The sequence below is a fragment of the Pseudorca crassidens genome, chromosome 19, assembly GCF_039906515.1.
Source record: "Pseudorca crassidens isolate mPseCra1 chromosome 19, mPseCra1.hap1, whole genome shotgun sequence".
NCBI lineage: Eukaryota > Metazoa > Chordata > Mammalia > Artiodactyla > Delphinidae > Pseudorca > Pseudorca crassidens.
The window spans coordinates 42,204,376-42,271,553 of record NC_090314.1 but is presented as its reverse complement, the minus strand read 5'-3'; the positions used below and the strand labels follow the sequence as shown (position 1 = coordinate 42,271,553).

General features: G+C 52.4%; 5 protein-coding genes and 1 long non-coding RNA gene across 16 annotated transcripts; 2 read left to right on the top strand and 4 right to left on the bottom strand.

Moving 5' to 3' along the window:
* Window positions 1-24,427: 24,427 nt before the first annotated feature.
* OSBPL7 (oxysterol binding protein like 7) lies at window positions 24,428-36,889 on the bottom strand. Of its 3 annotated transcripts, XM_067715733.1 has the most exons (23): window positions 36,443-36,882; window positions 35,288-35,442; window positions 35,054-35,179; window positions 34,826-34,879; window positions 34,101-34,214; window positions 33,635-33,745; window positions 33,422-33,539; window positions 32,643-32,746; window positions 32,197-32,289; window positions 31,981-32,113; window positions 31,798-31,892; window positions 31,519-31,614; window positions 30,711-30,848; window positions 30,023-30,116; window positions 28,857-29,089; window positions 28,574-28,711; window positions 27,661-27,724; window positions 27,482-27,560; window positions 26,388-26,532; window positions 26,145-26,289; window positions 25,932-26,058; window positions 25,599-25,721; window positions 24,428-25,430 (listed from the first exon to the last, which is right to left on the bottom strand). In XM_067715733.1, exons 1-23 carry the CDS (start codon window positions 36,639-36,641, stop codon window positions 25,322-25,324), a joined length of 2,793 nt encoding a protein of 930 aa, XP_067571834.1. In that variant the 5' UTR covers window positions 36,642-36,882; the 3' UTR covers window positions 24,428-25,321. The 3 variants fall into 3 exon arrangements, 2 of the variants coding, with proteins under 2 accessions (XP_067571834.1, XP_067571835.1); XR_010937483.1 differs by lacking the exon at window positions 24,428-25,430 and having other exon boundaries at window positions 25,932-26,014; window positions 36,443-36,885; XM_067715734.1 differs by lacking the exons at window positions 24,428-25,430; window positions 25,599-25,721; window positions 25,932-26,058; window positions 26,145-26,289; window positions 26,388-26,532 and having other exon boundaries at window positions 27,146-27,588; window positions 36,443-36,889.
* Window positions 36,890-38,863: 1,974 nt separating this feature from the next.
* On the bottom strand, window positions 38,864-44,681 carry MRPL10 (mitochondrial ribosomal protein L10). 2 transcript variants are annotated; one of them, XM_067715743.1, is made up of 5 exons: window positions 44,387-44,681; window positions 42,335-42,504; window positions 40,936-41,100; window positions 40,537-40,681; window positions 38,864-39,817 (listed from the first exon to the last, which is right to left on the bottom strand). In XM_067715743.1, the coding sequence occupies exons 1-5, from the start codon at window positions 44,664-44,666 to the stop codon at window positions 39,561-39,563; spliced, it is 1,017 nt and encodes a 338-aa protein (XP_067571844.1). In that variant the 5' UTR covers window positions 44,667-44,681; the 3' UTR covers window positions 38,864-39,560. The 2 variants fall into 2 exon arrangements, with proteins under 2 accessions (XP_067571844.1, XP_067571845.1); XM_067715744.1 differs by lacking the exon at window positions 44,387-44,681 and adding an exon at window positions 44,225-44,380.
* On the top strand, window positions 44,507-49,266 carry LRRC46 (leucine rich repeat containing 46). Of its 5 annotated transcripts, XM_067715739.1 has the most exons (9): window positions 44,507-44,683; window positions 44,863-44,937; window positions 45,038-45,143; window positions 46,455-46,563; window positions 47,406-47,452; window positions 47,739-47,848; window positions 48,038-48,107; window positions 48,408-48,688; window positions 48,805-49,266. In XM_067715739.1, the coding sequence occupies exons 2-9, from the start codon at window positions 44,928-44,930 to the stop codon at window positions 49,134-49,136; spliced, it is 1,065 nt and encodes a 354-aa protein (XP_067571840.1). In that variant the 5' UTR covers window positions 44,507-44,683; window positions 44,863-44,927; the 3' UTR covers window positions 49,137-49,266. The 5 variants fall into 5 exon arrangements, with proteins under 5 accessions (XP_067571840.1, XP_067571841.1, XP_067571839.1 ...); XM_067715740.1 differs by lacking the exon at window positions 44,507-44,683 and having other exon boundaries at window positions 44,798-44,937; window positions 48,408-48,556; XM_067715738.1 differs by lacking the exon at window positions 44,507-44,683 and having other exon boundaries at window positions 44,798-44,937.
* Window positions 49,267-49,721: 455 nt separating this feature from the next.
* On the bottom strand, window positions 49,722-53,426 carry SCRN2 (secernin 2). 2 transcript variants are annotated; one of them, XM_067715736.1, is made up of 8 exons: window positions 53,294-53,426; window positions 52,737-52,910; window positions 52,252-52,433; window positions 51,458-51,657; window positions 50,798-51,013; window positions 50,536-50,701; window positions 50,263-50,443; window positions 49,722-50,032 (listed from the first exon to the last, which is right to left on the bottom strand). In XM_067715736.1, the coding sequence occupies exons 2-8, from the start codon at window positions 52,908-52,910 to the stop codon at window positions 49,874-49,876; spliced, it is 1,278 nt and encodes a 425-aa protein (XP_067571837.1). In that variant the 5' UTR covers window positions 53,294-53,426; the 3' UTR covers window positions 49,722-49,873. The 2 variants fall into 2 exon arrangements, with proteins under 2 accessions (XP_067571837.1, XP_067571836.1); XM_067715735.1 differs by having other exon boundaries at window positions 52,737-53,389.
* A 34-nt stretch (window positions 53,427-53,460) lies between these two features.
* Window positions 53,461-64,915, top strand: LOC137212394 (uncharacterized). Of its 3 annotated transcripts, none has more exons than XR_010937485.1 (4): window positions 53,461-53,738; window positions 54,784-54,946; window positions 57,186-60,177; window positions 64,775-64,915. It is a non-coding gene; the product is annotated as an uncharacterized lncRNA (long non-coding RNA). The 3 variants fall into 3 exon arrangements; XR_010937484.1 differs by lacking the exon at window positions 53,461-53,738 and adding an exon at window positions 53,745-53,918; XR_010937486.1 differs by lacking the exon at window positions 53,461-53,738 and adding an exon at window positions 53,745-53,918 and having other exon boundaries at window positions 54,784-55,560.
* On the bottom strand, window positions 57,444-63,357 carry SP6 (Sp6 transcription factor). The gene is made up of 2 exons (XM_067715742.1): window positions 63,214-63,357; window positions 57,444-61,045 (listed from the first exon to the last, which is right to left on the bottom strand). Exon 2 carries the CDS (start codon window positions 60,985-60,987, stop codon window positions 59,860-59,862), a length of 1,128 nt encoding a protein of 375 aa, XP_067571843.1. The 5' UTR covers window positions 60,988-61,045; window positions 63,214-63,357; the 3' UTR covers window positions 57,444-59,859.
* Window positions 64,916-67,178: the final 2,263 nt, after the last annotated feature.

Genomic DNA, 67,178 nt, shown 5'->3' with positions numbered 1-67,178 from the left:
ACAGCCAGAAGCTCTGGAAATTAAGTGTTTGATTGTCAGGGGGAAAAAACTTCAGAAAATGGTTGAATAACAGTATGGATACAGCTGATTAGTTAACTGGAATACTGAGCTGAAGAATCTCCCACAATACAGTGCAAAGAATGAAAGTGATGGAAAGTGTGAGTGAAAAGCTTAAGTTATATGTAGAGTTTCCACATCCATCTAATAGAAGTTCTCTAAGAAGAGAATAGAGGGAAGGCTGTGGGGGGAGCAATAAATAAATATGATAGCATTTCTTATGCATCTTCAGTTTGAGAGAGCCCACTGAGTGTAGTGCAGGAAGAATTAAAATGATCAACCCACATATATGTTGTGTTGACATTTCAGAGTCCAGTGATATTGAGAATACTCTAAAACCAAGAGAGTGGGGAAAGCTAAACAGATACCCAGCATACTGGACTAGGTGATGGAGAACGGACCAGGGATTGGCAAGGGTTGGCAGGAGTGAAAGGAGAGTTGGCCTCAGAGGGGCAGCACGGGGATTTTTTGAAATGATGAAACTTACACTGCTGTGGTGATTAATGACTATGCATCTGTTAAAACATATACCTGTGTAGTTTGCACGTGCAAAAACACCTGGATGATGCAGCTGACATAGGACTCAACGATTGTACTCCTGGGCATTTATCCCAGAAGAGTGAAAATACGTGTTCACACAAACATGTGGATGTTCACAGCAACTTTGTTTATAACACAAATAACTGGAGTATTAGCCAAATACTGGAATCGGCTCAGATGTCCTTCAACAGATGAATGGTTAAACCAATTGTGGTACATACATACCATAGAAAAATACTCAGCAATATAAATGAATGAACTATTGCCACAGACAACGACTTGGATGAATCTCCAGGGAATTATGCTGAGCAAAAGAGAGCATTTCTCAAAAGGTTGTATACTGTATTATGACACTTATATAACATTTTAAAAACTGACAAAAATTTGGAAATGGCAGTCAGATTGGTGGTTGCCAGGGGTTAGGAATGGTGGGGAGAACGTATGGAAGGGAAGGAGGTGTGATTATAAAAGGGCAACAGGAGAGGATTGTTGCGATTTTGGAACTGTTCAGCATCTTGACTGTATTGGTGGATACACAATCCTACATAGGTGATAAAATGGTATAGAACTAAACATACACACACACAAATGAGAACAAGTAAAACTAAGGAATTCTGAATAAATTGTATGGATGGTATCAATATTAATATCTTGGTTGAAATATTACATTATAGTTTTGCAAAATGTTACCAATGGGGGAAACTGGACAAAATGTCTGTGATATCTCTATTATTTCTTCTAACTGTAAAGTGAACCTACAATTATCTCAACAAAAATTTCAAAAAAAAAACCACCTGAACACATTTACCGCAAAGTGACAAGACTGATGACCTTGGAAAGTGGAGTTTGGGAGGTGGGGATAGGAGGAGGAGTCACTTTTACCTTTTATTTTACATGCTTGTAGTTTTAAAATTTATTCTGCATTAAGAATGCATCACTCCTGTAACAAAAGGAAGCAAATCTTTGTCTAAACCTCTTTAAGAACAGATATATAAACATAAATACGTTAATTTTATTTTTATATTAACAACATATTTGCAGTTTATTTTAGTGTATGGTGTTTGGTAAAAATCTGACTTTATTTTTGACCAAATGGTTTATCAACTGTCATAGTACTATTTGCCAAACTCTTTTTTTCTTTTTTTCCCATTGATTTATGATGCTGCCTTTGGCACAGGCTAAATTCTTACATGTGCTCCAGTCTCCTCTGCTCTGTGTTATTTTTCATAATCCATTTGATGATTCATAAGTAACACATTTAACCTAATTAATTTAGAAAGTATTTTAATAGCTGATGAAAATTACTTAATTTTAACATCTATTTTTCAATTTTTTTTCTTAAATGGTCTCATGTTTATTCTTTCAGGAATCTAGAGAACCAGTAGCATTTAGAATCACATTGTCGGACTTCCCTGATGGCGCAGTGGTTAAGAATCCAACTGCCAATGCAGTGGACACGGGTTTGAGCCCTGATCCGGGAAGTTGTGGCACGCGGAGCAACTAAGCCCGTGCGCCACAACTATTGAGCCTGCGCTCTAGACCCCGTGAGCCACAACTACTGAAGCCCAGGCACGTAGAGCCCGTGCTCTGCAACAAGAGAAGCCACCGCAATGAGAAGCCCGCTCAGCGCAACAAAGAGTAACCCCTGTTCTCTGCAACTAGAGAAAAGCCCACGTGCAGCAATAAAGACCCAATGCAGCCAAAAATAAACTGATTAAGTTTTTTAAAAAAAGAATCACATTGTCAAGGAGCAAAGAAAAGGCCACTCTTAATTGTTTTATTACGGAAGTAATTTATACTCATAATTCAAACAATGCAGAACACATAAAGACCATGATAAAAATTTCTCTCTCTCCCCACCCTATTCCATCCCTCTGACACAACTACTGTTTAGATGTTAGTGTGTATCCCTACACACCATTCTTTTTATTTATTTATTTATTTATTTATGACTGCTTTGGGTCTTCATTGCTGCTCGTGGGCTTTCTTTAGTTGCGGCGAGTGGGGGCTACTCTTCTTTGCAGTGTGCAGGCTTCTCATTGCGGTGGCTTCTCCTGTTGCGGAGCACAGTCTCTAGGCATGCAGGCTTCAGTCGTTGTGGCACATGGGCTCAGTAGTTGTGGCTAATGGGCTTAGTTGCTCCGTGGCATGGGGATCAGGGAAGTCCCACCCCATTCTTTATGCTTATATAAATATGTACACACACACATTGATTATTTTTTTCTTTTCATTGAAAAAAGAACATTGGATGGTATTATTCACATTACTCTGAAATTTGCTTTTCTTATTCAAGAGTAAGTAATAGAAATCCTTCCTGGTGAATAAATATACACCCTACTAGTTTTTTAATTTTATAATTGAGCTTTCTTTCTATCTCTTTATCATACAGTAGTTTAAGAACTAAATTGTTCTGGAAGCCTTGTTACGAAAAGCTTTAGCGTCTCACATCTCCCATTCTTTGTTCCTTGGAGGCAACTCCCTTCAACTCTTTTAGCTCAAAATGTTTATATAGCTACTTAGTTGTTTTTCAATTTTGACACATTATCTATTTACTTCCCAGGATGGAAAATAAGGATTTATCTTCGTCATCTCCAACCCCTATCTCATATATGCTCACTTCCCCACATATTCTCAGCATAATTATATCATAAATATGGCTGAAAACTGATTGGCTAGATCCATGTTCACATCACTGGGACCATGTAAAACTCTATCCATAAGTGAAACTTACAGAGCACTATAAGTTCTTTTCCTTTTCTGAACAACTTTTCCCCCTCCAAACTTAGTAATTGTTTGCCTATTTTTCTATGAATATATCACTACTCCAACCCCAAACCTTTTACCAATTGTCCAAATCGCTTCTCAATATTTTCAGTCACATCAAGTATTTGATCCTTTCATCTTATAAAGGAATCTTTCCCGAGCAGAATCTTCCCTCCTGCCCCAATCTGAGCTGACCACTCTCCATCATCATCCTTTTGCTTCTCTCTTGGGTTGCATTCCTGATGCCTGTGTTCCACGTCTTTTCTTTCTTGGTTTCCATCCTCATTTTGGTAGAGTATATCCTTTAGTAGCTTCCTGAGAAGGGGTACATGGCACATATTTTCAGAATTTGTACATCTTGAATTTCTTGTTTCAATTCACATTAAATTGGTAGTTTTTGTGGGTTCAAAATTCTAAGAATTAACTTTCCCTCAGAGAAGTAGTGGTTCATTGTCTTCTAACTTCCAGTGTTACTCTTGGGGTTCAAAGCCTTTCTGGTTATTTTTCATATGATACTTTTTTTTCTTTCTCAGGAAACTTGTAGGATCTTTTCTGAGTCCCTGATATTTGGAAGTTTTGAGATAGTGTGCTTTGAAGTGAATCTATTTTAGATTTGTCAGTTTTTTCTTCTATGAAGAAATCTCTTCTGGGAATTCCCTGGCAGTCCAGTGGTTAGGACTCTGCTTTCACTGCCATGGGCCCGGGTTCGATTCCCACCCCCCAGAGAAGAAACCTCTTCTGAAAGCTTCTGCTCACAACCCACACTTAGGTGATGGGCTATCACCTGGGAAAGCCTTGTCACCAGGCTCTCAGAGAGCAAGTGACCCTTTTGTCTGTTTATGTTTGAGAATTGGGACACTAAGCACTTATTGGAGGAGCTGAGTTAATGGAGTAGCTGAACTTTATCTACAGAAGGCTCATGCAGTGATCTGTCTGGACCTTTTTAGGGGACCCCTTTTGCATCTTTCCTCATGAGCTGGTAGGATTCTTTGAGGCCACTTGGACCCCTTGCCTATGGAGTTTAAACCTTGTGGCCAGTGTCTGGGTGCTGAGTGGAAGGAGAGGTTCGGGAAGGGAGTCTCAAAATTTAACATGTAAACATCACTTATCCTCCTGTTTTCTGAATAGTAGTCCCACCCTCAGCTACATCTGGCACCTCACAGCACAGAGACTATTTATTTTAATCTCGCCACATAATAAACCTCCATTCTCCTTTTGGGAATTGGAAGGGGAAGTTGTTCATCTGTGTTGAGTATGGAGAAAATTAGAGGATGTACATGTTTCTTAAACAGGCTTTTAAACAATCCTCCTTTTTCTTTTTCCAAACTTACCTTCTCCCCGACTTCCAGAAGTACCTGGTAACTTCTATACCAAGAGCCTTTAGGGAATTACATAGAAATCAGGGTCGTTACTGGGCTTTTCCCACTGCTAGCTGCATGGTATTATCACTGACCGTTTGTTTCCAGTTTCCGAAATTTTGTTGATACTGTCTCCTACCTCAATTGCTATGTTTTTCTTTTAATGTCTATAAATATCTTTCAAAAATAACCCATGAATGTGATAAGCAGACTCCACTAAAGAAATGAAGGGGCTTCCCTGGTGGCGCAGTGGTTGAGAGTCCGCCTGCCGGTGCAGGGGATGTGGGTTCGTGCCCTGGTCTGGGAAGATCCCACATGCTGCGGAGCAGCTAGGCCCGCGAGCCATGGCCTGTGCTCCACAACGGGAGAGACCACAGCAGTGAGAGGCCCGCGTACCGCAAAAAAAAAAAAAAAAAAAAAAAAAAAGAAAAGAAAAAAGAAATGAAGAGTGGTAAAAATTAAAGTAACAATAAGGTTATTTTTTCTTATTTTTAATCACTCTAAAAGACAATTTACTAAAAAAAAAAAAAATAGCTCAAAATAGATCACAGACCTCAATGTAAAACTATAAAACTTCTAGAAAACATAGAAGAAAATATTTTTGACATTAGGTTAGGCAAAAATCTGCTAAATACTATACCAAAAGCAGAGAAAAATTGATAAAATTGGACTTCATCAAAATTAAGAACTTATGCTCTTCAAATGATACTGTTAAGACAATAAAAAGACAAGCCACAGGCTGGGAGAAAATATTTGCAAAATACTTATCTGATTAAGGACTTGGACATAGAATATATAAGGAATTCTAAAAATACAATAATAAGAAAACAATTCAATGATAAAGGGGCAAAAGATTCAAACAGATGCTTCAGCAAAGGAGATATATTAATGACAAGCACATGAAAAGATGCTAAGATCATTACTCTTCAGAGAAATGCAAATTAAAACCACAATGAGATAACTCTACACATCTATTAAAATAGCTCAAAACAGGGAATTCCCTGGCGGTCCAGTGGTTAGGACTTGGCGCTTTCACTGCTGTGGCCCTAGATGGGGAACTAAGATCCCGCAAGCCATGTGGCAGCCAAAGATAAATAAAATAAAATAAAATAGCTCAAAACAACAACAAAAAAACAAATTTAAAAATCCCTAATAATACAAGTGGTATTGAGAATGTGGAGCCAATAAAGATTTCATCCATTCCCAGCGGGAATGCAAAATGGTACAGCCACTTGGGGAAACAGTTTGCAGTCTCTCATAAAGTTAAAGATACGTTTAACAATTTTTTATAAAGTTAAACATACACTGAACATAAGACTCAGCGATTCCACCCCTCTATATCTATCCAAGTGAAAAGAACACTTAAGTTCACACAAAAATCTGTACATGGATATTTATAGTGGCTTTATTCATAATTGCCAAGAACTGGAAATAGTACAAATGTCCTTCAACTGGTGAATGAATAAACTATGATACATCCATACGATGGAAAACGAGTCAGCAATACAAAGAAATGAACTGTTGATACACCCAACTATGTGAATCTCAAATGTCTTATGGTAAGTGAAAGAAGCCGGATTCAAAAGGCTATATATTCTATTATGCCGTTTATATGACATGTGGAATAGGCAAAACTACAGGGACAGAAAACAGATCAGTGGTTGTAGGGGGTGGGGTGTGGGAAGGAGTTGACAACACGAAGGCACAAGAGAAATTTGGGGGGATATGCATTTGTTAAAATGCATAGAAAAAATTAAAATGCATAGAAAATTTTAAAAATGGAACTTTAAAAAGGGTGAATTTCACTGTATGATTATACTGCAATTAAATATTGCTAAAATGATGTTATTTGATTTTATTAGTTACCTAGTTTATACATTTACTGGGTGATCTGGCAGAGAGAAAAATTATATATATGTGTTCAATCTGTAGTCTTTACCCAAAAACCATTTCATATGCATCTGAAAAGTAGCTTTTTAATTTCTATTTTGTTGGGTTTTAATTCATTTGTTCCCATGTGGGATGGTAAGGTTTTTGCTATCAAAACCAATGCTGCAATAAATATCTGCTCCTTGTTTGTGCTTTTATTATATGGAATACAACTTTAAGATTAGGATGTCAAAATCAAAGGGCACTTCTCTCTATGAGTGCGTGAAAGCAGGGAGTAAAGCTTCTAAGCCTGAGGGACCTGGGGCAGAGAATCTGCTCCCCGACACAGCAGAGTTCTGCATGTCACCACCAGCCCCACTCACCTTGGAGGAAATCAAGCTTCTTTCCCATTGCTTGCCAGCCCTACCCTACACTGGCTCAGAAGTTTTAGTAACAACCAACAATTAGTGCATTGCTGCAACTAAACTGATGGTCATAAAGTTTAATAACACCTGTAAGTACTTTAGTGGTATTATAAAAATACATTATAAAAATGTACACTAATATGACCACAGTGAGGAAAAATGAATGCATTACATGGAAGGAAATGATCTAAAAAGCAGAATTTATCATTGCCTTTGGAGGTAGGAACATGAGTGATTATTTTCTCCTCTCTGTATGTTTGCATTTTTCTATATGTTAAGAGGTTGGTGTTACTTTTAAAATCATGGAATAAATGAAAGGTTGATGAACAACTTTACAGTGGAGGCTTCAAGTTGTTACCTACTGATCAATATTGGCATCACTAAGAATGGGACACCCTGACATTATGTGCTTTCTGGGGACATGTGACGTGAAGGACTTAGCACCACCTCTGAAATGTTCTTATCCAAGAGAAAAGTTAAACCTGAATCGAATCAAGCCTTTAGAACTAACTTCGTGTTCACAGGAAATGCAGAGGATAAAGGAACAAGTTAAATGCCATCCCAAATACACAGAGAAATCTGGAATATGGGATATTCTACAAGGAAACTGGCCTGGTTTCTTCAACAACATCGTAGTAGAAGAAGGGTGAGAAGAGGGTGGACACTCTAGATGAAAAGAGATTTAAGGGACTTCCCTGGTGGCACAGTGGTTAAGAATCCATTTGCCAGTGCAGGGGACACTAGAGAAAACCCGTGCACAGCAACGAAGACCCAGTGCAGCCAAAAATAAATTAATTAATTAACTTTAAAAACATAAGAGATTTAAGAGACATCATGAAGTGCAGTGTGTGGACCTTGACTGAATCCAGATTCAAACCAGCTATAAAAAAACATTCTTGGAACACTTGGAAAATTTGAAAATGGACTAGATGTTAGATGACACCAAAAAAAATGATTATTTTTTAAAGACATGATAATGGATGGAATTTTGAAGAAAATATCCATATATCAGAGATGTATACTGAAATTTATAGGATTGAAAAATATGTGAGGTCCAGAGTTTAAAACAATAATAACAGAAAGAATAGATTAGGCAAGTGTGGGAAAAGTTTGATAATTGCTAATCCTGGAGGATGAGAATATGGGGGTCATTGTGTTTTGTAATGCTTTCATAATAGAAATTTAAAATGTATATAATAGGTGGTTCTGTTGTGAAGATCACGAATAGTGAATGGGTATCTTGGGATAACATTTCCAGGGACACCATCATACGTGATGCACAAATTGCTTATCCTCAAGTAGCTTGGATGGAAGTGCTCAAACAGTCCCAGTAGTGAAAACAAGTATAATGATATCAAAGGAGCAATTTGGATCAAAAAGTTTCATAAAATGGGAGAGTGACAAAGCAATATTTCTAAACTAGTCTATAATATATTGCATAATTTTATATAATGACATTTTCAATATAAAAGTGTAAAATTAACAATTTAAATATTTTCAGTAGTAACAAACAATGTCAGAAATGAAAAAAACAAAAGCTTTCATTTCTTTGGGTGGCCCAGTTCTTTCAGCACCTGGTAAACACATCCCTAGGCTAAATTTTTTTTCAAGATTCTTTTAAGGAATATTCTTAATCTTCATTATCTTTTATATTGTATTTTTGGTTCATGTAAAAAAATACATGTGGCTTATACCTAGGACTTAAAGTGTAATATTAAAATAAATGCCTATGAATCAAACACTCAAATTAAGAACGAAAACAATACCAATAACTTTGCCTCTATCTATGTCCTCCTTCCCTACCCAGCTGCCTTAGTCTCCCCCGGAGTTTACCATTATCCTGAGTTGTGACTTTATTACTCTTTTGTTTAAAAATTATGATCCAATGTTCATATATTCTTTTTTTTTTTAAATAAATTTATTTATTTATTTATTTTTGGCTGTGCTGGGTCCTCGCTGCTGAGAGGGGCTACTCTTCGTTGCCATGTGCGGGCCTCTCATTGCGGTGGCTCCTGTGGTTGTGGAGTACAGGCTCTAGGCACACGGGCTTCAGTATCTGAGGCTCACGGGCTCTAGAGCACAGGCTCGGTAGTTGCGGCACACGGGCTTAGTTGCTCCGCAGCATGTGGGATCCTCCCGGACCAGGGCTCGAACCCGTGTCCCCTGCATTGGCAGGCGGGTCCTCAACCACTGCGCCACCAGGGAAGCCCCATATATTCTTAAACAAGGTATTATTTAGTTGTACTTCTTTTTGAGCTTTGTAACTCTTTTCAAGGCTCCTTGGGATTCTAGTCTCTTTGGTTCAGGACACGATGTCTCTGACTTAATTTTCTCCAGGGTTGGGGGGGAGGGAGGATTCTGGACCCTCCTTGAGACTGGAAGCCATAAAGCCGCTGGAGTTAATTTCATAATTAGCATCAAATCTTTCCAACGTGTTTGGCAGGATGGCTTTTGAGTTGTCAGCACCCTGGACAGATCAGGGTCATCTCAAGTGTTCTGCTGCCTTCCCTTCTCCTGAGACAAAAATAACTTCTCCTCTCACCCCTTGGGGTTTTGCGATGCTATCCTAAGTCATCAGTGTTCTCGTCTCTGAATCTGTTGACTCTTCTGGTTCTGGATTTTGCCCAAGGCAGGAGCCAAAGAATTTGTGCTGGGTCCAGGCTTGGAGTTAAGATGATTAAGGCTTCCATCTCTTCCACCTGATATTTTTCTTATATATAAAAATATTTTTCTTTTCTTTTAGTGTTGACAATATGATTCTCTAGTGCCTGAAAACACACTTTCCCCGTGTAACATTCACATCATATTTCAGGCAGCAACTGACCTCTTCAAATTCCTGTCAAATCACAATGTGCAAAATTTAACCTGATCCAAACATATTACTGTTTGCTGACCTCACACCCGTTAAAATGGTTATTATAACCAAAACAGAATAAAACAAAAAATAGCAAGTGCTGGGGAGGATGTGGAGAAAGTGGAACTCTTGTGAAATATTGGTGGGAATATAAAATGGTGCAGCCACTATGGGAAACCAGTATGGCAGTTCCTCAAAAATTAAAAATAGAATTGCCATATGATCCAGCAATTCCACTTCTGGATATATACTCAAAAGAGGTGAAAGCAAGATCTCAGAGAGGAACTTCCCTGGTGGCACAGTGGTTAAGAATCCACCTGCTAACGCAGGGAACATGGGTTCGAGCCCTGGTCTGGGAAGATCCCACATGCCACGGAGCAACTAAGCCCGCGAGCCACAACTACTAAGCCCACGTGCCACAACTACTGAAGCCCGCACGACCAGAGCCCGTGCTCCACAACAAGAGAAGTCAGCACAATGAGAAGCCCGCATACCCCAACGAAGAGTAGCCCCTGCTCGCTGCAACTAGAGAAAGCCCGCATGCAGCAACGAAGACCCAACGCAGCCAAAAATAAATAAATTTAAAAAAAAAAAGATTGCAGAGAGACATTTGTACACACTTGTTCAGAGCAGCATTATTCACAATAGCCAAAAAGTGGAAGCAAATTAAGCATCCACTCATGGATGAATGGATAAACAAAATGCGATGTATACACCAAAAGGAATATTATTCAGCCCTAAAAAGGAAAGAACTTCTGACACATGCTACAACATGGATAAACTTTGAGGACATTATGCTAAGTGAAATGGGCCAGTCAAAAAGGACAAATAGTGTATGATTCCATTTATGTAAGGTACTTAGAACTGTCAAATTCATAGAGACAGAAAGTGGAATGGTGATCGTCAAGGGCTGAGGGAAGGGGAGAATGGGGAGTTATTAATCAATGAGTATAGAGTTTTAGTTTGGGAAGATGAAAAAGGTTCTCAGAATGGATGGTAGTGATGGTTGCACAACAATGTGAATGTACTTAATGCCACTGAACTGTACACTTAAAAATGGTAAGATGGTAAATTTTATGTTATGTGCATTTTACCACAATTAAGATTACTATAATAGAATTACTATTTGCATTTTTAAAATTTAGAGGGGAGGTTCACAGCAATCCTCAAGTAATGATTTATAAAACCTTAGGAAAAGCCAGCCATGACAATCCTGGGCATATAGCATGTGTGTTATTCAATTATGCTCACTCTAGAAATATTAACATTTTATTTTTTATTTTAAAAAAATATTTATTTATTTGGCTGCATTGGGTCACGCAGGCTTTTCGTTGCAGCACACGGGCTTCTCTCCAGTTGTGGCACGCAGGCTCTAGAGCATGCAGGCTTAGTTGCCCCGCGGCACGTGGGATCTTAGTTCCCTGACCAGGGGTCGACCCCGCGTCCCCTGCATTGGAAGGCAGATTCTTTTTTTTTTTTTTAATAAATTTATTTATTTGTTTTTGGCTGCGTTGGGTCTTCGTCGCTGTGCGTGGGCTTTCTCTAGTTGCGGCAAGCAGGGGCTACTCTTCATTGCGGTGCGCAGGCTTCTCATTGCAGTGGCTTCTCTTTTGGAGCACGGGCTCCAGGCGTATGGGCTTCAGTAGTTGTGGCACTTGGGCTCAGTAGTTGTGGCTCACGGGCTTAATTGCTCCATGGCATGTGAGATCTTCCGGACCAGGGCTCGAACCCATGTTCCCTGCACTGGCAGGCATATTCTTAACCACTGTACCACCAGGGAAGCCCCTGGAAGGTGGACTCTTAATCACTGGACCACCAGGGAAGTCCCTAGAAATAATAAACTTTTAAAAATAACCAAATGGTATCCATTAATAAAATGTGAAACAAGAAGGAAATGAACAGTTCCCGGAAGAGGAAATTCATATTTGGGGAAAATATTGCAAAACAGAAGTACTCTTTCCTTTTTCTTTTTTACTTTGTATTGAGGTACAGGTATACACACAGTCAAGTGCACAGATTTTAAATGTATAGCTTGGTGAATTTAGAACATTTTCATTGGAATCCCTCTCAGCCAATCCTCTCTCTGTAAAGGTCATCACCAATTGGTTTTTAACACCATAGAACTTTCCATAAATGATGTCATTCAGTACATACTATGGCTTCCTTTGCTCAATATTATGTCTGTGATATTCATTCATGTTATTGTAAGTAGTGATATATTCTTTTTTCTTTGCTCTATTGCTTTGTTTTCCACTGTATAGGCATACCACAATTTATTTATCCATTTCCCTCTTGATGGACATCTGGAATTTATCCACCATTTTGGTAATAATGAATAATTAATGTTAGGAACATTCTTATACATGTCTTTTAGGGAACACATGCATTCATTTCTGTTGGGACTATGGCTAGGAGTGGCATTGTTGGTCCTAGAGTATATATATGCATTTTTAGCTTTAGTTAATATTGACAGTTTCCCTGGTGGTTGTACCAATTTACATTCCCACCAGCAAAGTAAGAGAGGTCTACTGTTCTATTTCCTTTCCAGTACTTTGTATTATCAGTCTTTTAAATCTTAGCTTTCAGACAGAAATAAATTTGAGAATTAAGAAGGGGATGTGAGGGACTTACCTGGTGGTCCAGTGGTTAAGAATCTGCCTTCCAATGTAGAGGAAGTGGGTTGGATCCCTGGTCCGGGAACTAAAATCCCACATGCCGTGGGGCAACTAAGCCTGGGTGCGCTAGAGTCCATGCACCGCAACTAGAGAGAGAAGCCTGTGCGCCGCAGCAGAAGATCCTGTGTGCCACAAATAAGACCCGACACAGCCAAATGAATAAATAACTAAATAAATATTTTTTAAAAAAAGAAGGGGATATGATAACAGTTACTGGTTAATGAAAATAACACATACAACTACATACTAATATATTTGGAAATGTGGATTAAATGAGCAATTTTCTCAGAATCCAAATGACCAAAATCCACTACAGAGAAAGAAAAACCATTACTATTTGATTAATATTGAAGAAATAAAAATTATTATCAAGTTTGTCAGAAGTTAGATATTTGGGCGAGTGTGTTTCGGTTAGGAGTGTCTGGATGTCAGAGGAGAACAGGTGAGGCAATTGCTCAAATGCAAATAGACTCTGAACTATTGCTGAGAACTTTACTTTTTATTATTATTTTTATTTTTATTTTTTTGGCTGCACTGCACAGCCTGTGGGATCTTAGTTCCCTGACCAGGGATTGAACCTGGGCCCTTGGCAGTGAGCAAACAGAGTCCTAACCACTGGACCGCCAGGGAATTCCCCCAAGAACTTTGACGTGATCTCATATTAAAGGCCATGTATCTCTGAGTCTTCGTCCATCCATAGCTGGGCAATATGCCCCAGAAGCCGGCCGCCTGTGTGGGAACAGACTGTGGGAGGATCCAAGGTTGGAGGCCAGCAGGAAGGAAGAGAGATACAAGCAGGGAGGTTCTATAGCAAGGCTGGTTCAGTCAGTGACCATGGGGTCCAGGGGTAGTGAGGGAAGCAAGATGTGGGTGGGGCTGGTGGACTAGAGAGCTCTCCAGCACCAGCGCCAGCAGCCTAACTGTCTCAGACTGTTTGGGCTGCCATAGCAGAATGCCACAGACTGGGTGGCTTATGAACAGAAATTCATTTCTCACAGTTCTAGAGGCTGGGAAGTCCAAGTTCAAAGTGCTGGCAGATTCGGTGTCTGGTGACGGCCCATTCATAAATGGCTGTATTCTGAGTCCTCACATGGCGGAAGGGGTGAGGGAACTCTCTGGGGTCTCTTTTATAAGGGTACGAATGCCACTGATGAGGGCTCCACCCTCATGACCTAATCACCTCCCAAAGGCTCCACCCCCTAATACTGTCACATTAGGGCTTAGGTTTCAACATATGAATTTTGGGAGGATACATTCAGTCTATAGCACTAGCCAAGTGAGTGTTATCTTTTGCCTGAACTAGTGCAGTTTGCTCTTTGCTGCTCTTGCCAGAACATTTGTGGCTCCTCGCCATTTCATTCTTCTCATAAAACCCACAGTATATGAAAGGCAGTTCCAATAGTGGTTGGAATTGTTGTTCAGCTTCAATGATACGGGCTCAAGTTGTCAGCCGTCCAGAATCTCCTTCTTTGGGAGTATATACTCCTGTATTTCTTGATTTGTTTTTGTAATGAGTATGTATTATTTTGCTATTATTTGCCTGATATGCCATTGCCCGTCATAAACATATCTCCGTGTTTGAACATATACATGCATCTATATACATACACACGCACTGAAAAAGGCAGGGCCACTAGCACCAAACAGCTAATAGAGGAGCCCCTGGCAGTGGGAGGGAATGTGGGGGCAGGATGCTTATTGTGTCTTATAACTTTTATACCTTCCTTTCGTTTGAATATTTTTCTAGAGTATATGTTACTTTCAGAACAAAACTAAACTGAGATAAAATATTCCTACCCTTAAATCAGCGGTTGTCAACCTGGGCTGCATGTGAAGCATTTTGAAAATAGTGAGGCTCAGACCCCACCTGGACCACTCTGGCTCTGGTCTTTTGTAAAACTTCTCAGAGCAGCAGAATGTGCGACCAGACTTGAAACCTGCTGTGTTAGATTTAATAATTCCATGTTTAGTAATTTAGCCTAAAAAATCAGATGTGGATAAAGCTTCAAGAATTTTCATTTCTGTGTTATTATGATATGTTTTAAAGGTTATAAATCTAAACCTTCTATTCTTCAATGGAATATTACATATATACTTTTAAAATCATATTTTTGAAGACTATGACGTGGGAATGTAGTCCTGATGTAGGATACAAAACCATCAATGTATACGGTGTGATCATGCAACATTAGGGAAGAAAATGCTAATGAGTGGAAGACAGTCCCTGGGATATGGGACTATGGGCTATATTTTTAAACAATTTTTTTAGGACTTTAAAAAATTGAGGTGTAGTTGATTTACAATATGATATAAGTTTCAGGTGTACAACATAGTGAGTCAGTTTTTAAAGATTATACTCCATTTATAGTTATTATAAAATATTCGTTCTAAAGCAACTATACTCCAATAAAAAAATAAAATAAAGGCAATTTGGCAGGAATAAAGATAGATAAATGGATAAATGGACTGAATAGAAAGTCCAGAAATAAATCAACACTTCCATAGGCAATTGATTTTCATTTCAAGTCTTTTCCACACATATTGCTAAAATAATTGGCTGTCCATACGTAAAAAATCAACTCCTATTTTATGTAATACTCAAATGTTAATATAAGATGGATAATATACTTAAATATACATACTAAAACTATAAAGCTTCTAGAAGAAAATGAAAAAAAATATTCACTGTATTCCCTGTGCTTCACAATATATCCTTGTAGCTTATTTACTTTATACATAGTAGTTTGTACCTCTTAGTTCCCTACCCCTATCTTGCCCTTCTCCAATTCCCTCTCCCCACTGGTAACCATTAGTTGTTTCCCTCTATCTGTGAGTCTATTTCTGTTTTGTTATATTCTTTCATTTGTTTTATTTTTTAGATTCTACATATAAATGATAATATACAGTATTTGTCTTTCTCTATCTGACTTATTGCACTAAGCATAATACCCTCTAGGTCCATCCATGTTGTTGCAAATGGCAGAATTTCATTCTTTTTTATGGCTGAAGAGTATTCGATTGTGTGTATAAATATACCACATCTTCTTTATCCATTCGTCTGTTGATAGACGTTTAGGTTGCTTCCATGTCTTGGTTATTGTAAATTGTGCTGCTATGAACATTGGGGAGCATGTACCCTTTAGAATTAGTGTTTTTGTTTTCTTTGGATATACTCAGGAGTGGAATTGCTGGATCATATGGTAGTTCTATTTTTAGCTTTTTGAGTAACCTGCTTACTGTTTTCCACAGTGCCTGCACCAATTTACATTCTTACCAACCCTATAGGGTTCCCTTTTCTCCACATCCTCGCCAACATTTATTTGTGGTCTTTTTGGTGACAGCCATTCTGACAGGTGTGAGGTGATCTCTCATTGTGGTTTTGATTTGCATTTTCCCTGATGATCAGTGTTGCTGAGCATCTGTCATGTTTCTGTTGGCCATCTGTGTGTCTTCTTCGGAAAAATGTCTATTCAGGTCTTCTGCCCATTTTTAAATCCACTCGTTTGTTTTTGAATTGAGTTGTATGAGCCGTTTACCTATTTTGGATATTAACCCCGTATCAGTCATATCATTTACAAATATTTTCTCCCATTCCGTAGGTCCTCTTTTCGTTTTGTGGATGGTTTCCTTTGCTGTGCAAAAGCTTTTACATTAGGTCACATTTGTTTATTTCTGCTTTTTGTTTCCTTTGCTTTAGGAGACAGATCTTTATTCTTTTCGTATTTTCTAACTGCCCAACAATGAGCATGCATTATTTTTAACAGGGGTGGAGAGGGGGTAAAAACAAACAAACAAACAAAACACCAAAAAACAAAACAAACACACAAAAAAGACGAAAAAATCCACGCGCTATATTGTCGTTTTAAAGAAATAAAAGGAAAACCCGACAACCTAGAAAGGGAACTTGGTCTCTACCTCCTCTCCATGACAGGGGCTCTAGATAATTCTGTCTTCAGACATCTCTGCCTCCACGCCTCCTGTCCTCACCCCTTGCGGCTCTTCCAGCCCACGCTGCCCCTTCTCTGTCCTCCCCTCGGTCAGGACTTCCTTTTCCAGGTGGTCAGCCCCGGGACACACCTCATACTCGTTGAGGTGGGGAGGATGAGTGGTGAGGCTGTTGGGGGAGGCCGTCCGGGACTGGGCTCCCGGGCCTGCCCTCTCTGCTGGGGGAGCGCCGCAGGCGGAGACGGGATCCCCGGTCCCACAGTGCCAGGTGCGCGTGTTGGGCAAGGGGACCAGCGTTCGTGCGCGCGGAGGGAGGGCACGGAGACTCCGGCCGCCCCCGCGGACCCCGCGCTTCCCCGGCGCCCCGAGCCCCGCAGCCCCGGGGGAAGCGCAGAGGCGACCGAGGACGCGGCGCACCGCTCCCTCGCGCCCGGCCCGGGCCCCGCGCTCGGGCGTCTCCGGTCCTCTGGCTCCGCCCCGCTGTCACCGGGCCAGCTGCACCCGAACGGCCGGGTTGGGAGGCGCGGCTCTGTCCCTGGGTCTCCTGCGAAGCTGGGTGTCCACACGCGCCCTGGCCAGCTGCCACCCCGGCCACCCCGTGTCGGTGCCACAGGTGAAGGCGAAAGTGCCTGGGGCAGGTGCCCACTTCTGTCCCTTAACCTTCATCTTTATCAGCCTGGGACTTGCTGCCCTTCCAGGACTTTCTGGCCCCTTTTAGCTTGGAGTGTCTGACTCAGGTGGGACAGGAGTTTCTCAGAGTCCGAGGCTCCTTAACTGGGGAGGAAGGATCAGTCAGCTAACAGACACAGGGATGCCGTGTTCCGTCTCAGGCACTGATGGTGATGGGCCCACAGAGGTGAGGGGTGGTGGCCATTCCCCTTGACCAGTGCCTGAACCACCCACCTTTTGGGGAAGGTGCTTTGTATCTTCCTTTTCTTGGAAAAAGTATTGGGAAACTTAGGGCACTGACTGGTGTCTGCATGCCCACCCTTGAACTCTGCAACTTTCTCTCTCAGGGAGGACTAGAGCTGCACTGGGAGGCCCCATGTGTTGGGGCAGCAGAGCCGGTGGTGACTCTGGTCCAGGTCATCTGAAGCCACCCTTGTCCGGTGCCCCACTGCTGTGTCTCACAATCTCCTTTGACAAAGGAGAGAAACTGGGCCATTATCATTATACCCACGCTACAGAGGGAAAAACGGAGGAAGGGAATAAATGGCAGAGCCAGACCCAGAACTCAGACCTCCTGGTTCTTAGTCCAGTGCTCTCCCCTGCCCACCTTGCCTCGCAGGTGGTGGAAGGGGAGTGTGCCAGCCTCTGATGGACTAGCTTGGAGGAGAGAAGCTGCCCTAGGCCTGGAGTATCTTGCTAGGTGATAGAGAAGGGAGCTAATGGGACCAGCCCTCCCTATCTCCCACTCTCTAGCTCTCTCCAGGGGTCCTAGGTGAGATGGCTTCCCACAGCAGCCAAGACTTCTCTGCTAAACTGGCACTGACCTAGCTCCCTTCGCATCCCCAATCTCATCCTTCCCGGGAGAGCACACGGATGCCCCTCACACCCTCCCACACATGCATACACCCTTGAAAAACACAACACAGGCCCAGAACAGGAGTACAAATGCAGGCCTGTGTATCATGTGTTAACTACTTAAAGATTATAAACCAAGCTAACCAATATGTTCTATTATCCAAACTTGACAAAATATAACTTCATTATGACCTGAAAGGTCAGGTTCGAATTTAGAATTTCCAGACTCCTCCAAGCTCCTCCCCAGTGTAGGGAGACCTGGCACTAGGCCAACAGCAGATCCTCATTTCTGTCATGGGTGGGACTGCTCACACTGGTGGGCAGTTAACCCTTGACAGGGTGTGCCTGGAAAAGATACCTGCTCTGTGGCCTAGAAGCCAGTTGGTCAGGAATTCCGTCCACCCCACAGACCTGCAGCCCTGTGGGAGGGGCGCTGTCAGAGGAAAGCCAGAACCAGACCTTTCAAAGCTGAGGGCCCTGACAGGGGCACCTCTTGTCTGGACTTAAGGATGGCCCTCTTCCTACTCTACATTCTACCTGCCTTTCTCTTTGGAAGTTCAAAGTTAGGGTAGAAGACTAATTCAGAGTTTCCTGACCCAGTGTGTGATGGGTCTGGGGGCCACAGAAGCAGGAGAGGTGTTAGTAGAAGCTTAGTGGAAAATTAGCAGAAAGTTCTCTCATAGGGGCTCTGTGTGGTGGAGGGGTCTTGAAACAGCCCCTGGGAGCACTGTTACCTGGCAGTGAGGAGGCACCAGCAGAGTGCCTCCCCCAGACCACCTGGGTCATTTCTGGGAGTGGTTGGGACACCTGGGTCTCCCAGAAAAGGGGGTTTCCTGGCCCAGCGAGTGTTCTCTGAAGAGTACAGGTGAACAGTGGTTGGATACCCTGCTGATAAATGGTGTCTGTGCTCATTTCTCGCTGCTGAGCTGGGAGCCAGCCACTGAAGATTCGCGGGGGCCTGATACTCAGCGAACAGTGGACGCAGCCAGCCACTCACCAGGTGGGCTCAGGTGTGCCTGAATGGGGCCTTTCAGGAGACCCAGGTGCCCTCTTGAGGCTACTTGATGAATCTCACTACCTCCATCCTGCATACAGGGACTCAAGCCAACTCTCCTCCCCATGCTCTCTCCTTCTGGCTCCTGTCCAGACCCTTCCAATTTCTTCTTCCACCTACAGCCTCCCCATAGTCCAGCCCACCCATCATTCTGAGAGGCCTCTCATGTTAGGAACCAGCAAGGCCCAGCATCCCCAGTGCCCTGGTATCCTGGGGCACAGTAAAAACACTTTGGACTTACCCATACGAAAGCACCCCTCCAAATACTTTGGGGCTTGGAAGCATCTTCCAGCAACCTGAGGGTTTTGTACTGTGTGATGACATATGTTAATGAGACATGGGTAGTCTCATTAACCCCAACTCCTAGGGCCAAGCTCACCCTGCCCCAGAGCCCCATGCTGAGCTGACTCTGGTGTGTTGGGGATCTCAAGAGCTCTCAGTGACCCCTCTCTGCATGGGGGCAGGTGAGGAGAGGATGAGGCAAGAATCAGGGTGCATCAGTCCCTGAACTCTTCAGGCCAGGTGGCCGGGTTAAGAGTCTGTACCGGGGGCTTCCCTGGTGGCACAGTGGTTAAGAATCCGCCTGCCAATGCAGGGGACGTGGGTTCAAGCCCTGGCCCGGGAAGATTGCCGCGGAGCAAGTAAGCCCCGTGTGCCACAACTACTGAGCCTGCGCTCTAGAGCCCACGAGCCACAACTACTGAGCCCACGTGCCTAGAGCCCGTGCTCCGCAACAAGAGAAGCCACCGCAGTGAGAAGCCCGCGCCCCGCAACGAAGAGTAGCCCCCACTCGCCGCAACGAGAGAAAGCCCGCACACAGCAACAAAGACCCAACGCAGCCAAAAATAAATAAATAAATAAATGAAAATATAATCTGATCCTGCCTGCAACCTATTCAGAGTCCATATTCGGGAAAATTCTAAAAAAGAAAGTCTGTACCAGGAATAGGTGAGCAAGATTTAGCCCAGAGCAGCCTGTGAGGGTCCCTCTGAAGTCTCTGCTGCCCTCCCTGACCACCCAAGGGGCACAGAGACAGGTCCCAGGGGGAGAGCACTAAGCCCCACCTCCTTTTCTGCTCATGCGGGAACCAGAGGGTCTCTGAAGGGGGAAGTCACTTGTGCAGTGGGCCCTTTCCAGGAAGAGGGCATCGTTAAGCTAATGGCCAGCCACAAGGGGCCCCCTGAGCTTTCCCTAAAGAGGATCCCAGGCAATGTGACCAGGGATCTTTAAGGTGCCTGTGAAGAAGGGGAATAGTAGGGCCTTTGTGGGACAGGCCGAAACCAGCGGACCGAAACCAGCGGACTCGAAGTCAGGCATCAACACCTTTGCATCCTGAGCGGGCGCTGGTCAGACCCTGAGGATATCCCCACCACTGCCCCGATGCTGCTTTCCTTCTCCCTGTAGCAGAGCCAGCGGGAAAAGCCCACTCACAGCCACCTGGGCCGCATGCCGTTGGGGAGCAGGGAGGTGGGTGCCTCCAGCTTCAGGGGATCAGATCCGGACCCTGTCCTCCAGGAGAGGAAGTGAGGTGTCCCCTGAGAGCTGCAAGTCAGCACATAATGACTCCGCCCAAACCCCTGCACTAGACGACCAAACTCTAGCACAGCTTCCAGCAGCCTGTGTCCCTAGGATAAGCCCAGTCCCCTCAGATGCCTGCCTGAGAAAACTCCACACTGCCAGCAGAATTCACTGCTTGTTCTAGCCAACACCTGACACCGGGCCCTGGCTTCCTTTTTTTAGAGCATTTACTAAAAAGGGCTTGTAATTGTGACTCCTTCCTCCGTCCCTCCTCCTTCTACAACAAGAGTGTTTTTCTCAAGGACCTGAAAACCACTACTTGAAATGCAGCCATCAGGAAGGACAGAGGTCCTGTCTCCCAGTCTCTCTTAGAGGACAGGATCCTAGGATGATCGCTGCTCGCGGGCACCCTGGCCTCATCGCACTGACACTGCCGACCCTTTGTAATTTTCTCTTCTCTGAGCTGCTTGAGGCCCTGCTGTCCTTCCCACTCCTTCATTTTCCCCTTAACCACCCAGTCTCCTCTGCACAGATCAGAACAGAGCTCAGCTCTTTCCCCTCCTGTCAGTAGTCACCGAATAAAATCTGTTTTCACCACTTCAGCTAATGTCTGACTATGTTTACCTTTGACACTGTCTCCTGGCCTGGTTCAGCACTCCCTCCTCTCTGCGATTCACTACAAACACACAAGCATGCACCCCAAACCACCCTTTATTCAGAAGATCCAGGGAATTTGGGAGGGTGCAGGTTATAAGTGTTCTGGTCTTTTTTTCTGGCCTTTTCTGCCCCTTGCTACCCAGGCATCTCCATCAGCAATTCAGTAGCTAATTTTGTTTTTTTTGGGCCATGCCACGTGGCTTGCGGGATCTTATTTACCCCACCAGGGATCAAACCTGGGCCCCATCAGTGAAAGCACCGAGTCCTAACCACTGGACCGCCAGGGAATTCCCTCAGTAACTAAGTTTTAGGGTTTTTTTGATTTTTCTTTATGAATTTTTGAATTTTATTTTATTTTTTTACAACAGGTTCTTATTATCCATTTTATACATATTAGTGTATATATGTCAATCCCAATCTCTCAATTCATCACCCTGTCCCCCGCCGCATTCCCCCCTTGGTGTCCATATGTTTGCTTTCTACATCTGTGTCTATATTTCTGCCCTGCAAATCGGTTCATCTGTACCATTTTTCTAGGTTCCACATTTATGCGTTAATATACGATATTTGTTTTTCTCTTTCTGACTTACTTCACTCTGTATGACAGTCTCTAGATCCATCCACGTCTCTACAAATGACCCAATTTCATTCCTTTTTATGGCTGAGAGTAACTAAGTTTTAAAAGACGATTCTAATCTGTCTCTAGGTGGAGCGATTTGGGGTTGGAGGGTCCACGGCAGGTGAGGTCAGGACTGTCAGCTCTCACCTGCCCCCCTCACCCTCTGCCACCACCCTCGGGTCCAGGTTTTCCCCTGCTGTTCAAGCTCTGACCTTTGTTCATCTGGGAAAGCAGGTGCCCAGCTTTACAAACCGGTGTGTCCCACCTTGCCTCTTTCCCAAGCCGAGTCAAGATGTGGACCGTTGAGCCCATATCCTGCCCTCGGCCCGGGCCCACCACATCCTCCCAACAAAGCCAGGGGTCTGTGCCTGGGCTGGGCTGCCCTGAGGCCCCACGGTGAGCCATCCTGCTGTGAGCCCTCAGACTAGACTGAGAGGGGCTTGAGAAGGAGGCCAGCACTTCTTTCTCAGACCAGACTTGAGCTACACCCCCAACTGTCTTCCTGGTGCCCAGGAGGTGGCCACCACCCTCTGTACCCACAGCGGCTTTTGCCCCTTCACACTCTGTCCACAGAACACAGCCTGCAGTCAGAAATCCAGGCTCCCCTCAGCCTGGCCTTAGCGCCCTGTCAGCAACGATCCACCAAACCCTGGCTGGATGGGGAGGGCTTCTGAGAGACGACAGTCCTCCAGCAGGGAATGCCCCAGCAAGAGCAAAACCAACCTGACCACCTTCACCGCTGAGGGGTGAGGATACTGGTCTCGACGGCGATAGCCACAGACGGCTTGGCTCCTGTGGGCAGAGGAGTTGCTAGTCTCCTGTCTCCACTACAAAAATAACTTTGGAATTTGGTCTATTTGAAACTCTAGTTCTTAAAATATGTGGAAGTTGAACACAGGCTGGTCAGTCAGGCTGTGTGTGGCTCTGGGTAGAAAGGGTGGGGGAGGAAGACAGTGTACCTTGTTTTAAAAAAGACCCTGAATGTGTGCAGGCTTTGGCTTTTTTCTGGAATGGGTTGAGGTCATTTCTGGTGCATGGTGTCAGGACAAGTGTGTTCCTTTTAGCACCTTCTGTAAATAAACTGTGGAAATGTGGACCCCACCCACCCACCCCAGGGGCAGGGGTGGGGGTGGGCTGGAGGAGAGGGAAGAAGAAAAGGACTAGGATTGGGAGGGCTGTTGTAGCTCAGGGGTCCCCTCTGTTCTTGCTGCCCCCTGAGAAAGCATGACCAGCTCTTGGGACATCCCTGCTTCTCCCTGTAGCAGAGCCAGTGGGAAAACCCCACTCACAGCCACCTGGGCTGCATGCCGTTGGGGAGCAGGGAAGTGGGTGCCTCCAGCTTCAGGGGATCAGATCCGGACCCTGTCCTCCAGGAGAGGAAGTGAGGTGTCCCCTGAGAGCTGCAAGTCAGCACATAACGACTCCGCCCAAACCCCTGCACTAGATGACCAAACTCTAGCAGAGCTTCCAGCAGCCTGTGTCCCTAGGATGAGCCCAGTCCCCTCAGATGCCTGCCTGAGGGAGCTCCACACTGCCAGCAGAATTCACTGCTTGTTCTAGCCAACACCTGACCCCGGGCCCTGGCTTCCTTTTCTTAGAGCAGGGCCTGTGTGTGCAGTGCGGTGGGCTGAGGGGCTAGGAGACAACTAATGAAATCAGGAGCCTGGACATACATTCTCCTCTAAGACACAAAAGAAGCCAAATGAAGGACCACGGAGTCCCTGAACAGAAAGGCAAGGCACTTGACCAAGATCAGAACAGCTTTGGAATAACAGAGCTGGGACCTGAACTCAGTCGAGGCGGTGCGGGAGGGGGAGAAATGCAGCTCGCCCTGTTCTCCCATCCCTTAGTCCCTCCCCCCCCACCTTCCCTTGAAAAGTCACTGAGGGGGTGAGAGGGTGAGCACAGACCTGACCGAGGATGCTGGGGGTGGGGGCAGCTTCTGTGCCAGAGGGCGACAGGGACCACACAGTTTTCTGCCTGCTTAAGGAGTTTGGGTTTTCCCCTGAGGCGCTCAGAAGCAATGGATGTATCTGAAGCAGGTATGAGGTGCAATATTTCTCTTTTAAAATATCACCCTGGAGCTTCCCTGGTGGCGCAGTGGTTGAGAGTCCGCCTGCCGATGCGGGGGACACGGGTTCGCGCCCCGGTCCGGGAGGATCCCACATGCCGCGGAGCGGCTGGGCCCGTGAGCCATGGCCGCTGAGCCTGCGTGTCCGGAGCCTGTGCTCCGCAACGGGAGAGGCCACAACAGTGAGAGGCCCGCATACCAAAAAAAAAATAAATAAATAAAATAAAATAAAATAAAATATCACCCTGAAAGCCAGCATTAGAATGGAAGTGACTGGAGGCTCCAAGGATACTGCAATAGTCCAGGCGAAAGTTGATAAGGGCCCAGCCTAAGCTAGGTGCAATCACGAGAAGGGGTCAGAGAGACACTGAGGCAGAAGTGACAGGAGGTGAGGATTCAGGGAGAGAGATGACATTGGGTCTTTAGCCCAGGTGAGTGGGGAGCTATGGGCCTTCACGGGGCTTGAGCGCACGTGTTTTTCAATGAATGGTCACAGGCCAAAGTTTGGGACAGTCTTTACTGGAGTTTGGAATGTCATAGCAATTCACCTTAATCAGAGGCAGACTGGTAAAATGAGCAGCAATGGTGGCGGACCCCCCGCAGGGGACATCCGGCCTACACGAGGAATCCTGCTCGCCCGCAAGCAGTACACAGGCACACGCACACACTCTTCTACACAAACCAACACTCTCATGAGTGCTCGCTCACTCCGGGTGGGTCAGAGGCCAGGCGCCCTTCCTGCCCTGTCTGCTCTGGGGGATCCACTGAGCTGAGACTGTAGGAAACCACTTGAGGACCAGGGACGAAGAAGCTGCAGGCGTTTTGCAGTTTGGGAGAAGGGGATCCAGGAGGATAGGAGAAATTGCCAGGGCCAAGCAAAGGGAGCCCCTCTGGGCCAGGGCAGGGGGAGAAGATGCTGGAGATGGGGCATGGGAGGGACGGGGGTGGGAGAAAAGGCCATCCCCTCTCCTTCACTCACTCCAACCTCACAGCTGGGGCCCGAGTCCTGGGCATGGGAATCCTGGGGAACGTCGAGGGGTCCCCTGTGTCCTAGGAAGGCACTGAAATGGGGAACAGATCCTGGAGGGCCTGGAGTCTCCCCCAAGTACCCCAGGGGGTAAGGAAGGGGTTGACAGAGCAAGGAGGGTCTTACATGCTGGTTGTCTGGGGCAACAAGACTGGGGAAGCACGAATACTGCTTCCCACCCCAAACAAGGGGTGGGTGATGGGCTGAGATGCAGCCCCTCTGGCCGGCAGAGGGGAGAGGGCCAGAGCCACGGCTTCCCCTTTGGTCTCCAGGGCAGTGAGTGGGAGAGCCTGGCCTCGCCCATGTGTCCGTGGCGGGGTGGGGGCAGGAGGGGGGACCGGGGCCTCCTGCCCCTGGGGCCTGGGCTACCAGAGCACGGCCCCGTCCAGGTTCCCGTAGCCCGGCTCGGCCCGCAGCCGCCAGTATGTGTTGTTAGTCACCCACCACTCCTTCCCGCTGCTGTCTGTCTGCCGCCTGGGGGGAAGGGGGCCGTGGAAGAAGAGGGGTGAACACCCAGCACTGAGGCCGGGGTCCCGAGATGCTGCCTTACGCTGCCAGCCCCACTCAAAGCAGGAAGGGGCTAGTGGGGAGGAGGAGGGGGGCCTGGGTTGCAGAGAGACCTGGAGAGGGGGGCAGAGGCACCTGAAGAAGCGAGCCTGGTGGACAATGTTGTTCTCCTCCATGACTTTGCGCCTGTCTCGCTGAAGCTGCTCGATCCTTCTCTTCTGGGCCTCGGCGGCCTGTATGTTCCCCTCCTCCAGGTACCTGAGCAACCAGACGGCAGTCAGCGGAACTGCCCACTCTCAGAGGCCCCCAAATCCAAGGCCGCTGTGCCTGCCCAGTTCTGCCCCCAAACGGGTCCCATCTCCCCGAGGCAACTCAAGGAAGGAAGGACATAGTCCCAGGTCTGCGTGGAAACCCACGTGGGGAGGGAGGAGCCCGGAGCTTCCGGAGCGGCACCCGCCTGGCACTGACCTCTGGTCTGGCCGGAGCCGCGTGTCTGTGGAAGGCAGGGACCGCTTCAGCTCTGCCGTCAGCTCATTCAGCTCCAAAGCAAACTGAGTGAAGCCGAAGTTGCGCTCATAGTTTGGGGGCATTGAGTCTAGGGGGAAGGCAGGGGGCTGGGGCAGGTGGGCTGTGCACAGCTGCCCTCACCTCTGCCCAGCCCGCCCCAAGCGCCCCACTTACTGGGTTTCCAGATGCACTGACTGCCCGGCGGGGGTCCCCGGTACAGGCCCTCGGGCCACTTCCCGAAGAGTCGGTGGAGGACGCGGCCGCTTCGGCTAAACACGGCACCCTGCACCTCATGGACGTTGGAGCTCCAGTACTTGGCCTTGGGTGGGGGTGGGACAGAGGGCTTAGGGAGGTGTCCCCTCCTCTTCCCCGGGGCGAGCTGCTGGGACGGACAGGTGGGGCAGGGAGGCCACCCACCTTGCAGAAGGTGATCTTGCAGTGGCAGGAGCTGTCCTGCGTGTTCCGGATGAGCACCTCCCCGTAGTGCTCAATCCAGCGCTGGCCACTCAGGATGTTGTGAATGCAGGACGTCACCTTGTTCCACTCAAAGTGGTCCCCAAACCTGAGAGAGACAGAGCATGGCGGGGGGCAGCTGGCCGGCCCTGGGGAACAAGTGCCACCCTGAGCCGGGGAATGCCTGTCTCATCAGAGCAGGTCATGCGGGTCTGGGAAAGGAACCCTGGGGTCCTGGTTCCAGCTCATGGTCCTTCCATGAAGGATGACATATTTATAAAGGAAAGCAGCCTTCACAGAAAGTATTCAACTAACACATCTCCATCTGTTGAGAAAGCTCCAGAGGGCCTAAGTCACAGGGGTAAAAACATAGGCGGGTCTATGTCCTTGGGATATATGTCTGTTCACATATATCAGCTGTTTACTCCCCACTTCTGTCGAATATTACTTATTACTCTTGTTTTATAGACGAGCAGACTCAAGGCTCTGAGGCGTCAAGTCTTTCTGCCGCTTGTCTAATTAAGCAGCAGAACCAAGACTCCCGCCCAGGACTTCTGACCCTGAAGTCCAGGGTCTTCCCCACCCCTGCACTGGCCTCTGGTTGCAGTTCCCCACCTGTAACATGGCGAGATGAGGGTGCTTCAAATGTGGTTTGTGAGCAGTCCTGAAATCACTTTAGAATCACTTTAGGCTTGTGTGCGTGTGTGTGCGAGTGTGTGTGCGTGTGTGTGTGTGTGTGTGAGTGTGTGTGTGTGTGTGTGTGTGTGTGTGTGTGTGAATGGGTTACTGTGCACTGACTTGAAGTCTCAAATGCATTCCTTACTGTGAGTCATGGTCAAAAAGTGCGAAAGCCACTTGATCAGGTGACCCTGACGAGCCCTTCCAGCTCTAAGACTGTTCACCTTTCTTTACTGACAACTGCTGTTAACCCAGGTATAAATGTACAGACACTGCCCCACCCTGAGCCGCTTCAGACCAGGCCTCTCTCTCCTGTCCCTCCCACGTCCCCCCCAGCCCGGGGAGGATGGCCTGTAGGCTGGGCCTGTGCCTACACTCACCTGGGCAGGCTCACATTGACCATCCCCACAGGCACAATCTCCAGGGATTTGCCCCAGAACTTGTTCTTCCACTTCATGTCTGGAGTTGGGTGGGGGAAGGAGAACGACTGCAGAGATAAGACCAGAGAGTGTTCCAGCCCCTCCCCCATCTGCGCTTCACCCCCAGCCCCACCCTTTACCTTGCCAGAATATGAAGTTCTCAGACTCCGCATGGCACGCCGAGATGGGGGGGTGGTGGGAGACCTTGATGAGCAAGGAAGTCTTCTAGAGGCTGCTCTGAGGACCCTGGGGTCTGCTCCTGACCCCAGGCCCCCAACATCCCTCACCCCCATCCCCAGTTCCCCTGGGAACCAGAAGACCAGTTAGTTCCAGGTCTCTTGTCTAGGTGTCCTTGGCCACCACCCAAATTCCATCTCCCTCTCCTTTCCCACGAGGCCCCTATGTTCTCCCTTCTCCCTCTCTCCCCTCTAGGGCCCTCCTTGCCGACCCTGTGCATGGTGCCCTCCAGAGATCCTGCCCAAGTCCTCTAGCAGTGACAGGTGGGGCCTCCACCCATGGCCTGCCTGAAAGCCAGCCCTCCCATGAGGACCCTCTTCCCTAATCATCTTCTCCCCCAAAGCCGATTATCACCCTGCAATCTCCACAACACACCCTTGGAAAAACTCGGCCTTGCCCTCATTAGAACAGCTCCCCATCTGGAACCTTGAACTCAGGGATCCCACAGCCTGCCCTCCTTGCCTCTCCCCATCCCCTGGCGCCCACCACTGCCTGAGTGTTCCCTACAAATTGCAATTCTAAGCATGTCACTCTACTGCTTAAAACTCTCCCGTGACTACCCGTGGCCTTCAGGATTTAAAAACCAAGCAACCAACAGAGCTGAATAACCTCCTATGAGCTTCCAGAATCCCAGCTCTAGAACATGGTACAGTAACTCCTTGTTTGAAGTCCCTCTCCCCAAGGAGCGGGGAGCTCCTCCCTTGACGGCCCGACTGTCGGGTGTTCTCACCCACGCCCTGGCCCCTTGAAGCCCGGGTGTTCCCCGGCCTTGGCCACATGGCTGCCCCAACCAGCCCACTTCTTCCAGGGCCTCACCTGCTCACTGATGAAGCGGAAACCTCGGTCAGGCCGCTCGCACTCGTAGGTCTCCCCCAGGACAGGGTTGAAGGGCTTGCAGCCCGCCCGGTGGTATGTGGAGGAGTAGGCTGACACTGCAAAGGCTGCGATGTACACCTGCAGGGGGCGGGGCGCCGGGGGATCAGAGGAGATGCCGCCCTGCCACCACCCTACCATGAGCCAGGACGGGGGCCTGGGGTGGGCCCGGTAGACCGGATCCTGGGAGGTGGCGGCAGCCTGGGCGGGGGCTGGGCGGACCCACCATGCGCTCGCAGGGGTCGGTGGTCTGGCTGGCCTGGTCCAGAAGGCTGCTGTACTCCAGCTCCTCGCAGAGCCGCTGCAGGGTGCTGAGTGGCTCGTTGAGCTGCACGGGCATCGACACCTTGGACAGGTCCTTGCCGATGTTGTTCCACAGGATGTTCCACAGGCTCACGTCGGCCCCGGGCCCACTGGCCGCAGGTAGGCATCGGCGGCGGGGTGGTCCCACGGCTCCTCCTGGAACACAATCCCGGGGCCAACCCGCCTGTCACTCTGCCTTGGGCACCTCGCATGCAGGCCCACGGCCTCCCGAGCTCCTGAGGTGCTCCCAGGTCTGCTCGCTCCCAGGCCCCAGGCTCGACTCACTATGGGGCAGGCGGCTGGGGGCTAATTCTTTTTTTTGGGGGGTGGTGGGGAGTGGTTCATTCTTGATGAGCTCCTGGGGATTTAGGTGAGCAGCAGAGTTAAGAACCAGAGGACAGTTCCCACTGTTGGAAACAGAAACCCTGCACCCCAGAAGCCCTTCCTGACTCTCACCCTTGGCTTCTGCTCTGTTTCATGAGCACAGAAACCAATGTCAAAATTATTCAGCCCAGGGCTTCCCTGGTGGCGCAGTGGTTGAGAGTCTGCCTGCCGATGCAGGGGATGCGGGTTCGTGTCCCGGTCCGGGAAGATCCCACATGCCGCGGAGCGGCTGGGCCCGTGGGCCATGGCCGCTGAGCCTGCGCGTCCGGAGCCTGTGCTCCGCAAAGGGAGAGGCCACAACAGTGAGAGGCCCGCGTACCGCAAAAAAAAATAAAAAATAAAATAAACAAATAAAATTATTCAGCCCATTTTATAGATGAGGAAACAGGCTCCAAGAAGGAAGATGACACGTACAAAGCCACACTGCTAAAAAGCGGGCCCTTCTGCCTATCAGGCCCACGCGAGCCTTCGCAGAAGCCCAGATTGGAGACTAGCCCCAGGCTGAGCCTGCCCCGCCCCCAGGGCCACCCCTGGAGCACAGTCACAGCTTAGCCTTACTCACCCTAAGGGTCACCCCTGGAGTCAGCACCCGAAGCCATTAGCCCACCAGTACTACAAGGGACTACTTCCCAAGGGGCCTGGGCCTGGACGAACCCCGTTGCTGTGCCCACCTCCTGCCCTCCCTCCTGCCCGTCTGGCTGGCACCTTTCTGACAGCGCTCAGCTCCCCTGAGGTCGAGCACCTCCTCGGACAGGCTGGTGGTGACTTCACTGGTGCACGACTCCTCCTCCTCTGAGCCCTGGGCCAGGGACAGATGACAGGCTGGGCAGACTAGGCCTCCCCCAGGCAGCTGGACAGTGCCCAGGGCCTGGCAAGAATCTGCCCAGCTAGCCCTTTGGTGGGAAGGGGAAGAGAATATATTTGGGAGGGTCTGAGCCCTAAGACACTGCCCTGGGAGGCCTGGAATCATGGCGTGCCCTGCCACCTTGGGAGGGAGAGGGCCTGGCCTTACAACTAGCAGGGAGACAGCTCAGGAGCTTGGCGGGACACTGAGGGAAGGGAAGCTGGGGATTACTGGGATTCAGGGTCAGGAGGGTGAGCGTCAAGGGAGTGCTAAGGCTGAAACGAGGTCACAGAAAGATGACGGGGTGCAGCTGAGACAGCAGTTTCAGTAGAACCCATGGGGATGGAGCACATCAAACTGGAAGAAGGGTCTCCAGCAGAGATTTCTAAGCAGGGCCGCACAAACCCAGCAGATCTGGACGTGTTCCCAGAGAAGTGGCCGAGGTGGTTAGAAAGGACTTGGGAATCCACAGATTCCAGTCTCCCGGGACCGCACCCCTCTATTCCCAGGGTCCCTCCTCTCTCACTACCAGCTTCCCCGCTCCCTCACCTCATTCTCAGAAGAGCTGGCAGAGAGGAGAACCTCACAGGCATCAAAGAACTCTGTGTGGGAATCAGCGAGGGAAAGGACGCTGCTCTGGGACAGCTGAGGGGTCAGCTCTCGCCCCTTCATGTACAGAGCTTCTTGCTGTGGGAGCGGGACAGGTGTCAGGCCCAAGGCCCAGCCGGGAGAGTCAGGCAGGGCTCCCCTGGCCTGACAGCTCCCTTGTGAGGGAAGTGTGACTGGGGACTTTTACTATCTGAGTCTGAGACCTGCTGAGCAGGAGAAGATGCGGAGGGGAGCGAGTGTAGTGGGGTACGAAGGCCTGGTGGAAAGATCCCGGCCTGGAAGTGAGGAGACACGGGTTGCATGATAACTGCCTGGGCACTGACTCTGAGCCTGGCTCCAAGCCCTTTGCGTGTATCAACTCCATCAATCCCAACACTCACCCTACCAGGGAGGTGCAATTATTACCCCCACTTTGCAGATTAGGACACTGAGGCTCTGGGTCATGAAGCCAGCATACAGTGGAGCCAGATTCAAACCCATGTAGTACGGGAGCCTGGGCCCATCAACTAGATCCTCTGAGTCTCAGTTTCCTCATCTGTGAACTTGAGGGTAAGAATCACTGCCTCACGGGACTCTGACTTAAAAACAAAAGCACTCTGCACGCTGTTAAGAAATGACCCAGATGTGGCTGCTGCCCGTGTTCCGTGAAAGGGGCTGGAGTTTCAGGTCTGAACGCCAACCACGCCTTCACTTCTGCTGAGAAAGAAGGCCCAGAGGAATGGTCCCCACAGCCCACCCCGGCTCCCACCTCCTCGGGGTTGAGGGAGCTGAAGGAGTCTGCAGTGGTGTCGGAGGACACGGACAGCGAGTGGAGGCGCCTCGGGCCGGCTGCGGCCTCAGAGACCTGCAGGGAGAGGGTGAGGGCACAGGTGCCGGGACGGGGCGGGTGAAGCCCTCCCCAGCCTGCCGGGCACAGCCTGCCTCCTCCAACCTCCCTTCCCGGCCCAGGTCCGGGACCACCCCCAGGCCTGCAGTCCTCGGGGCTCGGGCCCACTCCTCCCACTGGTCACCCTGCCCCCAGCCTCACCCCCAGCCTGGATGGATCCGAACCCTGGTGCAGGTCCCTCAGTCGGTCCCGTTCAGTGGTGAGGGCGGCCAGGACACTGCTGAGCGAGCTGTGCACTGTGGGGGCAGGCCGGCCATCAGACTCCCTTCCTCTCCCTCTCCCTCTCCCCGCCTGCCCCCAGCCACCCCCAGGGCACGCACTCACCCTTCTGAGCCAGGGCCCAGAAACTGCGCTGCACGTGGGCATAGTCTGGGGGTGGCAGCCCGCGGGGGCCCGAGGGGTCCCGGGACTCCAGGTAGCGAGATAGGTTGGGAACAGAGCCGTGGAGACGACCCACCTGTAGGCGAAGGGGAGGGGTTGAAGGGTGCAACTCCTTCAGAGCCTCCCACCCAGCATCTCGGGGTCCACACCCCACCTCACCCGCCCGATGGTGTCGTCCTTGGCAAAGCTCTGTGTGCACCATATGCGGCTGGTCCGCTTCCCCTTCTTGGGTCTCTCGGTCGTCACCGAGGCCTGGCAAGTCGAGGTGAGGGAGTTTCAGTCTCAGGGTGGGGAAGACCACCAAAGCCGGGAGAGAGGTAGACGGTCATGAAGGAGGACGCAGAGACACCAGCATCCCGGAGGCAGAAGACCGACAGCCTGGCAGCCGCCTGGGCACAGGAGGAAGGGGTCGCTCCAAAGGGGCAGAAAGACAACCCTGAGGCGGTCTGGACACGGTGGGGAGGGGCAACGGGGAGATGGTGGCTCTCCAGGAAACCGCAGCATATAAGGGGGACTGGGGACCTGTCCGGGGAAGTGATGGAGATGAAGACAGCAAGAGCGGAGATAGCCCTGGGCGGGCCCCTGCCTCCTCCCCTGGACCTTACCTGGTGTGTGGGGATAACAGGGGCTGAGGGGATCCGGGGCAGGGACTCCAGGCTCTGGAGGAGTCTGTAGAGTTCCTGGAGCTTCCCCTGACACTCAGAGAGCTCTGCGGGAAGGATGAATGAGGAAGTCCCTCTCCCAACACTGGCCAGGCCCCCCAGAGTCTGTCCGTTAGCTTCCCTTCCTCCTCCAAAGACTTCACCAGCAGCCACGGAAATGCCGACACTGGCTGCCCTCCCCCACTCACGAGCCCAAAGCAGTTCCCAGCTCCCACCCTTTGGTCTGGCCTCACGGAAGCGCCCGCACCCCAATCTGCACTGTTCCCAGACCACACCTTACCTCGGCCACCTCCACACAGGCCAGGGGGCTCCCACTCTCGCTCTCCCCCCTTGGTTTGCATTTCCCTCTCCCAGGCCAGCATCGCAGCCTGCAACTCCAGGAATCCGGTTCTAGTGCACACCCCTTCCCTGGCCCTACTCCTCAGGACCCCTCCCTGCGTTGGCATTCTGGATCTTCTTTTTCATGAGTCCTGGCCCTGTGTCCGGGTCTGTCTATATGCCTAGAGCACGAGCCCCATCATTCTCTGTAAGCCTGAGGCTCCCCAGGGCAGGGCCCTAGGAGACCTGATCAGCCTAGAGATGGAGGCTGTCTCCCCCATCAGACTGGGTCTCCCAGAGGCAGGGATGGAGGTAACATTTTCTCCTCCTTGTGACTGCTGATGCCACCTAGATGCAATAGCATGGGCCCTTCCCACGGAGGCGCAGTGCCAGGGGCCCCTCACCATGAGAACAGCGGTCTAACCCATCACTGTCCCTCAGCCAGGAAGACACCTTCTCCTGAGGTCCAACCCCTGGCAGAGCCGAGGCACTACCCGCTGCCGGAAGCTGGGCACCAGGAACCTGTGGGGTGAGTCAAGGGTCAGCAAGGTGCCTGCCTCCCTGAGTCTCATCCTGAATCCCCACATCATCTGTCGCTGCCCCAGGGCCCATCTTACCTTCCGGTGAGTGGTGCTGGGCAGCAGGCTTCGGGGCACATCCAGGTGCTGGGCCAGGCGGTGGGCACGCAGCTGAGCCACCCAGCTCTGGAACAGGTCCTGTGATTTGATCTGCAGAGGTGATGGAGAAGGGGAGGGATGCATGAAAGGGAGGATGGCTTTCTAGAGGCAAGAAGTTGGGGCTCTGGTCCGCAGGCAGGCAGGGTCTCTCCCTATAGCACACAGCTTGTGCAAAGGTCCCTTGCGGGGAGGCAGAAACAGCTTCTGCAGGTCTCCAAGCCTTCAGCTCTGTTCCTGTTCACACAACAGCCAACAGGGCCAGTTTGCCATTGGCTATTGTACATGGTAGGAACTCCCTTCTGGTCAAACTCAGACAGACCCTCGGCCCCTGTCCCTCTCTCCTGCGTGCCCCAGTGCCTCTGACAGGCTGGGGACCAAGCCACCACCTGGCTCCCAGGGATGTCACCTTGAGGTGGTAGATGTTGTCTTCAGTGTCAAGGTCAATGCGCTGGGCCTTTTTGTTGATGGACATGACCGACAGTCGGACATCAATGGAGCCATGGAGCTTCCCCTTGGTGATCTGGGGTGGAGAGATCGGAGGGGGAAAGGGGGACTTGTTTTAGGCCACCAGGGCCACCATCACTGAGGTCACGCTAGGCTCAAGGGCCAGGCAGCAGGTTCACCCTCATGCCCAAGTCACAGTATCAGCAGGACTTGTCAGTCGTCCTCCTGCGCACAGGACACCCCGCTATGTCAAGTCACAATCTGAGCTCTAGGCAGTCACAGAGTGAGGAAAACTTTTCCCACCCTCAGGAATCTGCGAGGCTGAGAAAGGAGCACCTTCTTGGAGAGAGCCTGGGTGTCCAGGCCTTTAGTTCCTTGTTCCTGCAAGAGCAGAGGACAAGGACGACGATGATAAAGCTCTCATGCCTTGGGTACTTATTTTATGCCCGGCACTGTCCTGAGAGCCCTCACCAAGACAAAGACTCTATAAATGGGTGGCTGCACTCTCTCCACCGTAGAAGTGAGGAGCTGAGGCCCAGGGAAGTAACCTGCCCAAGACCCCACACCCAATAATTGGTGTCCCTGGGATTCAGACCCTGCTCTGGGGGATTCCAGAAGCCCCCTGCCCGCGCAGGGCACTCTGGGGCCAAAGTCCTCCCTCATCCCCCAGCCGAGGCCCTGACTCACATCTTGCCGAGTCGTTGCGTAGTGAAGGATCCCATCCTCGAGCACAAAGTATCTCTGTGACGTTGCCCAGAAGGGACAGGGCCCGGGGGGCAGAGAGGAAAGGATGTGGGGAGAGAGCAACCATACAGAAGTTTCTTCTGACACACAAACAGACTGTACCCCCCGGCAACCCCACACATCCCCGTCCGGCGTCCCCATCCGGCCCCTCCCCTTGCCCTGCCTCCTTACCTTGTGCCAGCCCTTCAGAGGCCACTTCCTCTTCTTGAGCAGGTGGCCTTCCTGCCTCTCGGGCATGATACCCTCTGCCCCCAGCCGGCCCCGAGGCTCCTCCACTACCTCCCACAGCTCGGAGGCCTGCAGTCCAGGACAGAGTTGGGGAGCGGCCGGTGAAGCGACCAGCTCTGCCTTTTTCCCCTGTGGGCCAAGCTCGGCGCGCCCACTGCCTACTCCCCACCCTCAGACCTGCTGGGCACTGCTGGGCTTGGCGGACTGTGTGCTCTCAGCCAGGGAGGGAGGGTCCCGCTCTTGGAAGTCCATGGGGAAGGGAGTGGCCACTCCCTGCTGAGGACGTAGAGGAGAGTGGAAGGGGAAAGATGTCACCTTGTCCTGAGGGGGCCCTTGAAGCAGAGAGAGACCCTGTTAGCACAGACTCGTCTATCACCTTCCCCACCTCCAGCCCCTCTTGCACCCTCTGGGATGAGAGCCCCCGAGCACATCTTCCGCTCACCTGCCACACCTCTCCCAAGCCTGTCCCCACCCCACTCTGGGCAGGTCTCAGCGCCCGCTGCCCAGAGAGGTGGAGCGCGCAGCAGGCAGGCCGGTGCCAAAAGAAAACCTCGAAAAGTCAGCCCTGCCCCACCTTAGGCACTCACACGTTCCCTGGCTCCAGGAAACACCCCATGCTTTCTCTGGAGGATTCCCTGGGGGTAATCAGAGGTGAGGCAGGGGAGTGAAGGAAGAGGCCCCAAAATAGGACAGAGGAATCCAGAGACTAGACATGCGAGATCTCAACCCAGCTCCTCTTCCGCCAGGATCCCTGAGCCCAGCACCACAGCATGGAGACTCCTCTGCCATCCCTTTACAGAGCCCCCCAACCTCTTGACCCCAGCTCCCCACCAATTGGCCTCCATATCCTCTAGTTCCTGGGCTCCCATTTTTCTGCCTGAGGAAACTGAGGCCTGAGACAGCCCGCATTTTCCCCTGTGCCTCCCATCAATCGCCCCCCTAGGATGCCCACTTCGGACCCTCTGTCCCCCCGTCCCCCAAGCCTCCTTTCTTTCATCCCCATCCCTGGGGCTCCTAAGAAGTACCATCCACCTGGAGAGAGCGGGGGACAAGCCACTGGAGACACATGCCAAGGACCGCACAGGCCCCGCAGCAGTGCCCACAGGCGCCCTTGGCACCAGCCCTGGCCATCCTGGCTCCACGGGGAGATCCATAATGCATGAGGCTGTGTGTGTGAGATGGGGGAGGGGACTGGAGGGGCAAGGCTGGCCTGAAGCTGGGGAAGCAGCCCAGATCTTCCGGTGGAGCTGAGGCCAGGAGGGGACAGGGACGTGGTGGGGTGTGGGTGGCCAGGAGGTCAGGGCAGAGGGGCCCATGCTACCAGAGGCTGACCTGGGGGGAAAACTCCTACATTCAGCCATTGAAAGTTAACAAACTCTCCAGTGTTTTGGGTGTGTCTGTGCCCTTTTCCTGGCTCCGTGGGATCCTGGCCCCTCACTGCTTGCGGATGGAGGGAGGCTCTGTTAGTAGAGGGTGCAGGTCGAGGTGAGCCAGGTGGGTGCCCCCTTTCCACCTCCATTCCCGCCCTCATCTCTGGAAGAGCAGACCCACCAGCTTCAGGTGAATGTCCCCTTCTTGGGGAATGTCAGCTGATGCCAGCGCGGCCCCCTTACCCCAGGGTCCATGGACACCAGTGCTCCTTGGCCCGCGCACCGCTCCGCCTCTGTCACCGTCTCCGAGCCGCCAGCTCCCTGCTTACGGAGCTGAGCAGTGGCGGCAGCTGCAGCAGGAACCAGGAAGGAAGGAGACGTCGGAGCCTCCCCTCTAGCCGGATCTCCTCACCTCCCCCTCCCCCGGCCCCTCCTCCAGCCAAACTCTGGGCAGCCGCTCAGCTCTGCCCCCCTGCTCCCCGGAGGACTCAGGGCTGAGCCGACTCCCCAGCACCCAGAAAGCTTGGGAGTGAGAGCAGAGTCCCCAGTGGGCACAGTTCCAGATAGATCACAGAGGACTAGGGAGCTGCTGGCCCCAAGCTAGTGCTGGTAAAGAATTTGCTCACACTAGTATGGCCTTGACCCCAATTAGTACCCAAGGCCATTTCCTTATTAACCCCTGCCTCTCAGTTTTACATCTGAAAATAGATTGTGGAATTTGGAGCCAGCAAAGCTTTCAGGTTGACAGAAAGGGAGGGGTGACCCATGGAACCACAGCTGACAGTGCCAAAGGCAGTCAGCAGGGCATAGTTCAAGAGGGCCACAGTGAGGCTGTCACTGGGGGTGATGCCCCACCAGGTCAGGACCCATGGGGGCCGGAAGCACCTATGTAGTAAGACACCCCCCACCCCCCAGCCTACCGAGTCTTTGGATGGTGGGCAGGTCTGGGGCGGTAACTACCTGGCTGTTAAAAAGCTAGCTGGAGCCAACTCTAGTACCCTTGGCCTCCCTTTCTGAATACCTTTGCCCTTCTGCCGGAGTACTGTGTGCAGTTGCTCAATTCTAATTAAAAATTACCTCTTGAGAAAGGTCTAGAATTCATTCAAATGAATATGAACTGGACTGACAGCTTTAAGTGCAGTGCAGCCACTTTCTGGAAAGAAGTGGGTTTAATGCTGTGGTTTCAGGCAACGCCAGCAGGCGAAGGATGCAATTCGAGGTTCTTCTTTGATTCCCAATATGACATAGGCCACTTCCCCAACCAGCCGTCCCATGGGCCCTGGCTTACACATCTCTCAGGAGATGCCTGCTCTCTGTTCCATTCAGAACCTCAGCAGTCCCTGCCACCCCAGGAGGGCGTTGTTAGCACCTGGCAGGGTTCTGGGAGTCAGGGCGAGCACTGGGCACCACTGGCCAGACCAGCTCTGGCATCCAGGAGCCTCAGGGGCCTTTTAATTCAGTTCCTATTGATTGAGCATCCCTGGGCGAAAGGCACAGAGCTGGGCACTGTGGAGAGCTGGTCCTGAACCAGGGAAGGAAAAGCTGCTGCAGACCATCACTGCCAGAGCAGTGTCTGCCCAGGACTAAGGAAGCTGTGGCACTGCTCCTAGAGCAATGATCAACTAACTCCCCGCATCACCCCCGTCCACCCGGAATGCGCTCCAACCAAGGACAAGGGCAGGCTTCTTGTCATACACCCCCTCTCCATTAAAAACCTCCAGTTCCCTGAGACTTGGATGAGGCCTCCTACTCAAGAGCCCCCAGACCCCCTTATTAAAACAGAATCCTGGCTTTCCCTCAGCTCTTTTTTTTAAATAAATTTATTTTATTTTTGGCTGCGTTGGATCTTCGTTGCTGTACGCAGGCTTTCTCTAGTTTCTGCGAGCGGGGGCTACTCTTCATTGCGGTGCATGGCCTTCTCATTGCGGTGGCTTCTTTTGTTGCGGAGCACGGGCTCTAGGTGCGCGGCCTTCAGTAGTTGCAGCACGTGGGCTCAGTAGTTGTGGCACAGGCTCTAGAGTGCACGCTCAGTAGTTGTGGTGCACGGGCTTAGTCGCTCCACAGCATGTGGGATCTTCCCGGACCAGGGCTCAAACCCGTGTCCCCTGCATTGGCAGGCGGATTCTTAACCACTGCGCCACCAGGGAAGTCCCAGCTCTTTTGTTTTGAACCACCTGAGATGGGCCAGATACTGGACAAAGTGGGCAGCTGCCTTCAAAAGGACAAGCACTTAAGCAATGTCATTTGTGGGAGCAAGTACAGGGAGGTAACAGGCTTGGACATGGGAAGAGGAAGGATTTTCTAGGAAGAGAAGTGAGTCAGAGATGACCTTGGGAATAAGTCTACAGGGAGGATAAGCTTGTCAACAGCAAAACACAGTAAGTAAAATGCATTTCACTTTATCATAAAGCAGTGCTCCCAACTTTTCCACGACATGGCACACCCTGAGGGCGCAGAATTAACACCCAAGCACGCTTGGGACCCTAATGAAAAAGCTTTAGTGTAGAAAACCAGGGCAGCATCTTCAGAGTAGGAAGAGCCTGGCTCAGTCCCTGTGCTGACTCTTGCCAACTGCATGACCATGGGCGGGCTATTTAACTTCTCCTCCCCTTAGTCTTCCTCTCTGTGAAATGGGGATGACATGTGAGGAATACAGGATCTAGCACATGGAAAGGGAGCCTGGCATAGTAGGCTCTCAACAGATGCCACTCTCAGCACAATCAATTACTCAGTTGCGCTACTCTGGCACATTGGAGCCACGAGGGGATAGGCTGGGAGGCACGTGCAGCAAGGGCAGTGAACACAGAAACCAAAGGCTTCTCCGCCTTGGACCTGGAGAATGGAAAGAGACCGCTGCTATCAGGTCCCAAGTTGGGAAAACTAGGGACAAAGACAGTGATTACGAGCCACCTCCGTTCTGAAATGGGATCCCTCTGCATCTCTGGGTTGCCATGTACTGGAAGAGATCTTTGTCAGTGAAAGCCAGGTAACAAACGCCACTCCTCACCCCAAGTTCCCCATCTCTCTGACAGCCAACGGGGCAGAGTGTATTCATGGGCAGGCTGGGTACAAGAGGCTGGCTACGAGTCCGGAACAGCGTCGGGAGGATCCGGCTGCCCACTGGCTGGCACGACAGGGTCCTCCTCGTGTTGCTGTCTGACGTACTGATCCAGCAGGGCAGTCAGCCGGAGGGGCTGGTGCTGAAGCAGGGAGTGGGTCTGGGCCGTGAGGAGGGTAAGTCCTCCTACCAGCTCCCCCTGCACCAGGGCCAGGCTGGGGAGCTTGGAGTAGTTGATGAAGCCCTGCCTGCTGAGGATGGTGTCATCAACGCAGCCACCTGGAAGAACACAGGATCAGCAAGGCTCCCACAACTGCTTTTCTTCTCCAAAAATAATGGTCCAACCCTAGGAATTTGCTCTCCATTGCCCTTTTCTACCTCCCAGCCTTCCCCAAAATCTGGTTCCCACTTGTGCCCCGCCCCACTCCCACTGTTTCAGATCAATCCTCTCCCTTCCTTCCTAACTCTTCCCTAGAATCCCTTACATAATACATCTACCTGGTCCAACCCCCACTAAGTCAATTTCCTAAACTTCCTTGAAGAACCATGGAGTGTGTGTTTGGGGCGGGGGGGCGGGGTGGGGAGAGTCTGTATAATAAACACAGATTCCTGCCCCCCAACACAGACCTGTGAAATCAGTACTCTCTGAAAGAAGCACCTCCAGGGACTCTCGGCGCCAGGGGAGTCTAGGAAACATTGCTCACTACCCCTCAGCACCCTTCACTTGGGCTATTTGTTTTAAGTATCTTTGTCTTTGTGGGTTTCAATACCCACTACCCCCTTGCTAGACTCAAGGTGTCTGAACGTCCCCTCCGCGGAGTGACACACACAAGCAGCCCTCATCAAATGGTGCTACCGACGCAGGCTCCATCGCGAGAGGGTGTCTCCTCCAAGCATGTCCGCAGTTTTACCCACACAAGCCTTGCAGATGGCAGCAGGCTGCTCTAGCACCCACTCCCCTTCACCCTCACCCCCAACTGGCAGGGGAGCTTGCTCACCCAACAGCGGCAGGAAAGGCACACTCTTCAAGATTCGCACCATCTCCTTGACCTTGGGCTCTTCACTGACCAGCAGCAGGTTGTGCCCCACAAAAAGGGGCAGCAAATTTGGGTACTTGGAATCTTCCAGGAAGGACTTTAGGATCTGGAACAGCAAGAAAGAAGGGCTTACTGGGGTCAAGTAGGAGAAGGAGTCACCCACCTTGGTCACAGGCCACACCAGGCTGAGGGCTCAAGCCGAGGGTCTCCTCAAACCCTAATCACAGATTAGGCCCCGGACTAGAGGGCTGCCGTGGCAGGGAGGAGTCAGGAGTGCCACATCTTGGGAGAGATGCTGGGGTTTGAGATGGGGGTGAGGGAGGGGAATACGGCAACCCACGCCAGGGAGCCGTTCTCTACCTGGTTGGGGAAGACCTTCATCAGGATCTTGTGCCTCCGCAGCCGGTGCCGCATGAGAAGCTTGTCCTCCGCGCTCAGAGCCACGTTCTGGCAGACAGCTATCATTCGGTTGTCTCGGAAAACTGCTGCTATCTCCCGACGGAGGAGCCGGACGAGGCCTGTCTCCTGCAGTCAGAAAAGGAGGACCAAGGGGATGTAAAATGCCCCGTCTCCTTACAACCCTTACTCCCTCAGGGACAGGTGCTGGAGCTTCCAGTGATGCCCTAATGAAGATCAGGGTACAGGCAGGAGAGCTGGGCCCCTGACTCTGAGACATGTTCTATCTCCCACTCCATCCTTTCATTTCCATTTGATAACCACAGGCTTTACAGCAGTGTTTTTATTTTTTTAATTAAAAAAATTTTATTATTGGGACTTCCCTGGTGGTCCAGTGGGTAAGACTCTGTGCTCCCAATGCAGGGGGCCTGGGTTTGATCCCTGGTCAGGGAACCAGATCCGGCATGCATGCTGCAACTAAAAGGTCCACATGCCACAACTAAAGAAGCCCACAGGCTGCAAGGAAGATCCCATGTGCCACAACAAAGACAAGGTGCAGCCTAAATAAGTAAATAAATATATATTTTTAAGTTTTTGTTATTATTCTTTTTGGCTGCATCGTGTGGCTTGTGGGATCTTAGTTTCCCAACCAGGGACTGAACCCGGGCCTTGGGCAGTGAAAGTGCGGAGTCTTAACCACTGGACTGCCAGGAATTCCCTAGAGTAGTGTTTTTAAAACCTGAGAATGCTCAGTCCCCTTGGACTGGACAGCAGTCTGATCCAGCAAACATTATTTTGATAATAATACTGTCAAAATCATTTAGTTATCCCTGACACTGTACTCATGCTGAACTATTTTACCAATTATAAATACAAGATCACTCTTTTGCAATGTTAATTCAAAATTGAGGTATTTTTACAGGACAAGACTTCGTTTTCTCAAGACAGTGTTTCTCAAAGTTGAGAACTTGTGGAGCTGAGAACCACCATGAAGTTACCAGTTCTCCACTGGTCTTTTTCAAGGACAAAAAACCTCGTGTTGTTCCTCTAAGAAAACATGGAAGCTTCAAGACGGGAGCGATGTTCTCTCCTACCTCCGCCTGTGTGGATAGCTTTCACACACACATTTTTGGAGACAAGAATGAAGGAAATCCAGGAACCCTGTCCAAACCACAGAGCCCAAAAGGCCGACGCAGAATCAAGTGCAGATTTCATTTGAAAGTATCTGGACTACAGGGTCAAAGTGGGGAAGTAATGATGTGGATGACCATGTCCTGGAGTGCTACTTCATTATGGCCACAGAAACAAGATCACTTTAATCCACCATCCCACCACCAGGCGACATGCCCAGCCTGTTTCTTACCTCCTGGGGGGGCCTGGGAGGGGGCGGCAGGCATCTGGGGTTGACAGCAGGTTTGGGGGGGATATACTCAGTCACAGCCATCAGCTTCTGCCGTTCAAAGTGCATCACACGACGGTGACGGGTAACAGCCTTGGAGCCATAGCGGACAAGCTGGCGGATGGGCAGCTGGCCTGGGAGAAGAAACGGCCATATGGTGAGAAGCAGCCTCTTAGTCTGCACCAGATGGACAAAACCCACCCCCTAGGCACAGACAACCAGAGTTCACAGAGCTAGCCTCAGCACTGAGTGGGACAAGGAACTCTGCTAGAAAGCCTGAATCCCCGAACCTTCTCTTCTCTTTAATTGGTGACCTTAGCTCAGGTGCTTGATCCTTGGAGGTGCCCATTTCTCCAGCTCTTTATGCAGAGATAAGGAAAAAATGAGAACAAAGGAGAAAGTATTTTGAATACATTTTAAAAAGGAGGAGAGAGCTGGGCAAATGTTTTCTTAAATGACCAAATAAAAATTTTAAGTTTGAGAGCCATATGGCCTATCGCTACTACTCAGCTCTGCCACTGTATGATGGAAGTAACCATGGACAATATGTAAACAAACAGATGTAGCTGTGTTCCAATACAACTATGTAGGAAAGATGGTGACTAGCCCTGCCATAGTTTGCCAACCCCTGCTACAAGCCAGTGGTTCTCAAAGTGTGCACCACCACCACCCCTCCCCAACCCAACATCAGCATCACCCAGGAACTTGTTAGAAAATCAAGTTCTCGGGCCCCATCCTAGATCTACTGAGTCAGTAGCTCTGGAGCGGAGCCCAGAAAACAGTGTTAACAAGCCCTCCAGGTAACGCTGATGCTGACTAAAGTTTGAGAACCACTGCTCTATGCCTTGCTCCTTCCCCCGTGATTTGAAGCAAGAGGGAAAAGTTATACTGTCCTCGCAGCTCCCCCAAACAAGTCTCCCTCCTCTCTATGCTTCTTGTTTACAGGCATTGCTGGAAAGCACCCCTCAGAAGACAAGGGAGCCACTCGAAAGCCCTAAGCCAAGGTAACCGCTTCACGCTCAACAAAAGGACCCAAGCTAGAGCTTCCCACTTTCAGCCCTTCCCAAGGCCGGAATGGGATCTCAGAGAAAGGTGCAGCCAGAAGGTGGCTCTAACAGTCAGAGAGCATGGAGATTTGCTTAAGTGAGAGGTTTTCTTGCCAGTGGCCACAAAACCTAACTGTTAAGTTAGATCAGATGGAACAAGATTTTTCAAAAATTTTTGCAGTTTTATTGAGATATAATTGACACACATGGAACCAGATTTTAATCTCTCTCCTGCCACTTACTAGCTGTGACCTTGACCAGTCACTCAATTGGTCTAAACTTGAGTTTCTTAATCTGTAAAGAGGGGAAGATAATGCCTTCTTCAAAGGACGCTTTAAGGTTTAAATGAAATAATACATGTAAAGTATTTATCACTGTGCCTGACCTATATTACGTACTCAAAATCATTCATTAAACAAATATCTATAGCCTGCCTATTACTGTCAGGCACCATGCCACATGCTGGCTATGCTGAATGAACATGGGTTCTGACATTATGGAGTTTATAGTCTAATAGAGAAAACAACAAATAAAGAAATGCTAAATTAGATTGTGATAAGGCGAAGGGGTCAGTAAACAGGGTGAGAGATACAGATTTAACAGGGGAAACCTTTGCGGAGGGTGGCGAGGGAAGGCCTGAGATGACATTTAGGCTGAGACCTTAAGGAATCTCTGGAGGCAGAAAGAGCTGGGTGGTGGGCTAGAGAAACCCCAAACAAGGCAGGGGGACTGGGGCGTCGAGAATAAATACTGCGGTTGTCGCTGACGTTTTTGCTGTGTTGTCGTTATTACTAGAGTCTGGACTCACAGGAAATTAGATGGGGGAAGGAGGCCGGCGATCTAGCTGGGGTCAGGGGTCATCAGGAGGTGTCTGGGATCAGAGATTTCGGGACGGGATTAGTAGTAGAGGAGGGAGACGAGTAGAGAGCATCGGCCGGAACGCGCCGAGAAGACGTGGGCCGCTCCTTACCCGCCTGGGGCAGGAGACCCCCTCGCAGCATCCCAGCCACGGCCGCAGCCATCGCCACCGGAAGAACGGCCCGGAGCCTAGCGAGACGGAAGGAGCTAAGGATTGTGGGTAGTCCCAGGGCCGGAAGCGGAGGGCGGAGCCGCCGGCTGGAGCAGCAACACGAATGCGCCGAGCCCGGCACCGGCGAGCCCGCCCTCCCGGATGACCCATCTGGCGTCCAGTCTCCTAGCAACGATGCTAGACTCCTCCAACCGCTCTTGCCCTCCGCACGCGCCACCATCTACCTACAAGCCCCCTGTAGGCGGCCAGTAAAGCCCCTATACACCCCTCAAACTCCAGACCCTCCACTTCGATTTACTTTCGTCTTCTATGCCACCCCAACAATTTGCTCTGAATCAACCCCTTTCCTTTGTCCCCCAATTCTCTGAGCTTCTCTATCCTCATACCATCCTGGGGCTCCATTCCTCCATTCCCAGGGGCTGTCCAAGCTGCTCTGCTCCTCTTCGTTCAAATCCCTCCCCAAGCCAGCAGCTTTTAGATCATGCCTGGAGGTGAGTAGGGAGGTGGGATGTTGGGTAGAACAATTGACTAACAGTAGAGTCAGGCCTCCAAGAATCAGGAAATGTAACAATTGGACTCTTCTTTTCACAGATAAGCCTGCCCAGAGTCCAGAGGAAGGCGGTGTGTGCATTACTGAAGCCCTTATCACGAAGCGGAACTTGGCCTTCCCTGAGGATGAGGACCTGTCAGAGAAGATGTGAGTGCATGGGAGAGGAAAGGGGTGCTGGAATATTGAAACACACAGGATGACCAGTCCCCTGAGCTCTACTGATCTGTCAACTTACCTTTCTTTGTCCCTCTCTTTACTTAACTCCACACATTCAGTCAGTGGCAATGTCCAACTTACTCTCCCTCCTTAAAAATCATTCTATTTCTTTTTCACCATGCCCACTCAATTGCTTTCAGTCAGGGTCTTAAATAAGTCATCACCTCTCAACAAACTCCTAATTAGTCTCTCTACCCCCAGTCCAGGCACCTTATACTGTTGCCAAAGTGATCCTTTTAAATGACAAATCTTATAGAACCTGACTCCCTGGTACCTCCAGAATAAAATCCAAACACCTTAGCCTGAGTTGACCTCTGCTGCCTTTTCAGCCTTATTTCTTGCCACTCTCCATAAGTGTGTGATTTCTCTAAGACCCCGTGTTCTCACATCTTAGCACCTTACTACTCAGAGTGGTGCTGGGACGAGTGGGAAGCATCTGCATCACCTAGGAGCTTGTTAGAAATGAAGAGTCTCAGGCCCACCTACTGAATCAGAATCTGAACTTTAACAAGACCCCCTAAGGGATTCATGGGCACATTAAAGTTCAAGGAAGTCTGGATTCGCACATACTATACCTTCTGCTTGAAATGCCTTCTCCTCATCCCCCCTCACCTTCCTGGCTAATGCCTACTCATATGTCACCTCCTCCAGGAAGCATTCCCTGAACACCCCAGTCTGAATGCAGTGTATAATCCATGGTCTCCCTTAGTCCCTTGCACATGCCTCTGTCATCCACTTGTCATAGATGTTTGGCCAGCTTCCCTAGTAGTGATGGGCAGGGACTCTTTCATTTGTCTCTGATGGGCACTTACTAAATGTTTGGGGATTAATGAATGGGTGGGTGGAACAAGTGATCTTCCCTCCGTGGACCACTCAGAAGGGAGGTGAGGAAGGATCTTCCTGCAGAGATTGTCCCCTCTCTGTCCCAGCCCAAGCTGGCTGGAGGAAGTCTTCCCCTGCCTCTGCAGGAACCGTAAGCTGCCATCACCCAGTTTCCCAGTCCAAGGGCCCTTACTCACCTCTCACTCTTATCCCTCCCAGTGCTACTGGCAGATACCCAGGTCTCCAAGTCAACCCAGGTTCCCCGATCTAGACCCCGCCTCATGAGTCAAGCAGGTGTCCCTGACATCTGAGCAATCACTGAGCCATCCACCCCCTCCTTGAAACACCCTCCCCTCCGTCTTCCTCCTAAGAGACCACAGAAGTGGCCTTGTTAGCCAACCCTGCTGACCGTTTGCCCAGGTTCCACACGCTTGCTGAACTGCAGACTGTCCGCCTGGACCGGGAGGGAATTATCACTATCAGGAACCTAGAGGGCTTCCAGAATCTTCACAGCCTCTATCTGCAAGGGGTAACTTCCTGCCTCCTGCCCTTACTCCTCCCTGTGGACAGGACTGCATCCCCTGTGGGCCATGTCTGTCTAATCTGAAAGGAGCCAACCAGGTCATCTTGCCCATTTACTGGTGTTCAGGCAGGCAGACCTTCATAGAAACTGTTTCCAGATGAATCAGGAATTATCTTGAATTGAAAGACCAATCCACCCAAAAGACATGCTGACCATGCTCTTGAGTCACTGTTTTTTTGTCAGACAATTCTCTTGTTCTAGAAGTCCTTCTTGATGTCTGCCCTAAATCTCTCACGTTATATAGCTCAAGTCCATTTCCTGTTTTGAAAAAAAGGAAGAAGGAACCACAAGATTCCTCAGCATCCTTCAGAACCTTGAAGGCTTTTTGGTGGTGGTGGTAGTGGGGGTGGGTGGGTGGTTGATCTCCAGCCTCCCTCAGGTTGAATATACCCAGATCCCTTAACCTTCCCCCACAGAAACCTGACAGACCAAAGTAGTATAGGTACACTGTCCCCTCCATGTGTGTAATCCACCACCAAAGCCTTTTCCCTTTCCCCGTTTCCCCTTGGTTTCCTTCTCTGATGTCCAGGTCACTCTTTGGTTGTGGGGTGATCAGGGTACTTAAATCAAATTTAGCCCAGCCCCAAGTTTATGCCCTCAACCATCCACCTGGAGAAAACAAATCATCCCAAGGTAGTGACAACCAGTTCAAGAAGTGGGATGATCATTCCCAAAGTGCCACATCTCCAGCCTCAAGAGTAGACATGGTCTTGGGGCTCTGTCCCTTTAAAAGGCCCCCCATTCAGCTGACCTCAGCTTGGTTTCCCCAACTCGGTTTCTTCCTGCAGAATGAGATCGAGCGAATTGAGAACCTGGCCTGTGTCCCCTCCTTACGGTACGTGGTGCCAGGGCTCAGGCAGGGTGGGGGGAGGGAAGAAGAGGGAGGATGAAGGGGAGGAACCTGGTAATACCCCGAAGAACTGGCTCAGATCTCCCCAAGCCCAGTTGCTGGTCAGCCGAGGACCCTGCAAGCCTAGCTCTGCTTCCCTCACCCCAGAAGGCCATGCGTCCCCACTTATCATCCGGCTGCCTAGCCAGGGGGCCCCGGACGCCTGGTGCCCCCGTCCCCCGCTTCAGCTGTTCTGTGATTCAGCTGTCTCTCCCCCTCCCTTCCCCTACAGCTTCCTGTCTCTGGCAGGAAACCGAATCAGGCAGGTGGAAAACCTCCGCGACCTCCCACACCTCCAGTTTCTGGACCTTTCTGAGAACCTGATAGAAATACTGAAGCTGGGTAGGAACGTCCTTGCCCTGGCTCATGGAATAAGTCCCGGTGGTGCCCTCCCTCCTCTCTGCTCTCCCTCCCCGTGCCTGCATTATCGGCACATCCTCCGGGGCTCTGAGGGGCTGTGCAAAGAGGCAGTGGCTTTAGACAGGAAGGTGGGTGTGAGAACCTCATTATTCCTCTCTTTGCTGTGTGCAGATGAATTCCCCGAGAGCCTTCTCATCCTCAACCTGACTGGAAACAGCTGCACCAACCAGGAGAGCTACAGGTGAGAAGGAAGTGAAGGTGGGAAGAGAGGGGTGATGGCCTGCAAACCTGGGGGGGGCCATCCCTGGCACCTTCTCCACCCTCACTCCAGCTCGAGTTGGGCCCCTTTGGCCTTCCCACCCCCCATAACTCCACTTGGGGCCTGCCCTCAGCTGGCTGGCCTGACCACAGGCCTATCTTCCAGCTCGAGAACACCTCCCCTCCTGGCGTGGCTGCTGTGGCTTGTGTCTGTGCATCCTCCCAGGCTCCACGCGCAGGCGTGCCCTTCTGAGTGGTAGCCTCTGTTCTTTCTGCCCTGCAGGAGGCTGGTGACAGAAGCCCTGCCACTGCTCCTGGACCTAGACGGGCAGCCTGTGGCAGAGCGCTGGACCTCGGATGAGGAGGATCAAGCCTCAAGCAATGAGGACGAGGAGTTCCCAGAGCTGAGAGGCCCGTTCTGCTCAGAGCGAGGTGACCCTGCTTTCCAAGGCTCGCAGCATCCCCAGAGCACACCCCTGCCTGCCCTGTGGGATCTGAGAGAAGCTAAGACAGCGGTGGTGTCTGGGGACGTGGTCCCAGGGCCAGACCAGTCTGGGCATGCAGGTGACTCGTCCTCCCCACCCCATCTTAGGCTCCTCCTCATTAGGGATGGTAGGGGAGAGTCTGTTCCTGCTAAGCCCGGGGCTCCATCCACCACCCACCGTCCTGGCCCCTCACAGGCTTCCTCAAGGAGCTGGAGCAGGAGACGAGCAGGCACCGGGAGCACAGGCAGCAGACAGCCCTGCTGGAGCACCTACTGAGGGTGGAGATGCGGCCCGCCCTCACCAACCTCCCACCGCTGCCAGGGGCGCCCATGGCCGGGAACAGCAGCCCTTCCGTCCCTCCCAGGCAAGGGAAGGAGACATCCCCGGAGCCCGTCTCCTTGCCACAAGCCTCCTCTGCCACCAAGAAACCATGTCTTCCGGCTTCCAGGAGCCAGCAAAGCACTGTTCGGGCAGGGAAGGGGGCCCCCAGCACGACCAAAACTGTGACCGAAAAAATCAAGAAGTGAAGTGCAGCCCATCGCTACCAGCAAAGCCCCAGGAATACGGACGAGCGAAGAGTGGAGTGGGTCTCCCCTCCCCCTCAGAGCCCTCGCCTGTGACAGGAGCCTGTCCCCAGTAAAGTATGTCCAGGCTCTGCATGTGTCTTCCGTGTCACTTGGGGGAATCTCAGGGGAAGCTGTCAGTAAAAGCACCCAGAAACAGTGGCAGGAACACAGAGCCTGATTCCAAAGAATAGGATCTTGCAGGAACTACCCAAGGGACTGGCACCCCGTCTCAGGCCATCTCGCGGTGCACACATCTCACCGCCCCCCCCAGGGAGTGCCCTTCGGAGGTTCAGGTCAAGGACCAAAAAGCTGGTTCTAATCCTCCCCACGTAGCGGCCACCTGCTGTGCCAGGCATGCATGCTCCTCCGTGTACACACACCCACACGCCTGGCGGCCACCTCCTCTCCCCACAGGGCCTCCCAAGACCTTCACCAAGTCAGAAGAATGCACCGCCCAGCAAGGCACCCAGAGGCCCTGCAGCCACCTCAGGGCTGCCCTTTGCCCTCTCTTGGCTCTCCCACGCCCACTGGCCCTGGACACTGAACGAGGAAATAGAACACATTTATTAAGGCAAAGGCTGACCCGGCCACTCAGAACAAGGCGGAGGCAGTGAAGGGGTTGCTCTGTCCCTCTACCCCAGGGGTCCTGTGCCCACTGCAGCCCGCTGCACCCCAGGCCAAGCCGGGAGGAGCCGGGCTCAGGCATATGCCCGGCTCTCCTTCTCCACAAAGGCCTGGAAGAGGCTGCCCAGCTCCTGGGGCGGTGGGGCCCACTCCCTGGCCAGCAGCCCCCGCACAGCCTCCAGGCCTTTCTGCTCCAGGTCCCGCTGCTTCTGCCGGAGCTGCTGCCCACGATCCTGCCCGGGAAAGGTAGCGCTGAGTCCCTGGGATCGGCTTCCCTCCGGAAGGGGGGCGTGGCTGCCATCTCACAGAAGCACGAGAAAGGACAGAGCACCCAACATTCTCCTGGACAGCTGGCTTTGAAGGGAGAGACTCCTCTCCCCAGCTCTGCAGTCTTTCCTCCACTCCCAGGTCCCCTCACGTTTCCAGAGTCCCAGCTGGGAGTGGGGGATTCCCTGGGGGTTACCTGCTCACTCTCCATCAGCCCCAGGGCCACCTGGTGTCCGCGGTAGAGGGCATGCCGGCGATCCACCTGAGTCTGGAATCGAGGCAGGCTCCGAACAGGGTCCTGTGCTCCAAAAGTGGGGGACAGCACCTGGGGGACCTGGGCCGCTCCCACACTGAAGATGAAAGGTTTGAACACCGACCTGATGGGACAGGGATGGAAGGATTGAGGGCTATCGCACCCTTCCGTCTCCCCTGCCTGGCCCGTTCTCCCCAGCCTTCCCCACACTCTCACCGGGACGGGTCTGGCGTGGCAGTGAGGAAGTGGACGCAGGGCTGTGTGGGGTCCTGGGGCAGCACGGACACCATGCTGGCCGTGGTGCGGAAGCCTCCGGAGTCCATACAGATGCCACTCTCCTTGCTCCTGAGGATGCCCATCATCGCCTCTGCCGTGATGCCCCCTGCCAGGGCAGAAAGGGGCCCTCCGGCCTCAGACTAAGCCCCCTGAAGCTGTGGGAGGGGAGGGAGGCCGGCCCCCACCCCATCCACTCACTGACCTTGCCTTTGCTGCAGCAGCTCCTGCCCGGCCCGGAAGCGGGCCTTGGCAGCCTCCATGCGCACAGGCTGCTGGGTCAGGGAGAAGGTCTGGGCAAAGTCAAAGGCACCTTGCCCATCCCACCAGCCCTGGGCCCGGGCGTGGGGCCGGAGCTCAGGGTGTTCTGCTGAGATGTCCGTGCCGATGCTCAGCTGGTTGGAGATGTTGCGGGCCCCCTCTGCGGAGGAGATGAGGAGTCGCTCGTTTATCGTTAAGCCCCTGTCCTGTGCCAGGGTTTCAGCTAGGTGCTAAGAACACAGTGGTGAAGGGAACAGACAACCCTCGTGGAGGGGGAGACAGACAAACCGATCACAGAAATAACTGTGAGCTTGCAGCTGTGGTGAGCATCAAGAAGAGGAACCTGCTTGCGTTTAAGGGAGAAACCTGGCCACCAGGAAGTCCAGGAAGGCTCCCCAGAGGAAGCGGCAGGGTGGAGCACAAGAGGACTCAACCAAGTGAGGGGGGAGGATAAGTTCCTGAGTGGACTCATTTCCCATCTCCCTGGATGCCCCCACCACCCGAGACATTTGCTCCTGGATCGGGCCTTCCCTGCCCCCAGCACTGTTCCCACCCCAAAAGGGGAACACCTCTGGGAGGCAGGCCCCAGCGCCAGGCCCCTCACCCTGGATCCTCTGCGCAGCCCACAGCCTCCCCGCCGTCTCCAGCACCCATGCCTCAGTCCGGTCGGCCAGCAGGAAGGTGTTGTGGTAGCAGAATGGCATGGGGTCCTCCCGGCAGCTGCCCCCCTGCCCGTAGCGCTCCAGCAAGCCTGTGATCACGTGCAAGGCCTCCTGGGCTGAGCTGCCACGTTCTAAAGCCAGCCTGGCACAAAGAGAGTCCAGGGGACAGAGGGCGATGGGGTATCAGTGGCTGGTGGCAGAGCTTCAGTGGACAGAAGAGGCCCAGAGAGGTTTGGTGACAGGCCCAAGTCACAGAGAAAATCGGCCAACATTGGTTGTATTAAGCACATATAGGCCAGTGGTTTTCAAGCTGTGCTCTAAGGGGTTCATGAAAAGGACTGAAACATATTCTTGGAGAAAGAAGTGCCCTGAGCCCTCCAACCTCTTCAATCAGAGCTGCTCCATGTTTAGTGGTTTTACAAATCAAAATTCTCCCTGAGATTTCATTTGAAAAAAATTTCACTTCTATTGAAAAAAATTTTAAACCACTGTCCTATTTCTGGGTCAGCAGAAGCCCAGAGATGGCCACACTTGGGAGCTCCTTACCAGACTGTGGAGATGGGGCCAAGAGAGGGGCGGGGCAGGGACAGCCTCCCTGGAGATGATGACAAAGTGGGCAGAAAGGGGGAGGCGCTTGTGAACCAGGCTTGGGGGCAGGGCAAGGAGGATGGCCTGGGTCAGTACTCAGCCCCAGATTTCTGGTATATTGACGGGATGAGGGAGGCAGGGTCCACACCTGAGTAAATCCATGCCCAGCAGGGCTTCCCCTGTCCCAACTGGCTCCTTGGTCCACACCGCCTCGTTGCCAATGCAGACACCATGCTCATTGGCACCCATCTCAGCCCCCCACAGCCAAGAAGGGCGGCTCAGGATCACAGCATGGGTCTTTGACACCTGTTCCACCTCAATGTAGGTGCACTGGAGATAAGGGAGGAGAAAGGGAGAGTCCACTCAGAAAGGAGGTACCTATAAAGTGGTGGCACTTATGCCCATCACCTTACACAGTCCTTCACGGAAGGTCTTATTATTCCCATTTTACAGATGAGGGAACTGAGGTCGACAGAGGCTAAATAATAGGTTAGGTTCCAGTCGGTAGACTCAAAGCTCATGCTCATTTCACCACATCTGGCAGCTTCCCAGGTCGGGGGAGCAGAGGAGGAAGGTCTTAGAAGAATGCCTAGTTCTGCCACAACTCCCAGCACCCTATAAGGCCTAACCCACCTGGAGCCGGCTCCCAGGGACGTGAGTGCCTGCCGGTACAAACACCACCTCCTGCACCTCTTCCCGGGGCCGGTCAGAGTTCTTGGCAAAGATCACAGCTGGGATGGCCGAGGCCGGGGGCACCGAGACAAAGCAGTCGCAGGAACATGGGGTGTCAGGGCTCCACGATGCCATCTGCGGAGAGGTGGAGATGAGTGTGTCCCTCTCGTGCCACCTCTCCATTATCCTGAGCGGGGCGCAGTCCTAGGGAGCCCTTCTCCCAACACGTGAGACACTCAGGGAAGACACTGCCGTCGGGTTTTGGACGCTCAGCACCGCACGCACACTCGATGCCCGGCGTGCGCGACGGAGACGCCCACTCTGTCGCCAGGCTCCAGACTTGGGAGCCAGCAGACGGGCGCAGACCGCATGCTCCGAGGGCCGTGCTCTCCCAGAAGTCCTGACCCTTCAGGGCAGTCGCGGGAGCGTCTCCCTCGCTGCCCAACCCCTCTCCAAGAATCGCACGCCACTCTTCTGTCTGCCAGTTTCTCGCTTCCCCAATACTGTATGCCCCTCACCCTCTCTCCCTCCAGGATCCGCAGCCTCGTCCCGAGCGCCACTGGCTCCGCTTCGGGTAAGGTCGGTGTCAAGGGGCGGAGGCTCCTAGATGACCTGGAAGGCTTTGGGCCTGGGGGCGGAGTCGGAATCGAGCACCTGCAGTTCCTTGATTTTCCACCAGGGCGCGCGCCAGCACCACTTCTTGGAGCGAGGCGGCCTTCGGAGTCCTGCTGGCTGCCTGCCCTACCCCGGGCGCAGCTTTCAGGCCAGATAAAGGCTGCAACGAATCCGCTAGCTCCTCCAATGGGGCCACGGTCGGGAGAGGGAGCTGGGGGGTGGAAAGGAGCCCACGTGAAAGGGGAGGAAAGAAAAACTTGGCTGATTTGTTAGAGAACGGGGAATGCTAGGGCATCCGGAGATGACGGAAGAACCTCAGCTACTTGTGACCTGGTTTGAATTACAAAGGTACAACGCCAGGCTGGTGCCCCCTCCCCCGCATCCTCTCTCTGTCCTGTCCCTCCTACTCCTCCCCATCTCCCACCTCCCACTCCCCAACCCCTCGGAAATAAGATCTATAAGAGTGGTCACACAGGAATAAAGACGCAGACGTAGAGAATGGACTTGAGGACACGAGGAGGGAGAAGGGTAAGCTGGAACGAAGTGAGAGAGTGGCATGGACATATATACCCTACCAAATGTACAATAGATAGCTAGTGGGAAGCAGCCGCATAGCACAGGGAGATCAGCTCGGTGCTTTGTGTCCACCTAGAGGGGTGGGATAGGGAGGGTGGGAGGGAGACGCAAAGGAGATATGGGGATATATGTATACATATAGCTGATTCACTGTTGTACAGCAGCACCTAACACAACATTGTAAAGCAATTATACTCCAATACAGATGCTAAAAAAAAAAAAAAGAATGGTCACAGGTCAGGAGGTGTAGGAATAATTTAATGCATTTTTTAAGGCACATAGGCACAAAATCCATCCGACCTCCAAAAGGCCAATTCTGCCCCGCAGTGCTCAAACTCACTGGAGGTTAGCTTTGAAAGGAAATTTGGAAATTTCTAGCCCAAAGATTTGGAACTGAAACAGCAAAGGAGAAATCCTGGCCAAGGAGGCACATATCCATGTGGAGGTAGACTCCGAGCCCAAATGTTCTGCTTCCCAGGTCATTTTCCTCTGTAAACCATCTCCATAACCAGCATTTAAGCGAATGCATCTCACGCCCTCTTGCTCTACGGAGCCCTCCAGGAAAGGGGGGAGGGGAGACACGGCAGATTATATACTTCTCCCACATCCACCCTGCCAACCAATCAGGGCTGCTGATTGGAGCCCTGGCCACAGCATCCCAGCCTGTGGTCACTCCTGGGATGGGAATGAAGGCTGAGGTCGAGGTTTCCCCAGGAGGCAGGCTGCGGGCAGGTGTGCTGGGTGATGGCTGGGGAAGACCTGCCAGATAAGGCTGTTGGGACATCTGAAATCTGAGATATTTTCTGATTGCCTCTAGATAAACAAGAATGATTCCCAAGAGGGTGCTGTCTCCAGGGAGATGGACTTCACTTTCAGAAAGGAGACTGCCACTTGCACAGAAGGTTGACCTAGAAGCTGGGCTGGAGGCAGAGAAGAGCACTACCCGGAACTGTGCAGACTGGCATCTCATCCTGCTCCTGGTATGATATAGCTCCGCGGGTCTCTTCGGGCAGGTCACTTTACCTGCCAGGGCCTCAGTTCCTCCAGTAGCAAGTGAAGGCATTGGACTAGATCAGTGGTTCTCAGCCATGGTTGGGATGAGGAGGGATTAGTTTTCAACGACGCAACTCCCACTGCACAACACAATATAACACTTTGCTTCTCCAAGTGTCCTGGGATTGCCAGCAACAGCGTTATCTGGGAGCTTGTTAAAAATGCAGAATCTCAGGCCCCACCTCAATCCTACTGAATAGGAATCTGCATGTTAACAAGACCCCCAGGTGTAAAGTTTGAGAAGCGCTGCTCTACTGCACCCCCAAGGGACATAATTCGGTGGGATGTTGGGGAGTGAAGTGGAACATCTGGAAAAACTCCATGGGTGACTCTGATATGCCCTCTACCGGGTGGAAGCAACTGGACTATTTGGCGCCTGAGATTCTTTTCAAACCTACACTGCTCAGGTGCTGAGCAGCCAGACTCGCAAGGATTAATGGGAGGTGAAGGCTGCTTCTGGTGTGACGTATGGGGTGGGGGTCGGGAGGTTGCCATTGGACGTCATTCCAGAAGCAAACGTCAAGACTGTGTGGTGATAAACGTGAGTCCCCGAGGTGGCTGACCTGAAAGCCGGTTCACATCCTGAACTTCCCCAGCTGCCTGCTGGGGGGCAGGACCGGGCAGGACAGCACAGCCCCAGGCTGCAGTCCCCAGGCTGCAGGTTCCTCGGTCACTTTCCCATTCCTGACTTCACTCACCCACCCTAGAGGGATTCTATTCCCACTTCCCAGGAGAGGAGAGGGTGACTCAGAGACATTGCCCAGAGGGCCAGCCCAGGTGTTTTGACTTCCCAAACTCCCTCTCAGCCCCTCCAGGACTGTCCTGCCAGGGGTGCCAGAACTGAGGGGTTGGAGGCGGCCTGGGGGGGGGGGGCGGGGTTGTGGCTGCAGCCAGACAGCATTGCCGTCAGAGCGAGCAAGTGAGCGTCAGGGCCCCACCAAAGGCCCCCGATAAGAACGCAGGTCAGGGCTTCCCTGGTGGCGCGGTGGCTGAGAGTCCGCCTGCCGACGCAGGGGACGCGGGTTCGTGCCCCGGTCCGGGAAGATCCCACATGCCACAGAGCGGCTGGGCCTGTGAGCCATGGCTGCTGAGCCTGCGCGTCCGGAGCCTGTGCTCCGCAACGGGAGAGGCCACAGCAGTGAGAGGCAGAAGGATCTGCGAGGGGAGGAGGGGCAGTCCCAGCCCTGCCCAGACAGGCCCAGCCGGCCCCACAGCTGCCCTCCTGTCCCTGGGGGCAGCAATGGGGGAGAGCAGGAGAGGACTCGCCAGGCTCCTGGGGTCTAAGTCCCCCAGAACCAGGAAGACAAAAGCGGAGCCCCAGGGAGTGGGGTGGGCCTGAGGTCCCCGTAACACGCCTGTCCCTCCTCCACCCAGGCAGACAGAAACAAACATTTGGCCCCCTCAAGTGGTCTGCTTTCCTCTGTAACCCCTAAACCATTCTGATGCCCCCATTTAAGAAACTTTGTGACCCCACACTCTCCCAAACAAGTGGTGGAATGGGCCAGCCTGGGTACCATATTTGGCTCTGAGAAATTGGGTTAGGGTTAGAGTGGGGGGAAACAGGAATCCCACTGGGGTAGATGATAATTTTGGCCAAGATGTAGGATGGAAAGGTGAAGGAACGTAATACCCTACTCTGCCCCCTTGGCGCCAAAAACTGACCCTGTCAACTTTCCTAGGTTCGGGGCTCTGGAGCCATGAGGCGTTTACTCATCTGACGTGTGTTAGGCACCAACTGCGCACCAGGCGTTTGAGCAGCCTGGGAAAGTGTGCATATCCGGGGGTTCCCGATGGGTCCAGTGAGGAAATTCTGTGCACACCGTGGTTGCATAACTGTGGCAGGTCTCTAGCTGGGAGTTGCGCTAGGAACCTTTCCCTCATGCTTTTCAGCTGGGTGGGAGCCCATCCGATATCTTGGCTGCCTTTCATCACCTTGTCCCTGATAGGGATCATCCTGGGTGAAGAAATCGCTGTCAGTCACCCCCACCTCTCTCAGAGCCAGAAGGCCTGATTGACAGGCACACACCCACGGGGGTGGGGTGAGGGGGCCAAGGGGCTGGCCATCTGTGGGAAGGCAGGGAACTGGCCTTCTTGGCAGGGGAGGCGAAAGAGGGGGCTTCCATGTGGAAGAGGAAGGAAATATCTAGAACCTTTTCATCTCCACAGGAGAAGACCAGGGAGGGACAGTCAGCCCAGCTACCAACCCCGAGGGAGCGCCACCCTCCTTCTGCATCAACAACCTCCGGGCAGGATCAGACCCTTCAATCAGCTCAGCTCTGCCCCCAAACAAAGGGAGGTGAGGCTGCCCAGGGCTGCAGGATCAAAGAGAAGTGTCCACCCCACCCTGCAGCCAGCCTGGTCCTTGCTGCTGAGACACCATGAGTCAAAAAGGAAACCAGAGCTGGAAGACAAATGAAGCAGTGATGTGTTTGATGACTTTATTGCGGCATAAAAAACACAGGCTGTTTCTTCCTCCTCCTCCCCCCAAAATGGGTTCACAGCACTTAAAGAAAAAAAAAAATCCTACATTTCTCCTCTAGGGGGCTGCCTAGAAGGGGGCAGACAGCCAAGCAACCTAGATCTATAAAAGAGGGGAGCAGAAGAAAACCTATCCAAAGCCCTCACCAGCACACCTTAGAGCTCGGGGCCTCCATGGGGGGAATATCCGTGCTGTCCTCTCCCCAACGCACATTTGGGAGTTCCCCTGAGGATGGTCACTGGGAAAGGCTGTCCTAGTAGCAAAGGGAGAGGTGGCTGGTTCCTCAGCTGGAGGAAAACGGCATCTCACACCCACAGTGCCCTCCCTCTCTCCCCCTCATCCACCTGGCTAGGCAACTTGCAGGCACTGCCAACTCTCTTCTGCCCCCAGCCCTCTCAGCAAGGAAAGGGACCTCTGGTCGGATTAGCAGGAGGTAGGGGAAGAGGGAGCATAAAGAAAGGACATTACTTCTTAACCTACCCCAGGCCCATGCGTCCTTCAGGGAGAGTCACCCCATCCCTCTTAAGAAGGGCTCTCTTCTACACAAACATATTCCCACCCAGATCCCAGCCCCACTTCCCAATAGCACCCAATCCTTGGACTGATATCCCCAAGGAAGGAAGAGATGCTGTGGGCCTAGGCTCCAGGACCTCGGCTGGGGTGAACAAGATGGGGTCTCCCTGGCTGGAGACCCCAGGCTCAGTAGAGAAACACACACACACACAGAAACACATACATACACAGGTACACAAAACATGAACACACATGTCCTAATATTAAATAAAATACCCTTTGCTTATAACTTAAAAAATCAATACACAACTAATCCTTGCACAGGGCTCTGGGTGGAGAAAGAAAGGCAGGGAAACGGGAGGTCGGGGGGAATCTTAAGGCCTCTACTTGGAGCCTGGGAAAGCCCACTAGTTCCAGGCTCCTGTGGCCTGTCAGTCCCTGCCCCCATCAGCTTTTTTCCTTTTGCCTGGCTCAGCCTCTTCTGGCTTCCCCCCCTCCCCACGTTCCCCACTCCAGGATTACCAACAGGATGTATTTCTAGCATCTAAAGAAGGGAACAGGGACAGCTTCCTGGACATCACCTCAGAAGGCAGGCCCCTTCCAGTGACAGGACAACTTCCTCCTATGGAAGGGGAGCCCCACAAGAGATGAGATGGGGAGGAGCCTCCTAACACACTCTACAGGAGGGGCAAGGCTTTTAGGCAGCACGAAAGGGGAGCGTCGAGCTAAAGAAAGAGTGGGGCTTAGCTTCTCTGCAAGCAGATGGCCAGGCAGGGACAGAGTCCTCCGCTCTGAGCAGGAACCGCTGGAGGTCCCTCTGCTGGGACACCCCCACCTACCCTCACCCAACCGAGGTAACCCTCTTCCTTCCAACCCTAAGGGGAGGGCAAATGCCAGGCACCAAGGGTGAGGAACTACGTCAATTCTGAAGCAAGGGCTCTTGGCTGTCTTGAAGGCCTGCCTGGGGTGACAGATGAGAGTGGACTACTGAACTTTACTTTTATAAAGACCAAGAGTTAAGGACTGAATCAGAGTTAGAGAGGGAAGGGCTTAGTTCCACTCCCTGACCAAATCCCTTTCTCTCATTTTAGAGGAGACTTCCTTGCTCAACCTCCACATCTAGCTCCCTCCTCCACCCCACAGTTCTGGCTGGAAGCTGTCGCCCATTCTGGCCCTCTTCCCTTCTTCCCTCGTGGCTCCATCAGGCCGGGTCTGGAAGGCTTAATAAGGAGGCACATCAGAGACATTATTTCTGCGATGACAATCCTCCCAGCCAGATAGAAACTCCTCCCTTAGGGGGACCCCCAGCCTCTGCTACCCCATCTCAGCTCTCCCTCCGGAAACCCCGGCGTAAAGCACTCTAAGGGGGATGAAAGGGACCCGGGCTGCAGCGCGGCTCCAGTGGCCCTTTTATGTCCGGGTTCCCAGGCGCTAACGACGTGTCCAGACAGCTACCCGGAGCGCCCGGGGCGGCCCCACTCCTCTCTGCTCCGGGGACGCGCCGTATCCTCCAACCTATCCCCTCGGCCCTCCAGCCACCGTAGGGGTAGTCCGCCCCAACCCCCCAGCCCAGGGGCGTGAGTGAAAGAGCGAGGAAGGGGAGAACCGATGGGCATGCGCAGCTCCTCCCTGCCCAGTCAAACGCGTCCGTCCTGTCCAGCCCCAGAGACTATGAAATCCCTAGCGACCCGGCTCCCTGACCCCCGCACCACTTTCCCTCCCTCTCAATAAATAACCACCTTCTCTTACTCAAGCCACCCCCACAAGGGCATCAGGCCAGAGGGCTCTCTTCTGATGGCCCCAGGGGAGACCAACGGGGAGGCGGGACGGGGAGGCGGGACGAGGAGCTCAGTTGGAGGGAGCCGCACTGCCCTCGGCCTCGCGCTTGCCTTTGCCCCCGGAGGGCTCCGCTCCGCCGGCCTTGCCCTCTCCCGCCGCCGCCCCGGCAGCCTCCTCTTTGGCGCCCTCGTGGGTTTTCATGTGTTTGGCCAGGTGGTCGCTGCGCATGAAGACTCGGCTGCAGACTGCACAGGGGAACTTCTTGGTGCCGGTGTGGGTCTGGAGGTGGCGCTGCAGCTCGTCGGAGCGCGTGAAGCGCTTGCCGCAGAAGAGCCAGTTGCACACGAAGGGGCGGTCGCCGCTGTGCCAGCGCAGGTGTGCCTTCAGGTGCGATGTCTTGGCGTAGGCTTTCCCACAGCCCGGGATGTGGCAATTGTGCAAATGCTTCTTCTTGCCCCCATCGGGCCCGCACGGAGCCCCCAGTCGCTCCGCCTCCAGGCAGTTGGGGCAGCGGCACACGGTCTGGCCTGAGCTGCGGGGTACTGACCGCCGGGAGCCTTTGGGTCGGGCCGCCCCATCCAGACTGGTATCCAGCCCCTGGGATTCCGGGGCGGCTGCTTCCAAGGCCTTCGCCCCGTCGGGAGGCCCGAGGAGGTGCTGCCCTCCGGCGGCTGGGAGGAGATGGTGCGGGTGTGGGTGGGGCGGCTGGGCACAAAGCTGGTGGTCTCCGACGTAGCCCCCCAAGCCAGCCTGAAGCGCCCCGGGGTGGCCAGGTGAGGTCAGCGCGCCCTGAGTGTGGGGGAGGTCCATCCAGCTGGTACCCGGATGAAGGTCCCACCACGAGCCATCCTCGGTGCCTGGGTGTGTCGGCCGGAACCACGATTCATAATGGTGTGACATGTCCGGCTGCAGGAGCTTGGAAAAGGGTCCCGGGGCCAAGGGACTGTCGCTTTCCAGGTCCTCGCAGGTTACCCGAGAGGAGGCCCCCGGCAGCTCATAGCCCTGTGAGAAGTCCACCTCTGGGCCCAGCGGGAGGCTCTGCAGCTCTCCAGGCTGCAGCGGGGAGGGGTAGTCCCCGGCCTCTGGGCTCGTGTGGCCCTGGTATGTTTGGAGAGGCTGCAGGTCGAGGCGCGGCGGGGAGGCGGGAGGCGCGTCCGAGTGCTGGCTGCCCAGAGAGCCACAGACGGCGGTTAGCATTGCCGGGATCCGGGGTGGGGTGGGGGACAGGGATGGTCAAGGGCACCTCAGGTGGGACCTAAAGGAGGAAAAGATGAGGTAAAGTGAGGAAAGTAACCGTCTCATTTCCCGTCCTAGCCCAGTTCCCTTCCCTGTCAAATGCTTCTTTCCCATCCCCAGGTGAAAAAGAGGAAGGCCTGTCTGGGTGGGGACTAAAGATCGGTTAAGAGAACTTGGGGGTGCTAGGAAGGGTTGAGGGTGTGAGGTGCAGAGGATGACGGAAGTCTACCTTCCGCTAGGTGATCCCTCCTATAGGACCCAGCTCATCCTGGAAGTTGGGCTGGTCCCAGGCAAGTAGGTCAGTCAGATACAACTAGAGTACAGTGCTGGAACCACTGTAGCTGCCCAGCCCAGTGGGAGGGGCAGTGGCATTGCCCCATAACCCCTGCCCCCATGCCCGCCCACCCACAGATCTGCTGCCAGCCCAAATGGAGAATCTAGGCCCATCTCAGCTTCCCCAGTTTAACTCAGGACGCAGTTGGGGAGAGGGAGGTGGTCTAACCCAAAGCCTAAAGTGACCTGACTTCCCGAAGCCCAAAGCAGGTTCTGAGGTTTTGGAAAAAGAGCTTTCCTTCCATCCCTGAGGCCTGCTCAGTGAAGAAAAGCATTTCACTGCTCTACACCACTCACCCCAGCTCCCTGCCTGGCTGGGTTGCCTCAGCCCCACCAAACCCACTCCCATGCCCCTTTCCCTCTGGCAGGGACTTCACCTCCCTGCGGTGCAACTGCAGTGTCAGTTTCCAGAAGACTTCTCCCTGCCAGAGAAACTAAGCCCCCCTCCCTGTCCTGACCTACACCAGTGCCCAGCCAGCTTTCTGGCTGCTACCCCTGCCCTCCTCCAATCTAGGGGAGACCAGATGTGAAGCTCGGAGGGGTCGGCCGGAGAAGAGCTTACCAGCACGCTCGGGAAGATAAAATTGCCACCCCTTAAGGGATTCGGGGACAGAGTGGGGGGAGCAACAGGAAAAGCCGGAATCACACAGAAATTAAGAGGAAGAATTTACCCAAAGAGATTATATAGGGCATGCATTCTAGGCCTGGATCATTTTTAGGAGCTCTCCAGATGATTCTAACATGAAGCCAAGTGTTGAGAACTACTGCTCCAGGCCAGTCCTCTTATTTCAGAGAAGAGAAAACTGAGGCCATATTTGGAGAAGTCACTTGAAAAAAAATGTATTCATTCAGTCAGTAAATATGCACTGTATATACCTCTGTGAACCAGAGGTATATACGGTATATTCCTGGTCTGTTTCTCTTTCCCTAAACCACTGGGAACCTAAAGAACCCCCCACCCCTCTCTGGACCACATACCTGTCGCTTGAAGTTCCCCCTCGTCTCACCACCTCTCCCTAAGGTCTGGAGCCCTGCTATGATGCCTGGAGTATGTGGGTTTGGGTGCCTGAGCCTTCTCTGATGATGGGGGAGGAGACGCAGTGGTTTAGGGCAGGGACTTTTCCTTCCTAAATCAGGATTCAGATGACCCTACCACCTTCTGCTTCTGGGACCAGGGAGGTCGCCCTGGTGGTCTGGGAGAGGGAGGGAGAAGGGGATTGGGGCGCCTACTCAGGCTCCTGCTGCCTCACCACAAGAAAGGAACAGGGTGAAGCGGCAGGAATGGAGCCTCAGGCCCAGGCGGGGCAGCCCAGCAGGGGCTGGGCGGGAGCAGTGAGGCCTGGGACCCTAATAGCTTTTGGCGCCTGGGAACGGCCCCAGGGGTTGGGGGCGGGGTGGGGGGGGCTAACGATCCAGGCTCCAGAGTGGCCTCTCCCGCCACAGGGCCGGGGAGCCCAATCCTGGGATGCACTAGGCTGCTACCGAGATCTCGGGAAGGGAGACAGCCGGGCGCGTACCCCTGCTTGCCTCTCCCCAAGGCGGGAAGGCTGGTAGAGACACCCTCCTTCCCCCTTCCGCCGGCTGCCTCTCCCATCACCGGTGCTCAGGTGGTCAGGACTTCCGTACTCCCGGTCCTCAAGGTTCCAACCCTCCAGTTGTCCCAGTCGCTCCAGTTTCCCCAGTCTCCAGCCTCGCCCGTCCGCCCCGTTTTCACTCCGCCGGGGCTCTAAACCCCTCGGATTCTTTAAGACCACCTCCCCCGAGGCCGGAGGAGGCTGTGGCGCGTTCCGGGCGCGTCTTTCCGAGACGATCCCCGATGCGCGCACCCCTCGCCGCCCTGACCCGGGTTCCTACCTCGAGGCTGCGCTCGGGCGCCTGGCACGGCAGGCTGGCGCCCTCCCGACGGGCGCTCCTGGGCCTCGCGCGCCGGCGGGCTCTCCAGCGGCGAGGGGCAGGAGCCGAGGGCGAAAGGGGGCCGCGACAAGACCCGGCGGCTGGCGGCGGAGGAGGGGCGGAGAGAGGCGGCGGGAGGGCGGAGGGCGGGCGGGAGCCGGCGAGCGAGCGAGCGAGCGAGGACAGCTCCGCCCGTGACTCACCGCTCTCTCTGCCTTCATCCTCGGCCCTGCGCTCCTTTTTCCCGAATTCGCGGCCCCGCCCACCTCACCTGTGGCCGCCTTTAACCCTTGCGGGCTCTGCCGGACCAGAGGCCGAGCCGGGCCGGGCCAGCGGGGAGGGGGCGGGCGGAGGGAATCGCTATCTAGGTGGCACCCTGCCCCCTCCCTCCCTCCTCCCTGGCCCCTGCACTGCTGGGGCGAGGGGCCTGGGCGGAGTGTTTCCCAGGTTCTGGGGCCCGCCCCATCGAGTGGAAAACTGCCCTGGAGCTGTCTCGGTTTGGCGGGCACCCAGGACTCTGACCCTGCGGGAATGGAGGAGGGGGCGGGTCCTGGGGGTGATACCGCGTCAACCTAGGGCGCCGTTTGCCTCCACGGCCCTCCACCCACCCGCCCCAGTCGGGCAGCGCTGCCCCAGAACTGAGAGGATAGAAGAAAACAGGATTGAGCGCCAAGGATGTGTCCGGTCTACACCCAGACCTGGGCCGTGAGAAGCTGGTCTTGGCCGCTGCCCTCCTTCACCATTCCTCCCGCCGCTTCTTTGCACCACCAGCACCTTCCCCGGTCCTTTCTCTCTCTCTTGCTGCCCGGCTCTCTTTCTCCGGCCACTCACCTTTTTTAGAGTAACCTCCTCCTCTCCTCTTCCCATCCATCTGGCCCCTCTCTATCTGCGCCTCAGCCCTCACTCTCCATCTACCCTTGGGCAGCAACCCCAGCGCCTCCCAGGTCCGCCTCTCCAATACACCCGAGCTCCCTTCGGTCCCAGAGGTGCTCAGCCTGCGCCCAGCCACCCTCGCCCCCGGCTCTGAAAGATGGGGCAGGAGCCGGGATAGCCCTGGGAAAGGACACTTCTGCAAACATTTGCGCGACCTCTTGCCACCATTCCTTCCCTATTCTCATCTGAATGTCTAAACCCAAGGTTCATAATTTTGGGGAAGGGTCTTGGATTCCTTTGAGAAAAGCAAATGCACGTACACAGTGCAACCGTCTGCAACACAGTGCGGAATTTCAGGGCGTTTGCGACGCCCACCTAAAAACTTCTCTCAAGATCAGAGTTGGTTGAGATATCCAGCGCGGTGGGTAGGGGTGTTCCCCTCTCCTTCCCCGCCAGGAATGGCCTGTGCGACCGGGTACGAAACTCCCTTCCCGGTGGATGCCTCCCCGAACCGGCCGCTTTGACCTCCTGAAGTGACTCTTGTTGCAGGGGGCACTCTGATCAACTTTCTAATTTTTTTCGCTGCCTCGGTTGGCTTTCCCTACGGACTCTGCCATCTGCTTTTTTAATTTCGTTTTTGTCTTTACAGTCTATTTCGTACAGCCCGAGCAGAACTTAGGCTGATTCGTTTCCGCGGGTACAGCCCCGATTCCACCACCGTTGGTTTACCTGTCCTGAATACGAAGTGCGACTATTAAACGGCTAAACTCATCCACAAGCCACTTGAAAATCGATCTTTTTGTGTATGGTTCCCCCCACCAAACATACACATTCTCGTATCCAGAATCAGGGTCTGATTCATCTGTGCAAATCCCTCTTTTGTAAGACTCAGTTTCCTCATCTGGACAACCTGAGTACAAGTTGGGAGGGTTTCCTGGGGCTTAAAGGAATTGATGTTCTTAAAACACTTAGCCTGTGGGGCCCCTGGTAAGCTCAGAGTAAAGGGAAGATATCGTTGGTAGCGTTATAATTATTAAATAAGTCGGTTCCCAGCAAATGTTTGTTGGATAAATGTATAGTCACAAAGATCTTCGGGCTAGAAGTTGACAGACCAACATTCTAGCTCCAGCCCTGCATTTGCTAAGCTGAGCTGGCAGATGAGGTTGCTCTGAGCCTCAGTTTCCTCGTGGGTGAAATGCGGTTAGAGCAGCCGCCCTGCGGGGTAGAGGACAGGCACTTGGGAAGACGCGAGGTGCCTCCCAGATGTCAGGGATTGTACTTTCAGATCAGTCAGATTTCATTCCCGACTCTTGGGCCCCTGAGATGTAGATTCTCAAGAAGCGCTCTGGGTCTTTGTGGCCACGGCTGAATCCACAGCCCTCTCTGTCCATACGGTTTTATCTCCGTGCGCTCAGCCTGCAAATCTTGACTTAGTTGGTTTTGCACCTCAGTTCCCAGCCATGTCCGGAATAGAGTTACGGACTCACATTGCAGAGCCTGCTACTCGAATTCCTGGGTTAAGTCTGATTCGACCCCTAAGCATTCTCTTCCTCCTCCTCCCCCCTGCAGCCCGCTGGCCTCTGGCTGTTCCCCAAAGCTGCAGCTCTTAAGGTGCTAACACCTGAGCAAGGATCTGACTCTCAATGGGAAACCTGAGCCCCCTCTCCCATTTATTTATAGGCACCAGATTGTCTTGTCTTCCTAGCTCCTTCCATCTTTTCCCGGAAAGAAGATGGAAAGGGATCCAGCCCCTGGACAGTAGACATCCCACTCCACTTTCACCCCAGGCCCCCTTTCACCCCACCTGGTCCTGACCCGCAGCCAGCCGGGTTTCCCAGAAGCGAAGACCCTCCATCTGCCTGGCACTCATCAGCATTAAATTCAACCGCAATGCAGTTGTCTCAGAAAACTCAGCTGCTCTGACGTCCTGCACTGCCTGGGTTTCTGCCTCTGACTCAGGGCACTTTCTTTTCTTCCAGATACCCCTCTGCTTTTGTTCTTTTGATTCCAGCCCTTTCCAGTTCCCACTTTCTAGATGTTTCCTTACTTAATGGTGCTCATGATCTGTTGACGTGACTGCCAAGATCACCACTGCCCACTGCCATGTTCTCATCTCACCTCAAAGTTGAACCATGCAGCCCACTGAGATCTGCCCAGGACTTGGGCCATTTCTACTCCTTTCCCTCATTCCACTAAAGGGGTAAACGGACAGATTTTGCCACAAGTGTCTGTCTCCCATTCTTGCCGCCCCTCTGCTTCTCATGCCTCATTTTAGTCAGCAATCCACTTTGTACCTGGAGCAGCCTCATTGGTCTCCATGCTTATAGTAACCAGCATTTATTTATTGGGCACCTACTACGTTCCAGGTGCTTCACACAAATATCTCTAATTTTCATGAGCATGGAGCAAAGTAGTTGTTATTATGCCCCCATTGTACAGATGAGGAAGCCGAGGATTAAAGAAGTTAAATGACCTGCCCAAGATTACAGAGCTGTTAAGAGACAGAAAGAAACTAAGTCCAGATCTGTTAGGCTCTAAAGCACACGTTCTGCCTGCTGTTCCATCCGGCCTCACTATGGCAGCAGTGATGGCCCCGGCAGTCCGGCTCCCCTATATCCTGAAGGTGGAGAGGACGACATTTTTAAACTATTCCCCAGATCAAAGCCATCAAGATCCTGTTACTAAGATAGGACAAACTGGTCCCATCTTGGATTGGATTGCTGTGGTCTCTTCCAAACCTCAACTGTCTCTCCATGGAGATTGGACTATAAGAATATAGATATCTGCATTCTTATAGTGCAGAACACTATAAACTGTTCTGCCCATAAAAATTGTCCAGTGCAAACCCTCATTTTGCTAGTAGGGGAAATTAAACCCCAGAACAAGGAGGCAAGTAGCTCAAAGTCACACAAGTTAGAAGCAGAGCAGGGACCAGAACCCCAGTCTCCTGATTCCTGGTCTCCTAGTTGCTCACGCTTCTCTTCTCCCATCCCCCGCTTCCAGGCTGCACTCAGCCAGCTGCGAGCTGGTGATCACAGACACTGACACCTTCC

Coding starts and splice junctions, on each gene's coding strand:
- OSBPL7 (XM_067715733.1), bottom strand. CDS start 36,641: ATGAGGGCGGGAATGGAGGTGGAAAGGGGGCACCCACCTGGCTCACCT. Junction 35,180..35,287: donor AGCCCAGCAGTGCCCAGCAG/GTCTGAGGGTGG, acceptor CCTGGACTGCAG/GCCTCCGAGCTGTGGGAGGT. Junction 25,431..25,598: donor CACCAGGCTCGCTTCTTCAG/GTGCCTCTGCCC, acceptor CCTTCCCCCCAG/GCGGCAGACAGACAGCAGCG.
- MRPL10 (XM_067715743.1), bottom strand. CDS start 44,666: ATGGTGGCGCGTGCGGAGGGCAAGAGCGGTTGGAGGAGTCTAGCATCG. Junction 41,101..42,334: donor CTCCCAGGCCCCCCCAGGAG/GTAAGAAACAGG, acceptor TTCTGACTGCAG/GAGACAGGCCTCGTCCGGCT. Junction 39,818..40,536: donor GCCTTTCCTGCCGCTGTTGG/GTGAGCAAGCTC, acceptor GTGTTCTTCCAG/GTGGCTGCGTTGATGACACC.
- LRRC46 (XM_067715737.1), top strand. CDS start 47,076: ATGTGTGTAATCCACCACCAAAGCCTTTTCCCTTTCCCCGTTTCCCCT. Junction 47,849..48,037: donor GATAGAAATACTGAAGCTGG/GTAGGAACGTCC, acceptor TGCTGTGTGCAG/ATGAATTCCCCGAGAGCCTT. Junction 48,689..48,804: donor AGACCAGTCTGGGCATGCAG/GTGACTCGTCCT, acceptor GGCCCCTCACAG/GCTTCCTCAAGGAGCTGGAG.
- SCRN2 (XM_067715735.1), bottom strand. CDS start 52,958: ATGGAGAGGTGGCACGAGAGGGACACACTCATCTCCACCTCTCCGCAG. Junction 51,658..52,251: donor CTGGGCATGGATTTACTCAG/GTGTGGACCCTG, acceptor TCTTTGTGCCAG/GCTGGCTTTAGAACGTGGCA. Junction 51,014..51,457: donor GGCTGCGCAGAGGATCCAGG/GTGAGGGGCCTG, acceptor TCTCCTCCGCAG/AGGGGGCCCGCAACATCTCC.
- SP6 (XM_067715742.1), bottom strand. CDS start 60,987: ATGCTAACCGCCGTCTGTGGCTCTCTGGGCAGCCAGCACTCGGACGCG.